Source organism: Vulpes vulpes, chromosome 1 (genome assembly GCF_048418805.1).
Source record: "Vulpes vulpes isolate BD-2025 chromosome 1, VulVul3, whole genome shotgun sequence".
Taxonomy (NCBI): Eukaryota; Metazoa; Chordata; class Mammalia; order Carnivora; family Canidae; genus Vulpes; species Vulpes vulpes.
This window is the reverse complement of record NC_132780.1, coordinates 69,400,729-69,472,817: the sequence shown is the minus strand read 5'-3', so window position 1 is coordinate 69,472,817 and position 72,089 is coordinate 69,400,729. Positions and strand designations below refer to the sequence as shown.

At 41.9% G+C, this 72,089-nt stretch overlaps 1 long non-coding RNA gene across 1 annotated transcript; it reads right to left on the bottom strand.

The window, feature by feature from the left end:
* Positions 1 to 52,301: 52,301 nt before the first annotated feature.
* Positions 52,302 to 71,188, bottom strand: LOC140595675 (uncharacterized). The gene is made up of 3 exons (XR_011997477.1): positions 71,095 to 71,188; positions 65,119 to 65,220; positions 52,302 to 52,521 (listed from the first exon to the last, which is right to left on the bottom strand). It is a non-coding gene; the product is annotated as an uncharacterized lncRNA (long non-coding RNA).
* Between the last annotated feature and the right edge of the window lie 901 nt (positions 71,189 to 72,089).

Below are 72,089 nucleotides of genomic sequence, written 5' to 3'. Positions count from 1 at the left end.
CTGTTCTGGTGTTGCTCTATCAGCTTTATTGATATATATTTAAATGTTACTTTTATTATATCCTAGGGTAGTAGGAGATACTAAATTATATCTGTTATGTCTATGCAGCTGTTACATAATTGTTACATGCCCCATCACGCTTTATTGTCAGACAATTGACTACTTTGGGAGCTGTTCCTGTAAGGTATTAAAAAAAAAAAAAAAAAAGAAATAATGTCATTAATAGTTTGATGGTAAGAGGCTCAACATTATTTCAAAACAAACTTTGCACCACTCTTTTATTTTTAAAAACGGAGCTTAGGCATCTCGGAGTCCTGAGCAGCTGGATAATTTTATGCGTTTATAGTGAAGGTTCTCTGAATGCTTCATTATGACTCTTCTTTCCCACTGGTGAATTATGTACATTTATGTGGCAGTTAAAACTCTCAAATGGCCCCATGGAGGCATGGATTGCATGAAGTTAGGCTGCCTTCAAATGCCTTTCAGGTGGCCTCAGCTAATCCATTGCATGAGCTATGTTTCTTTCCCTTTCCAAAACACAAAGAGAAGTAGAAACCAAATGCCAATAACAACAGCAAAGAAACAACATCCTTCCCGAGGGTATGCTCAATGTTTCTGATTGTAATAACTAGATTGTTTTTTATATTAATTCATCCCCTCCTTGTGCTTTCACATCACTGGATGTGGATTTCTATCATTGAATTTACAGTCATCATTTTATTCACTTAAAGAGTTTTCTGTCCTCTTTTTGCCCTTTGTGAGTTCTTGGGGTGAAGGATAATGTCTCAGAGCCAACATGGTTAAGGGCACCAACAGCATAGGCTAGGGGAGACCCACAGCCAATTCGCAGCTGATCCACGTAATGGCTGTGTGACTTTGGGGCAAATTATTGGCCTCTCTGAGCCTCTGTCCTTTTATGTGCACAATCAGGACAGTGCTCACAATCTTGATCTGTGGAAGATTTGATAATGAGTATAAACTGCCTATCCCAGGACCTGAGATAAAGTAGGTGCTCAAGAGTCGTTTGCTGAATTGATTTGAATTAAATGCTTAATTTGCTTTATTTGACTTTGACACAAGCTATTGCCAATTAACACCAAAGTGAAAAATGGAAAACTTAATATCTTTTCCCTAGAAATAATGTTTCATATTGCATTTTAGAAAGCTTCCCCATTTTATTCCTATAAGAAATTCTTTTAGAAGCCCAGATGATCTGCAGTGGCAAGGACCCAGTTTAGCTTAATTTGGGGGAGCCGCAGTTTCATTTTAACATAATTATAGGTCTTTTAAGAAACATTCCATGAGTTGTCCTTGTAGCCCAAATATATTAGCTTTTATTAACTCCAGAAAGTGCATGTAGAGGGTATTTTACTTTTGGAAATGAGATTCGATACAGTGAGCCATGCAGATTTGACATGCTGTGGTTGTCTCTTAAAAGGAAACAGACTCAGGACTGAGCCTGGGTGGCTCAGTGGTTGAGCGTCTGCCTTTGGCTCAGATCCTGGGATCTGAATCCCACATCAGGCTCCCCACAGGGAGCTTGCTTCTCCCTCTGCCTATGTCTCTGCCTCTCTCAGGAATAAATAAATAACAATTTTTAAAAAAGGAAATGGACTCTTCTGTGCTTCCAGAAGGGGAACCCTAGGGCCTTCTCCTTAGCTGTGGCTATATTGTGAGGGGAGCGAGTGCAAGGTTGACAAAGGGTATGCCGTGAGTGCATGGGGGTGTTCTCTTAAAAACGGGGAGAGGATGCCTTGAGCACTAAGCAGGGTGCTCTGGGCCTGTGGTTGCCTCTGTCCAGCTCCCTAGGTCCCTGTGGGCTGGTAGGACACACAGCTTTAGAGCTTGCCTGCTTGGCAGTTTCCACAACAGCTGAACCACTTGGTGCCAGTGGCAGCTGACTTTGCTAGCAAGGAAGAGACTTCCTCTGTCCAGGGGCCAGATCGGCCTCTCCAGGGTCACGGAATGATTTGGCTTGGCTTCCATTTTTAAAAAGTCTTGGTAAGCTCTAGAAGGTAACTGCTTACTCTGTTTATCCTTCTTTTGAAGCAACTTGAAAACTACTCTTTTACCTACCAAGACTGTAAAGAATCTTCAACAGTGGGCACTTAAGTGGAAGGGGTTTGGGGATTTTCTTCTGTGATCATTTTCCTTCTGCTGTGATTTGTTTAGCAGTGAGTGGCTTCTTTGTTTGCTTTTGGAGTTGGGTATACTCCAGAGTATGAAGATCAGTTATTATTTTTTTTAAGATTTATTTATTTGAGAGAGAGACACAGAAAGAGCAAGCAGAGGGAGAGGGAGACAAGCAGACTCCCTGCTGAGCACAGAGCCGGTCGCGGGGCTCTGATCCCAAGACCCTGAGATCATGACCTGAGCCGAAATCAAGACTCAGAATCGCAACCACTCTCTCAATCTGAGCCACGCAGGGGCTCCAAGGATCAGTTATATACATATGCCAGGGCCAGGGGTCCACGTGTCCTTTGGTCTTCCCTCTGGTACTTCTTCTTCAACCCATTCTCTCCGAGAAACTACCCAAAAAGGGACATTTTTCCATGTTAGAACTCAAGATCCTGTAAGCTTTCTCTGTAGCCTTCAAAGCAGAATCACATAGAAAGCTCATTTGCAACTGAAATAGGTAATGCATATGGCCCAACTTTGGATATTTTTCCTCTTTCTGGAAGATCCTCAATCCACATTTTTCATGGACTCACTTGCTACAAGTATATAATTAAATACAAAATTCTTTGTGATGGTCAAGTCTATTCTCTCAGAAGCCCCAGAAATGCTTCAAAACCAGACACTAACAAAGCCATTTAAGAGAAAAGAAAATTTTATAATAAACCAGAAAAAAAACATAAAAGAAAAAATATGAAAGAAAAAAATAGGTAAACAGCATGTTGAAAAGGCAGGAAATCTTTCCAGAAAAGCCAATCAATGAAGAAAAAGAATCCATTAGGAAAGGTTGACTTCTACTAAGAAAAAAATCGTGTCTAAAGAATTAAGCCGACAAAAAGCCAATTAAAAAAGAAACCCTAAAACAATGAAAGCATAAAGTTGTTTTTTATTAAACACAATGCAGAGCTGAAGTTTTTTTCTGTTGATACAAAAACCTCCTTTGAACCAAAAACCAACCTACTATAAAGTCCAGGGCTTCCAAGCACTACTGGGTTGCCCAGTGCTCGGGTGGAAAAGTGATTTTGGAAGGTAAGGGGCTTCAGTGCTTATCTGATCTCCTCAAAATGTCCACGTACAGCTAAGAAAATGGGAGGGAAAGGTTATTTTCTGAAGGCAATCCTTATTCTTTCATCCCTGGCTCCACTAGACAGAGTGCAGTTTGAATCTTGAGGGCACTCATCAAGAGTCAAGAATATTATGAAGAGTCAAAGTTTCTGGCTTCCTGGCTTTCTCCTGGAGCTGTGGGGAGCTGCTGTGTTTAAGGGCTCCAGCTCTTTCCAAGCAACTGACCATACTGCCATTAGCTCCTATCACCATGAGCTGTGGTTTCCTGAGCCAGGCCACAAGCAGCTGACAGCTAGGTGACAATGGGCATGGGAGGTCCCACAGCATCCTAGTCCCTTCCTCTGTTCTTGGTCACTGTCAGTATGGTGGTGGCACCATTCAGTTATTTTTGGACCTTTCAGCATTGCTCTATTTTATAAAAAAAAATTGATGGCAGTGGGAGAAGAAATATGTTACGAGGAAACTAAAGAGGAAGGAAGAAAATTAAGGAAGCTTTATCCTTGCACGTCTTCCTTTTATGGCTGTTACCCTTTCTGGAACTCGTGCCTACTGCTGTTGGCAGTGGGAGTTCAGTGTGTTGTGGACCGTGCCTGTATTTCTCTTTATATCTACAATGGGATTCCCCGTGCTTGAAGTTTCTAATAAGGGTCTTGTTTTATGATCAAAATTTGAGGGATGAGTCTAAGAACGCATTCAATGAATTGATGATAGCTGAGTAAGACTTGATTTTTCAGGTTACTCTTATCAGGTGTTCATTGAATATATATCCTACTCTTGCATTAGGGATCAAGTGAGCAGAGAATAAGACCGACAGGGGACCAGTGGGGAAAGAGTAAAGAAATCAGTAAAGAAATAAATCAATAGAATGCAGATATTAAGCCATCAGAGAAGCTGTAAGAGAATGCAAGGTGTCTGGGATGCAGTAGAAGGTGCATTGGTGGCCACTTTCATCTGTGGGTTACAGGAAAGAGAGGATGCATGAAATGTGAAAGCAAATAACAAGCAGCAGGCTGCAGCGAGAACAGGAGAGAGCTGCAGCTAAGACCTCAGGAGGGAACTAGTTTGCTGTGTTCGAGCTGAAGAAGACAGGCCAGCCCAGCTGGAGAGCTTGGGCCAAGGCAGAGGGAGATATGGAAAAGGATCAAAAGATGGGCAGAAGTTGTTCATGTAGGGCTCTGTCATAAAAATAGATTTGCAGATGATCAATAATTAAAGCTATGATAAAAGCTTTATATAGTGCTACCAATGTTGAGCAGCGACTGTCTTGTGCAATACTGGAACCCTTGTGCATTATTTCTCATCTCTAGGACAGCCTTTTAGACATTATAATCCTTGTGGTGCAGATGAAAAAGTTGATTCTGAGCGGCTCAGTGCCCTGTGGTAAGCCAGCTGGCTACGAGCGGTGGAGCTGGATTCGGATGTAGGCCCACAGACATGAAGTCTTAGCAGGGACCTCCCCAGAGAGGACCTTTCATGCATCTGCAGGGCTGCTTCAATGCCATTCCTGGCTCCTCCTCACAGTGACTCCAGGTTAGGAGGTCTGAGGTGGGGCCCAGAGACACCTGCAGTTTCTGGAATGTCCCCAGGGCCTCCCAAAGGCAGCTGAGATGATAACAGAACTATAGTTCTGTTCTTGCCATTTTCCACAAAACTTTAAATAATCAATCAATCAATCAATTAAGTGAACAGATAACAATGAACACATGCCCCTCATGTCTGAGAGGAGCTGGAGTGGGCACGCCCTCTTCCAGTGTGGAGTCAGCTGTGTGAGACAGGTTCTTCATTTGCCATGGAACCCCCACCTAGCTGCCCTCAGCCACAAGATGAGATGCTCAATTCAGGGACCCTTGTCTCTTGCCTATTCAATTTTTTTTTTCTTTCCGAGAGTGTCAGTCAATACAAAGATTCACAGGAGCTTGGAAAGGGAATGCCAGACTTTTCACTAACGAAATATTTTTCGGCAGAAGTGTGGATGTGGTACAGGAGTTTGAGATGATGGATTGAAGATTTCTGCACGGGGTGCCCAATATTTCCCTAGACCCGTCACACAGTTACATGCTGCTAGAAAGGCCAAGCTTAGATCTCTGTAGTGATTTTTCTTTTTCCAATTCATTCTCTTATCTTTAATTGCTTGGTAAATGTGTTGTCTCTGTCATACGAATGAAGAGCAGATACGGGCTTCTATGAATGGGTATTTAGCACCAAGTTCGGAAATGGATTGGTGACCTACAGCTGTCTATAATCAGAGATTCTTATATGAGATAATGGAAAATGGTAAGCAGGTTTAGAGGAGCTCTCTCTGGAAGGAACTTTTAAGAGCCTGTCTGATAAAGAGGCTCTGCTCATTACTGAACTGTAGAGGTCTGTGAGGATGGCTTTTCTCACTGGTTTGAAGTGCTTTATTGAAATTTGTGATATAAATAAAATGAGCAGTTCCATATACATTTCCATTTTTATTCAGAAATGTTTTTGAGCTCCCACCATGTGTAAAGTCTCCTGTGAGTTGGGAGTGGGGACAGAGGTGATTCAGATGTGACTCTTCTGATTAGCAAGGTGATGTGTGGGAGGGGGAGAGAGACAGAAGTGCCAGGGAAAAGAGAGATGAGGGCCATGGTTTATTGTTTTTTTATTTTATTTTATTTATTTATTCATGAGAGACACAGAGAGAGGCAGAGACACAGGCAGAGGGAGAAGCAGCCTCCCTGCAAGGAGCCTGATGCGGTACTTGATCCCAGGACCCCAGGATCATGACCTGAGCTAAAGGCAGATGCTCAACCACTGAGCCACCCAGGTGCCCCGAGGGCCATGATTGAAGGCCGAATTTGTGAAAACTACCCAAAAGTGATCATATCTAAGCTGTGTCTTGAACAATGTGCATCAAAAGACATTGAGATTTCACTTGTTTGGAACCAAACTCCTAACCTCGCCCTTCCTCCTGCCCCCATGTCCTCATGTGCTCCTCATGTCACTCAGTGGTGACCTGGTCCTTCCTCCAGCTCAGTCCATAATCCTTGGCATTATTTTTGACTCCCTTTTTTCCTTTTACTCCATGTTTGATCCATCAGTGAATCATATCTGACACATCTTCAAATATGTCCCAATGAGGCTTAGATAGAAAGATTTCTTGTCCAAATTAAGGGTCAAGAATGACCCAGAATTTGAATCCCAAATCTCATACTCCAGAGTTCATCTTCTGCTCTCCCTGCCATGGGAAGAATGGATGTGGGAAGTTTATTTTGTGTGTAGAGGCTGTCACCATGAGAAGGGGACTTCAGGACATTAGACTCAGAGAGTCAGGTTGGAATCAGACTGTGGAAAGCTTTACCTCCTAGCTTGCTAGGTCTGAATTTTATTCCACAAACCACAGAGACATTTCATGTTTTGAGGGTAGAATAAGGGCAGAAGCTAACCTCCATATCAGGAAGACAAACCTGGAAGAGAGTTGGAGATGGCTAGAAGATGGGCATGCCTTGCAGGGGCTCCTGTGACAGTATCCTGGACAGAGGCACAGAGACTCAGAGTCATTGCTCTGCAGCTGGAGAAGAGGCAATGAAATCGTGCATTTCAGTATCAGTTGAACATAATTTCACAATTTATTGGTTTTGGAGCAAGGACAGAAGACACAAAGATTGTGATTTTTTTTTTGCACTTTCTCCAAGTATAAGTTACATACAATAACATGCACCAAGACTGATGTTTTGAATCTATGGGTATAAAAAGATAGTGATGTCGTTAACAGAACTTTATTTTGGAAAGAAATGAGAAGTTCCATTGATTTCGAGCTGCTTATGGGTCACACTGGTTAGATGCACAAATTGTGTGCAACTTAGTGGCCACTCATGCACTTCATTGCTTTCATATCAGTGATATTTTGGAAAAAGTAGTCCAAAATTCTTCCTTCAAGGAACACCTAGGCAATCTTGATTACATATAAAATACAAAAACTATTTTGATTGTAGAGTTGGGCTCACAATGCACTAAGTTGCTATCAATGAAACAGGACCATTCCTGTAAGACTGGGATGCTCAAATGTCTACCTTTTGTGAGAGATTCCAGTTTTAAAAATGTGCCTACAGGGGAGAGGACTACTAGGGAGCTTAAGTTTCTTATTGTGAGTTCTGCATAGAAAAAAAAAATCTCCTCCAAGATTTTATTAGCACAGCTGTGACTTCATACTACTTTTGGTGTTGAAATGTATTGTATCTATATGGTACAGGAGCCCACAAGCCAAACAATGATTTAAAAAGCAATCCTAGGCTCACAGTATTTTACAGGGCATTTGTAAAAGTAAGCACAAGAAATCTGTAGTTATAGACTCTCATCCAAGGTCACAGAAAAGTACCTTAGATGGAATCCTGCTGAAGACGTGCACATAAAGGAAAGACTCTAGTATGAGCAGTTCTCAGAGAGAGGGTGTGATGTCGGGGGAAGGGATAGAATAGTAGAATGGGGTAGAGTGAAAGGCCCAGAAGCAGACATACACACAAGCAAAAAATGAGAAATGGCATGATAAATCAGCAGGGACATAGTTCACTAATCATGAACAATCTGTAGTCATTATTGTCGGTGCTAGTAAATTTCAGAAGTCAAGGTTACGTTTGTACCTCCGTCTCTGCACCAAAAACCAATTAAAGGTGCTGAGTTAGAGACCAACAAGTGAACAGCAAAACGTTTAGATCATATAAGAATATATTCCTGATCTTATGGTAGAAAACAATTTCCTAAACATGGTATGCAAAGCACAGACTTACAGGAAAAGACTGATAAATGGGCAATATTAACACTAAGACTTCTCTATAGTGAGAGAGGATTTTAAACGATTGGAAAGACTAGAGGAAGATATTTGCAAATGCATAGATTCTACAGAGGACTATTATCCAGAATATATTATGAAATTCAACAATTTGACAAAAAAGACAAATGAAATAAGTAAAAATTAGTGAACTCTACAAACAGGAAATTTACAAAGAGAAACCCTAAGCGGTCAATAAAATATGGAAGAATGTTCAATTGTTTGATTTTCTACAGATTAAAGTGACAATGAGATGTGATTCGATACCCCCACCCAGACCATGGCTGGTGTAAGGTACAAATGCAGAGGTAGAGGAGAAAAGGTCAATGGTTGCACCACTTTGGAGGGCAATTCAGCAAAAGTAGCAATACTGAATACATCCATACCCTGTGATCTACAATGACTTTCTGGGTACATACCATAGGGTCTAGGACCTAGGGAGACTTGTATGTGTACTCGATGAGTCATAGAAGCAACAAGGTACAGAGAGATAGAAAACAAGCATGAAAGATGGGTCCTTGCAGAACCTCTATGGAGGAAGGAAGGAGCATGAGGAAGAAACATCTGGAAAGCCTGGAGAAGAGCTAAGAGAACAGAGGTTCTGTCAAAGACAGCGAATCTCCAGAAAGAGAATTAGTTAGCTGAATTCAATGCTACTAACTTTAAGGAGGATGACATCTTCTAAGGGGCTGTTAGTGTTGTTTGTTGGGAAGTCATCAAGGAAATCTTCAAAGAGCTTTAAGTAGAGAGATGAGGACTGTACCCCAAGAGATTAACCCATGTGTGTTGAGATGGGATACAAACATGGAGCAGTGATCTGAAAAAGGTGACAGCCTCACAAAGCCAGGATAGACTATTCAATAAGCCAGGGTATGAGAGGAAAAAGGAAGATAAGTTATCACCTACTGGATGTGGCAGGATCAAGGGAAAGATGGTTTTCTTCTGGAGGCACAAGACTTGACCTGTTTGCAGAGAAGGAGGGAGAACCAAGATGTAGTCAGGTCAGAAGAAAGAGATGAGGGAGGGCATGCAAGTGCTTACTAATTATGATCAGAGGGCCAGTCTCACTTGAAAAATGTATTGTTTATAACTGCATCTGCTTGAAGACTCCTTCTCCTGGTTTTCTGTTTCTTTTTGGTCAGGCAAGGAAAGAGTTTGACCAGAAGAGGGGTGGAATCTTTCCTGTCTTTTTCTTCATAAACGTCTGGCAAGTGTTCAGGTTCAGCTTGTATAATGTGTTATAGGAAGCTACAGTGAACCTTTCTTGAGAACAAGGGTTTCATTTATTTGTTTGTTTGTTTTAAAATCTCTTTTCTCTTGCATGGCTGGGAGAAGGTCTGGGGGGAAAATTCTAATTATATTTTCTTTCCATGAGATTTCAAAAGAATATAAATACACTCTGGTGGTCTTTCTTTTGGCAGGGACAGAGCTGGTTTACTCAGCCTCAACTTGGCTTCCTGTGTCTTGGCTATTTCCTTCCCTTGGCCCAGCCTGTGCCCCCCAGATACTGTGTGGGTCACCTGGCCCAAGCTTGGCTGGCCACATGGCATATCTGCTGACTCTCAATTCAGCACTCATAACATAAAGTAGCTAAGGATAACCCATAGAGCTTAACTCAAGGCTCCTCTCTGAAATCGTATTGCACCAACAAAATCAGGCTGAAATGCAAAAGTCTATAAGAAAATCTTTTCCCAGAACCCCAAGGGGGAAAGTCGGATCATGGGGGTGTTAGCATGAGCTTTCTCCTGCTCCTTGTGTTACCCACCATTTCCTGAAGCTTTTCCTTCTTTCAGGGGACAGCCTGGACATTCATACCTTTCATTCTGTACCTTCTGTGTCCCTCACCATGTCCTACACAGAAAAAGTATCAGTCTTTTCTTTTTCTTGCCTTATATGATTTTCTACTAGTGTAGAAGGACAGGTCTTATCTTCCTCACTGAAAGGGTAACCTGCTCTCTATTCTAGGAAAGACTGATGTAATGTAAGTTCTCCAGGCCCAGTTCTTGATCTGCTCAAGAAGGAGATAAAGTATTATATTCTTTCTTTCTCAACAATATTTGGCTCTTGAGTTTATTAGCTCGCTGCAAAATCTTATTTTGCTGTCAGAAATTAAAAAGCTACACAGAAAAAAAAATGTACAGATGACTGTTTCTACCCTCCAAATCCAACCTTCTTTTCTTGCATCAGTGATAGAAGTTTTAGCCAGGCACATTGCTGCGAGCTAGAGCACATTTCCAAGATTCCTTTGTAGCTAATTTTGGCCATAAGGCTAAGTCCTGGCTAACAGAGGACACAGAGTGACGTGTAAAATTTCCAGACTGTGCACCTAAAAGAATGGATGGGTTTTGCCTTTCTTTCACTCTTCTTCCATTCTGCGTCCTGAAACACAGACATGGTGTCAGCCCACTTGACATGAGAAATGTAACTAAGCAGAACATCTCAAGGACAGAGAAACGCCACAGAAGAATGAGCGGCTCTTCCAACCTGGTCATTTTCTTTATTTATTTTTTATTTTTTTAAATAATAAATTTAGTTTTTATTGGTGTTCAATTTGCCAACATACAGAATAACACCCAGTACTCATCCCGTCAAGTGCCCCCCTCAGTGCCCGCCAACCAGTTACCCTCACTCCCCGCCCTCCTCCCCTTCCACCACCCCTAGTTCATTTCCCAGAGTTAGTTAGTTAGTTTCTTTATGTTCTGTCTCCCTTTCTGATATTTCCTACCCATTTCTTCTCCCTTCCCTTCTATTCTCTTTCACTACTATTTATATTCCCCAAATGAATGAGAACATATAATGTTTGTCCTTCTCCGATTGACTCATTTCACTCAGCATAATACCAACCTGGTCATTTTCACACCACAATTTTATGAGAGAGAAATACATTTCCATCTAATTTAGGTGCTGTTATTTTTGGTTCCTGTAATAGTCTCTAAACTCATACCTTAATAAGCGTGTACATTGATAACTTTTCGAACATTATCTCAATTAAATTAAAATGGAGTAATAATAGTTGAAATTTACAAACGATCTCAGAATACAGGTCAGGCAGGCCAGCTGAATAAATGAGTCGTGGGTCAAATAAAGCAAGCAAAGAGAGTTGCAAATAGTTTCGAAGCTTTAAAGTCCTCAACAATTAGCGTAATGGTACATGCTCACTTAACTTGACAACCTGGAAGTCAGACTTATCAGAAATCCTCTTTTTGTTACATTACTATGAATAAACATGATTTTTAATGACTACACTTAACTTCCTCATTCTGGTTGATTAAATGATGAAGCACCTACCTGGGGAAAATCAGACCCGAAGAGGATGTCAGAAAGAGAGGAAGTTTTGGTGATATGAGGAATGGGTAAGGTTACATTTGATCGGTAAGAACCAATAAGAAGAGCAGTAGCTCCACTTTGGGAGTTTATAAAAATAAAATAACCTCACATCATTCCAGTGAAGAGGACAAAATAAAATCTTGCCATTTTTTATTTACCCATTTGTGGTTGGTGAATGCAGAAGTTAGGTATAAAAGATAGCTCCTTTTCTTTGTGATTTGCATGTGTTTTTGAGGTCAGGGTCACAAGATGGTGGCTGCACTCCAAAAAGTTCTAGGCTCATCTCCTGGAGTTCACTGGATATAATGTATTGTCAGAAAGCTCTGGGGGCTACTTGCTCAAGAAGTTTCACTGCCATACCGATTAGAAGATGTTTACAAAGTTTTAAGAAGCCCTCCCTTGAAAGGCCGATTTCCCCAAGGTCCTACAGGACAAGATTCTCTCAGGGCTAAGGTCATCCTGTCCCACCACATGCCTGAAGCTGCTGGAGCTGAACTTTTCCAAAGACAGACGATCTTGTCATCTTTGGCTATTTATGTCTTGTCATGTGGTGACATGTGGAATACTAGTCCTCTCTCCCTTCTCCCCCAGGCACTGAGTAACCATCTTCCATAGTGACTTTAACTTGTCCTGTTGTTGGTATGCCTGTTCCACCTACAAGGAGGTAAAATGGTTTCTTATGTCAACCACTTGTATCCCAATTATCTATCCTTAATGTTAACTACACTTATTCCAAATATTTTAACGAGGCAATGAAGGGGTATAGAGACATTGTGTGACCTGCCCAGTGTGGATGGGAAGAAGCTCTAAAAGCAACATCTGTGATTTGTGTCTAATGGCATCTCTTTGTTCTAGACAAAGCCCAGTATTCTTGGTGTGGACATCATGGCCCTGAGGGACCTATGTCCCTTCCTGCCTTGTACCACTGCTTCTCTTTCTCAGGCTGCTTCAGCCTTACCAGCCAACTTCAGCTCCTCATTTCCTGCTTCCCAGGCCTACAAGTGCTGCCCAGTGCTCCCATCCACCCCATCTTCCTTCAGGACATTCCAAGTTCTTCTCAGTCTTCCCAAGGCAGCAGCTTTCTTATGCTCTACCACCCCAGGTGGGCGTGCTGTTCTTCATTTTCACAGCGCTCTGTGCTTTTTCCTTATGTTTTAATTGTAGTTAATCACTTTAATGGTTATTGGCTCAACTTCTTTGTCTCCACTAGATGAAAGTTCCAGCAATACAGAGACCTTCTTGTATGTAGTTTATCACTGTGTCTCTGCTGCTTAGTAGTGATATGATGGATGTTTTGAGTGAATGGATGGCTGTCTTTTGGAGTCAACCAAACCTACGTTCTCCGTGGATTTCTTATGGATCTATCATGAGTTAGGCATTACTGGAAATTCAAAGTTGAATTAGATAGTCCCTAAGCTCAAGGACCATATATTCTTGTGGTTTTCCAGTTTGTTTCTTACTTGGAGCTCAACTGAACCTTTGGATTCAGAATTCATCTGTTCATTTTAGTAATCCAGGTATGGGGTGACGAGTATCGGATGCACAGAAGCAGCAACTGGCATGTCACGGAAGGGAAGTTGAAGATGCTTAAGAAAAGGTTAGACATGTTAACTGTTCACAGTTGGAGGTGAATTTAAATGAAGAGAAGTGAGGGCAGAGGGAAAACAAGAAGGAAGGAGAAAGAGGATCTGGATTTAGGAAAAGAAAACAGGATGGGGCCAAACAGGTAGGAGAAGCCAGAGGACTCATCAGTGGTGTGGAAACATGAAAGCAGTGCTTTGAGGGTAGAAAGAGGGGAACAGCAGAATAAAGAAGCAAAAACAACTCTGCCTGTGGAGCCTTCCACAAAGTGGGTTTACTGCATGAGAGGGAATGGGAGCTGGACCTCAGAGGCTGGAGACAGAAAGGAGGGATGGTCAGAGGAACTGCAGGCACCAAGGAAAACAGGGATATTACCAAGTCCCTTCCAGTGTGGAGATCCTGCCAGTGTGCCATTGCCCGGTGGCCTCGACCTTTCTGTGGGGTGATTTTATGGTGTGCAACCAGAGAAGGAGAACAGAGGATGCAATCTATCAAGCTTGGTAGAAACATTTCAAGATTTTTGGAGACCCACCCATGTTTCAAGGCAGAGGCAACAGAGCCAGTGCAAAATAGTGGCAGGAGGAGCACCACCCAGGGGTGGCTCCATTGGTTGAGCATGGGTTTCTGCTCAGGTCATGATGCTGTGGGTCATGAGATGAAGTACACCGCCTTCCCCACCTTTGGGCTGCACAGGGAGTTTGATCAAAGATTCTCTCCCTCTTACGCCCCCACCCCATCTCTCTCTAGTAAATAAATACATCTTAAAAAGTTAAAAGAAGTGTCAGGAGCTCCAGAGTAGGGAAGGGTGGGGCCTGAGGAGGAAGGAAAGGAGGGAAGTTGAAAAACAGGAGTCTAACCTGGAGAGGCTTTTTCCCTTGGCACCCTTCCCCTGGCCCCTGGAGAAAAACACTGACCTCACACTCCCGTGCTTTACCAAATGCCCCTTTAATTATTTGTCAACTTCCCCTCCCTGCCCCCACACTAGAATGGGATCTCCATTCAGGCACATGGGCCATGCCTGGTCTTCTCATTGACCGTTGTGTATAGGAACAAAGTCAAGTGAGCCTGAGGTGGGCCCAGCCTGTGGGTGACATTGCCTTCCACATTATTGACTGGGGACATGAAAAATACTGGGGTTTGGGACGTCTGGGTGGCTCAGTGGTTGAGTGTCTGCCTTTGTCTCAGGTCATGATCCCGGGGTCCTGGGATCGGGTCCAGCATTGGGTTCCCTATAGAGAGCCTGCTTCTTCCTCTGCCTATGTCTCTGCCTCTCTCTGTGTGTCTCATATGAATAAATAAATAAAACCTTTAAAAAAAAAAGAAAAATACTGGGGTTTGAAGAATAATGGACATGATTATTAATTTCCCAGGGATGTGAGAGAAAAGCAAATGCTCTAATTATTGAGAAAGAAGTCTGAACTTCAGGGCATCCTGAATGCTTCATTCTGGGAAGGTTCTTGGAAGAAAAGAAGAGAAAAGAAAACAGAAGAGGGGGGTGGTGGGAAAGGATAAGCAAGAAAAGAAAAGGAAAAAAAAAACAGAAAAGAGAAGGAAAGATTAGGATAGAAAAAAAGAAGGAGCAGACTAGTTTATGTGACCCCAGAAAGTAAAGAGGCCTGCTCAGGACTTTCAGTCTGCTTAACACTTTGAGAAATAATGTTTTCAGAGGATCCCACGAGGTTCTGTGGGAGAGAACAGAACGGGCCAGCTGTGTGGATGTAAAATCTGTACAGATTGCCGCTGTCCTAACATCTTTGTGATAAAGAGATATTACATCCACGAGGAGGGCGAGTGGGGGAAAAGATGGATTTAAAGATGGGTCTGGCCTTTATGAACAAATCATATTTCTGATTCAGTAAGGCTTGAAGTAGCCCTCAATCTTTAATAACTCCTTTCATGCCATATATCTCAAGGTACCTTTCTAAACTTTAAGATTGCAACTGGGTTATACATAAATAGGTTAAACTTTTTTTTTTTTTACAAGTTTGAATGTAAATGATGAAAATTGGCATTTCATCTTTGCAAAAGAAAATGAATTGCAGATCTCCTAAATAAATACTTACAAACAAAATGCAAACGGCTTAGAATCTGAAAGCTTTCCTGTGAATAACATTGGGGCCGTGCCAGGGGTAGACTTTGAAGCATTCTGTAAAGCTTTTTAAAGAGAAGAGTGTCTTTGAAAGCCAGAGGAACTTGTAGCACTAAATAACTTAGTGGTGATTTATGAACAATGTTAAGAAATATGCCTTTCTTTAATAAAAAAAAAAAAAAAGTCCTGCCACTTACTAAAATGATGAGGATTTATGCGCTAAAATGTTTTTGCATGGCAGCTTCTGAGTAACAGATTCATAAATATTCCCCGTTTTTAATTTAAAGTTCAAATGAATTAGGAAAAGGTGCCAAATTAAAGACACCCAGTCAGATAGAGAAGATGAACTTTGGGTGTTACCTGGCCTCAGGGTCTCTGAGCCCTGTACCACCTGCCTCATTGGAGGTGGGCAGAGATGACCTTGTAAAAGTTTCTCTCCACAGCCCCCCCTCCTTATTCACTCACACAGAATATATCAACATTTCCAAAAAGCTCCTGAGTTTAGTTTGTTTTAAATCATGCTTCTCTAACCATTTCCCATGAAGGTCATGACCACGGTTACCATGTCCCTGTACTCTCCAGTGTGCACACAACATTTTATGCACGTGAGGACTTAATTCTAAACCGATGCGTCATGTGTGTGTTATGCATGAAATGAGTTCAGAAATGGTCATGACCTGCCTGAGGAAGCGATACGAAGTGAGACCAGAAACATGATGGCTGTGGTCCTTTGCACAGAATGCTGGCTCCCAATCGCCCGGACACTTTTGTGCTTCGTGATTTAATTCAGCCCAGATGCTAGGAGTTCTCCTTTTCTTTTCTCTTTGGTGGCAATGGGTGTTGTTGCCCGGGACCGACGGGAGCCGGGGAGAGTGAATGAAACAGAAGAAAAGTTGGCCACACAAAGACAATAGCGGGACAGTGGCCCCAGTCCATTGGGCGGAGGGAGTGGGAAGTTGCTGCAGCCACACAAAGCAGCTCCTGTTCCCATAGAAACCAGTGTTTAGCTGAATGAGTAGCTTGACTCCACAGAGCCCCTTCCTCTTTCTTTTTTAATCTCTGTTGGAGATGCATTGTCTTCTGGTTATTTTCGGTTTAATAAAAACAAAGACTGTAGAGAAGAAAATGCTCCCCCACTTCAGGGCATCTTGCTTTACAGACTGATGACATATATTCCAGGCGGGTTTGAAATCTGGCTGGATCTCCCCGGATCTGAGATCTGGTACCTTTTCTTCAAGCCTTGTACTGACAGGCCACCAAGAGCTGTGCCAGCCTGAGATTGGCAGCCTAATTTGAATACCAATGCTGCTCTGGGCTGGCTTCCAGTTGCAGGGCGGGAGGCAGGGCTACCCTCTCAGAGGATTCCGGAGTGGCTTCTGGGGGGAGCCAGGGGGGTGGGAGCACTCCTGCACTTATGAGCTTCCTTCCTTCTCTTACTCCCATGCCCCTTCTCTGCTGGGTTATTGGCAAGTCTGCTCTCTATTCTTGAAAGATTAATGCCTCAGTGCAAGGGGGAAATGGCAATTAAAAAAAAAAAAAAAAAAAAAAACCTCAAAGCCTGGGATTTCTATAGCTTTAGCATTTTCCAGTTCGATTTCATTAGGACACCGTTGAAGAGAGAGGTTTAGGGCTTTGTTGTTGTGTTGTTAAAGAGTTTAAAACTATTAGCAGGATGTTTTTACCTTTTCTAGAAAAAAGACAGGCAACCTTTTGTGCTAATGGAGCTTAGCTAACATCCATAAACAGGGGAGCTTTCTAAAAGGAAAGTAAATTACTATAATAGTCTCTAACAAAATAATCTGCTTATAAAAAAAAGAAAAGTTTAGCTTTCTGTGAGAACTGCTGAATTTATTTGACACTTATCTCATATCTGAAATATCTGAAAAATCAGAGATTATATGCACTTATCAAAAGTCCCCAATAAAATGTGGTAAATATAAAAGATTCTAGGTTTCCAACCTTGCATAATTTCCCTGCCTCTGAGATTCTAATCAAATGCCCTAGCAGATCAAAATGCTATCATCTGGGGTAAAAGCTGGTGGAGAGTCTTCCTTCATGGGGTTCACCGCGAGCTAGCTGGCTGTGGTGGTTTTGGAAAGCCTGGGGTCCCACACCATGGCCTCACACACCCATTTTGTGGCTCCCCAAACCACCTGCTGCTTGCATTTGTGATTTGGGTGGCACAATGCCAGTGCCATCAGACAGGCAGGGATATTGACCAGTCTCCAGGGCAGATATAAATTGTCACCATCAGTGAATATTTATTAGGTGTTGGTGGGTATCGGGCATCCTGCCAGAAGCCATCAGGGAGAGACCAAGAAACACAGATGAAACAGATCCATTCTTGAGGGACAAGACATTTTATGCTACTTGTTAGGAGCAGGTCCGTTGTATTTCTTGGTAAGTGTGAAAAATGTGGCCCACAATTTTCTTACCAGAATTCTGTTTGGCAAAAGTCCTATGCTGTTGTTACAGAGTGAGAAGTCTTTTCTTTTTATAATATTTTTGAGTTTTATATATCAAGAGAGTTTTTGGTCGTTATACATTAATGCAGTGTATTATTACTGCAAAAAACCCAGGGAAGTTTCTTGTTCAGAGCCAAACAAAATGGAACAAGACAAAAGCCATTGGAACTAATTAAATTGCACAGGTCAGGTTTTATTTCTATACCAGTCATAAAAAAAGCGACTTTGGCAAGTTTTAAAAACATTTCCGGGAAGAAGAAGAAAGCTAAAAGAAGACATTAGTTATTTGAGGAACTTTTTCAGCGGGCCCTCTGATGGCACATTGGTGTTAGCTTCTCCCAGGCAGGCCGCTGGGCGTTCTCTTGGCTCAGCCTATGAAAATCAATGGTTTAAGAGAGGGAAAAATTCAACCTCCCAATGTGAATGTTTAGTCTCGTCAATAGACACACTTGGGGGCACTGAATCAACTTCCATTTACATTTAAGCGATGTGTTGTTACAGGGGACGGATGCATCTGAGCAGAGATGAGGCTCTGGGAGGAGCTGTAAGCATATGAGTTACTGAGTGACCTGAGACCAGCAGAACAAGTCAGATTTTTTTAAAAGATTTAATTTATTTATGAGAGACACAGAGAGAAGCAGAGACACAGGCAGAGGGAGAAGCAGGCTCCGCGCAGGGAGCCCAATGCGGGACTTGATCCCAGGACCTCTGGATCACGACCTGAGCCAAAGGCAGATGCTCAACCACTGAGCTACCCAGGTGCCCCGAGTCAGATGGTCTTGTCCAACCCCTCTGATGCGGTGGGCTAGGAGGTTGGGTCATAGTGAGGAAGCAGCTAGGTGAGACAGGGATGCACAGAAGAGGGTTCGGAAAGAAGAGCTCACAGAGTTTCAATTTTATCACCCACTTCCAGCCTGGGAATGGGATCCTGTCGCTAATGGTCTCTAAGCTACAGATTCACCTGCTGTCAGGCCCCAGGAGTTAGGCCCTGTTACCCGCATAAGCCTCCAAAGGATGGAGCCCATCCTCACGATTTGCCTATGTGTGTTTTCTTCCACCCACAAATCGCAGTGCCAGACCCACGGGATCCACGACATTTGCCAAATAAAAGAACGTTCTGCTTTCAGCTTTTCAGCTGAAGAGCAAAAGTAGGCTCTTCGTTCACTTGCACATTTCCTTATTTTGTCTTTGAACCTTTGTCAGGGTAGAGCCCTACTCTGTTTGGAGCCTGGGTCACAGTGAGGAAAGTAAGAGGCCCTGGGCAGGCAGGCCTGGCTACCGGGGGAGGTGCCGGCAGCAGCGCAGGAAGGTCTCCACGCCAAGGCCCAAGGCGGGTAGCCCAACCAGCCTGCTGCTTCATTTCTCAGCCTTTTGAGGCCTTGGGATTGTGCAAACCTTTGGATCAATTGTACTCTCATTCCGCAGCATTACTTCCAGCTGCCGCTCAGCGAAGGCAGCTTTCCCAGGGGCTTTGTTAATGAATATAATTTTACAGCAACAAAAGATGCTGTGAGAACCGAAAGTTCTAGAGGGAAAACAGCACTTTCTTTTTATCCAAGTCAAGTTTTTAAAGTCGCAACTGTGTTCTCCAGCAGACAAGAGTACACAAGCTCTGATTTAGCGATGCCCTAGTTCTTTCCTGGGGAGGTTTTGAATCACCCACCTGTCAAGACAGTTGTCTGACTTCCAGAGCCCCAAATCCTCATTTAGAATTCTTTCCTGCAGTAACACCACACACACTTTCTCTGTGCCTTATCCAATTCAAAAGTGCGTGTGGTGCTTTTAGACCACATCAAGCTGCAGTGATGAGAAACGAGGAACTATTGCTCTTGCCTTGATGATGAGGCTTGCAGGAATCACAGAAGTGTTGGAAACATGGGTCTGTCTCCTCTAACGTTTGCCCTCCCTTCCTTCCTTCAATTTTCAATATCCTTCCTTCTGATCCAGGGGTGCTTTTCTGGGAATGCTGAGATGGTGTGACTACTTTGTAATTCCAGGGCCTTTTAATTCCCCCCTGGGAATTCTGTCATCTTTGTTGACCAGGCTTCAGTGAGTGTGGATAATGGGTTGGTTTGTTGTGTCCACAAATACGTATTCATGTGCGTGCAGCCAGCTACTTAGCATCTGTCAGTGGAAGTTTCCATTGGCCAACAGGATATGTAGGGTGAGTAGACCTAACCCACCAAAGATGCTCACAATTCCAGTTGCCACATCGACTGCAGCAGGTAGGTCTTTGAAATCATCACCTTCCACCAGTGGGTGACAAGGCTGATGGTTCTGCCATTGACCCTTGGATTTCTGCCATGGCTGGGCCACACTGCCTCCCACCAGAGCCTTTTCTCAGGTGTAGATTTGGCTGGTGGGTGGCGTGTGTACATTCCAGTGACTAGAAGCACCAGTGGGCATGGTGTAAGTCATTGGTTTTTCATTGATTCATGTGCTGATTGGTAAGTATATGAAACAGGACTCAATCCCCTGAAAAAAATAAATACTATAGGCTTAAGCTTGCAAAATGCTCACAGTCCACCAAGGCCCAATGATGATTGATGGTAATATAATCATTGCAGTAATGTGTATATATATTCAAACCACCATAGCAGTACAGAAAAGTTAACTATTGACTTTGTTCTTGGGAAAACTTTAAAAATGAAGAAGTGGGTTTTACTGTAAAAGTAAAGTGACAGTGTTGGCAGGTTTAGTGGTGGGAGAAGACAGGGTGGCATTATGACTTTTATGGGTCTAGGGATCATGATCTGGATGTTCTTTCTTCCATAAAAGCAACATATTAACAATTATAGTTTATGGCTCCATAAAGATGACAATGTTGTTTATGGACACATTTTATTTGACCTAAACATTCATGTTTACTTCTGATTCTAAAAGAAATTAAAGCATTTCATGGGCTCCTCAAAGCATCGAGTTCTTGGTGCCATGTCCATGTCACCCTGGAAGAAAAGAAAGGGAGGAAGAGGAAGAGAAGAACACAGCCAGAGGGGGAAGACGTAGTAAAAGATTCTAGGGAAAGGAAAGCAACCATGGCGGCAGTAGAAATACCCACAGAAATGATACAGTAAGTTCACCCAAAAATGGAATATAAAAGTAAAAATGGCAGAAACAACAAGAAAATAGGAAAGTGAGATAATACTGTCAATGGTCATAGAGAATGACAAACTGAACGACCCTTCCAGAAGATCTTTCTTTGAGGGTGGCTCCCACCAGGGGTGAGGTGGTGTCTTTCTTGTGGTCCTTGGTCATCACAGCTCCCCACAGCTCCCACTGGCAGACCAACAGGTGCAGGGTGAGGCCACTGCAGGAATGATAGGTGTAAAATGGTCGGAGACCCAAAGGGAGCTTGCTCTAGGAGAACAGGTATTGAGTAAGCAAGCCTGCCTTAAGAAGCTCATTTTATTATAAACAACAATAATCTAGTTTTCTTTCTGGAAATGAATTCTTAATGCAAGAACTACAAACAATGATGTCATACTTAAAAAGCATTACACTCAAGATGGATCATGGACACCTTACGCTTGTCTGCATCTTACAGGTTTTCACATTTTGAAATTTGTTGTATCAATTTTGTTGCTTTCTCTAACATCTCTTTATAAAATAGCTTTTCACACTTATAATGTATTTTCAAGTCCTTATCTAATATGTGCAATAGTCCTGTAAGGAAGAAAAGACATAACCATTCTCATTTTGTACATTAGAAGCCAGGCTCCAAATCTGTGACTGGCCCAAGGTCACATAGTTGCAACATTTCTGAGGTAGGACTTCATGCCAGGGTTGTGTGTGTGTGTGTGTATGTGTGTGTGTATTTACTTGACACTGCTTTTCTATGAACATTACACTAAAAAGAGAAATTTTTCATGTTGATTAAGATATCCTCATACACTTTTCCCCATTTTTGTCTCATATGATTATTTATGCATTCCAAAATCTGCCTACCATTTTCATCCTTCTTTTTAATTAAAGTATCATACCCATCGTTTATTTGACCCAGTCGACACTGTAAATAGAGAACCATGAGCAAGCTACTTTTCCTTTGATACTTAGGCATAAAATTTGGCATACCAAATGTTTATGTTTATAAAGTTTTTCTAACACAGCTTGGAATTTTCATGTATCTGTTGATGACATGCAAATTGTTTCCCTTAGCATGCAGAAAATCCAAATGTAATTTAGGAAACATTTCTTAGAAACATCCAAATGTACTGAAGGTTGTCACATTCAATGCATAACTTGGCAAGTTTTATTTTTTCCCCTGTAAAATATAATTTTCAAGGCATCTAGTGCTCAGGAAAGATCCTCATGCATTGGCGCTAAGTAGAGTTTTACAAAAGGTGTTAGACCTCAATGGGTTTAATGCTATATCTGTTGGCTTCACCCTGTTTTATGCCCCAAATAGTGCCACGAATGGTTGTCATGTGCTTGCTTCAAAGCAGTAGGAGATATATGGTTATTGTTGACTCATTACCCTACAGGAATGAGGTAGATTGTAGCCATCTCCTACTGTCAGTGGCTGGTAACAGAAGGAGTGCTGTTTCAATCCCATCCTTTTTCGTTAGCCACAGAGTGGCTCAATGGATTAAGATTAACTTGGAGGTTCAGTAAATCTTGGCTCTTAGCTGTGGCTCTGTTGTTAATTCACCGAGAAAGCCCTGTAAATTCATCTAGCTTTTGTGTGCTAATGTTTTCTCATGTAAAAAATGAGCCCAATAACAATGTTTATGCTATGAACTTTGCAAATAGAAGTTTTTCTAACGCAAGCCTTGTTGATCTATCACCTTGCTTATGGAAGGGAAGTTGAGAGTTCAGGAACCTTTGAAAAAATATATAACGCCTGGGTCGATCTGAATCTAGATATCTGTAAGTCTTCTTGTGTATCTATCATTTAATAGAATGGCTGCTAACTCACTGGGTGAGCCTAAGCTTTGTGTCTGTATTTTTGAGTCCAAAAAATGGAAAATCACTGATCCTAAATAATCAAACTTGTAATCTTATAAAACCCTATTTTTTTTTTAACTAATAGTTGCCAACTAGGTGCTTGTTGAGGGCAGGCTGCTGGATACAGAGCAAAAAACTTCTCCTTATCAAGGGACTTCAGTCTAACTGGAGACAGACACGTATTAACAATAATACAGATGTAATCCATTCCAAACTTTAATACAGTGTGATACCTCCCAAACTCTGTACAGTCTTTCTATACAAGTGAGATGCTCTTGGAGCAAGGAATAATGAGAATTAATTCTACCTGTGTCAGTAACCTGAGGGGGTGGCACTTGGAAGTAACCAATGAAAGATGATTAGTTAGCTGTGTCAAGAACTTTCTAAAGAGACGGAATGAGCCAGGGTTGAGGTGGGGGAAGGGGCATAGTATCAACTACTTGATGGTAGATTGGGGACATCGGGTAAGATACATTTATCATCATATTTATGCCTATAGACTGGACACTAACGATTGGAGGTATTTGTATAAGAAAGCATGATCAGAGTAGCTATTTCAGAAACATGTCTGTTTTGGCAGAGTGGAAGGGGGTTGGAGGGGAATCATGTTGGGCCTACATGGCCAGTTTGGAGGCCATTGTTTTCTGACACCCTATCACCATGATAATACCAGAAAATATCGTATAGGGTACCAAACCGACCTTATGAGATCAGATCCTTATAGAAGTAGCCACACACTCCACCAAACCGGCCACATGCCCCTCTCCAGGGCACTACACAGTCCCTTCTGCCAGCATATAAAACAAAACCCACCATATCTGTGATTTCCCACAATGTGGGGTTGGAAGAGTCCTATCTGGACATTACTCTGACGTCCTACAATATAGGCAGACTCTTCTGACTTTGCTGATTCACTTGCTGTCATGAAGACACATATCCACTCTTCTCAAAGTTTTAGTTGGACAAGCTGAACCCATACTAAATTTCACCCTGGTTGTGCAGTGGTCTCTCTGATTGCTCCACCGGCCCTTCTACATCCAACCTGCCCTCTCCGCACACACGAAACAGATGTTATTAGCAGTTATCTTTTAGTTCTGTTTCGGGTTTCTTTGAATTTTCAAGATACTGTGGTTGGTTTGCAGTGTTAAACAACAGAAAAGCATCATCCACCATGAGTTGACAGCATGGGGTTTTTTTCCCCGTTTAGAACCATGTTTCACAAATTGCATTTACATAAAACTGTCGAGCTTTTAGAAATGTTTAACAAAACAGAAGCTAGGACTGCAGCTTCCAGCTTCTTTCCAACACAGGTGGTCAGTGATACTCCCTTTGTCGGGATTTGTCCCTCTCCTAATGAGTCTTCAAAGATGTGCAATTACTTTACGTACTTCAAAAAGAGGGAGAGAGAAAAGGCACTGGACAAAGCCCCTCGTGTTAGATTTATTTTTAACCATGTAAATTCTGAGAGGAGCTGTGTCGTCTTTATGGCTGATGCCATCAGTGATGGTTGCTCCCAGGTGAGGCAACACAGTGAGTGCTTGTCTCTAAGTATTTTTTTAATTGATTTTTTTTCCTTAATATCATTGCAAACTATTGGAAAACTCTTTAGCTAAGTTGGTATAGTTGGACTCCCACGGATCACCTTTCATTTGTATTTTTTATTTGCATTTTTCTGTTGTTTCAAATTTCAGTTAAAATAAATAATGAACAAAACAATAACATTTCCCGAATAAACTCATCTAATTATCTAATTGTGATGTTCTCTCTTTAAACGCGTGTCTGGTTATTTTAGGCTCTGATTTGCTTCTCTGTTTCCTTTGAAAATGTTCTTGATATTTAATTACCTTCATTAATTTCACAGTGCTCAGATTGTTACATACTATATTTTTGTGGTTTTATAGAATTCCTCTTGCTTTTTTTTATGACTAATTTTCCATTTTCTTGGAGTTATTGAGTATAGCACTTTGAATATGCAAAACCCTTTGAACTCTATCACATTTATATTTTGTTCTAAATGACATTGTTAAAATTCACAGAACTGGTCTATATCAGTACCTTATAGCCAAACTGAAAAGAGGACCTATCACCCTGGCATGTTCAGAGTATTTGCAACCCTAAATGTTTTTGTTTTTTTTTTTTTTTTTCCGAGCAAAGAAAGTGTTTAAGAGCACTGGGATGTTTCCAAGGGACAAAGATGAAAACACCTGAATGATTTCCACGGACTCTGCAGTTAGAAATAATGAAAAAAAAAAAAACACCCAGAAATAACACAAAGAATAAAATGATGAGTTGGGAGTTTGAAAAACTTCCAACTTTACTCATCTAAGACACTCCATCATTTGGGGGTGGCTTAGTGTAAGTGTCCACGTCCTTGGTGGCTCTTGATTAGAACAAACAAACACAAAGTACAGTGTCAAGGTTCTTATTGGTCCAAACCAATTGTTTTCTGTCATACGTGAGAGCCATCGTGAGTTTCTTTCTCAATGCTGCCTCTTTCTTTAGCTTCCTAGTCGATATTCAGCAGGCTGCATATTTTATCACAGAAGATCCATAGGAAATGTAAATGCTTTGAAGTTCATACGTCCATATCCAAGCTTTATGGCTTTTGGGCATGAGAAGAAATTTCGTTTTTACTTGGCAGGAAGAGGCGAGAGGATAGAAGACTCGTGGAAACATATGGAGATAACTTAGACCAACTCCTTGTTTTTGGTATGTGGGCCAAGGGCTCAGCAAATGCTTCTGGTGCTTCTTGCTGTTTTTTTCTGCGCTTCCTGAACCATCCACCTCAGCACCCATGCCTCCAAGTCCCATAGACCATAGAGATTCTGAACAAGGGATAATAATAATGCTGTACAACAAATTGAAGGAGAAAAGGTGAAGCTAAATTTGAGGTAGCTCTAGTAAAGCAGAAGAGGTGGCAAAAAAAATTGAGTTGAAAATTTGTTGAGGTCACATGACCCAAATTATGTCAAAATAATGCACGGAAATAAATGTATGGATGTTCTTTTGCACATTCTGTTACTGAATGAGAGTTGTGGTTTTCTTCCGAAAAATTATTTTTTAGATAGCTAAAACCACTTTTTAGAATACAAAATAAGTTTGCCTATAGGATTTGATAAACATCAGAATACTATTTTGATATCTGTTTTAAACAAATCCTAACTTATAAGAAAGAAAAGTCATTTTAGCATGGGGCCCCAAATTCCGAAACCAAATAATTTTTGTGTTTTAACTTGGTTCCCTGGAGTTGGAGTCTGGAACTTGCTCGGAAACCTGTGTCCCCCGCTCTGGGCCACCTGAGCTTAGTGCTGGGTCAAGACCCACTCCCACGGGCCAATTATACATCTTTCTTCCCGATTCTTCATCCAATGACCTCACTTTGGTGGCTAGAAATTGGCCACGTGGGAGTCTTTACATCACAGACATGGGCAAGTGGTACAAATCAGGGCTTTATTCCCTGATTTTCCCCTGATTTGTGTTCATTTTTAAATATTTGGCAGCATACTTCTGTTTCTAGCCTGCTATTTAGGGCACTTTCTGTTTGACAGCTCTGTGATGATGTGGTCCTGTGGAATAGTTTGTTTTTAGCTCTCAGTTGCCCCTTTCTTTGGGACATGAACTACAGAGAATCCTGTCTAGTCTCCAAACCCCCTTGTGCCACATGTGACTGGCTAAGGGACCTGGGAGTGGCAGGCATGGGCTTCTCGTGAGTGCTGGGTTGGATTTCCTCCCTTTCATCAGGGACATGTTATTCCAGCCTGGTCCTCACCATTGGCTGCTAGAAATAGCCATCCTGTGGTCTGCAGAGCCCCACAGGGTGAGAAATGACCTGAGGAATGTGATTGTCTCCCCTGGAGTCACACTTCCTAGTCCAAAGATGGCTGAGAACCACCTCCATGAATATCCCCTTTGTAGGAAAACACTTGGTGTTATTTACCTGTCCTACACTGTGTTTTCCCCACATCTGCCCCCCTGCACACAGTTTACAGTGTACACCTCCCACACATTCCAGAGTCACCGTTCTGCCTGGGGCAAAATAGAAAGTACAAGACAGCATAGAGTATGTGGGAATAACATCTTTACAGACACTGATTTTTTTAAAAGATATGTTTATTTATTTGAGAGAGACAGAGAGAGAGAGAGCGCGTGTACTCACAGTGTGGGGAGGAGCAGAGGGAGAGAACATCAAGCAGACTCCCCACTGAGCACAGAGCCCAACCAGGGGCTCGATCCCAGAGCCCTGAGATGAGGACCTGAGCCGTAACCAAGAGTCAGCCTTTTACTTAACCCACTGCCCCACCTGCAACCCTTGACCTAACATTGATTTTTTTATTATGAGATCGAAATGGAGGATGAAAATATTCACATTCTCAGGCTCATCTGCACATGCTTTTGGGAAAAACTAGACGCCAGACCACTTGAGTTATTTATACTTTATTTATAAAGGGTGCTTTGGCTTTTGGATGAGGCAATGGCCAAGGTTTGGCTGTTTCATTGGTGAGATGTTTGTGTGCGTGTGTGTGCGTGTATGAACCACACATAAGCTCTCCTAAGGCTTGGGGGTGGACTGAGTCGTCCCGTTCTTGCAGATGCCACCATTACTGGCATCTTGCACCTGTCATGCTACACATATCTTGGCCAGTGGGGACAGGCGCCCCTCCTGAGAGGCGCCGTCTGCTGTGACTAAAGCAAGAGCCCAATGTTGTGTGCGCCAGTGAAGTCTATTTTGCATTCTTGATCTTCTTGTCTGGCCACTTTATTTGTCCTCCTTCTAGCTATTTTGGTTTGAAGTGGCACTACTTTCACTTTGAACCAAATACTTTTTCTCAAAAAAAAAAAAAACCAAAACAAAACAAATACTTTTTCTCTCTGTACAACCCAATTTGTACATATTTTAAAACACTCTGTTTTGTTTTGGTCCCTTTGGGGATAGGTGTGTGTTGAGTGAGATACGGGAGAAACGGTTTAAGGAAAAATCATCCAGATTACGGATGTGAACTTCACCCAAGTACAACTTTGCCAAACCGACGTGCTTTCTTCGGTTGATGGAGATTGTTTTTGAGAGAGAGGTATCTGTTCCTCACCTCCCTGAAAGTCATTTATTTCCACTTATTTTAGGCTGTACTTTCACATTTTTGTTTTTCTGCACTATTTATGATAGAAAATTGGCATACTTGAATTGTCAACCATGTAGGGAAGCTTTTAAGTCCTTTTAAATTTTCCAATGTAAGTTTTACAGTTTGATAACTATTTTATAAAAAATATTCCTTGGTTTCTATTCCGCCCCCACCCCCTTTGGGATCTCTTAGCTATATTTGAAAATGCACACATGATAAAACCTAATAATAAAATTCTGAGCACAGATTTCTCTCATGCAACATTCTTGAACCATGATTACATTTTTTTTATAATGCTGTGTCCTAATGGGCCAGATGACATTCCTGGCGTGTTACTCGTTGAGCCATCTTAACCTTGACGGGACTTCAAGTGGTTCACAGTCAGGGCTAGTGAACAGAGCCCCCTGCTGGGGGTTCTGAGGATCAGATTTCCAATGCAAATCAGAGGGTCCCCCCACTGAGAGCTGGGAGACCAGGAGGCTGGAAGATAACCAACGCCCTGGGAACAGGAATGGCTGGCTTTTGACTGACAGCAACAGTCAATATAATCTCAAAGGATTTCTTCAATAGTGCTTCATTTCCTTTGAAAGTTTGGGTAATAAAGGCAGAGACTGATCTATTTAAATCACTGTTTATCAAATTAGTATTTCCCGAGAACGTGTTCTTCAGGTTATTGATAGGTGTGCAAGAAGAAAAGATGTCCTGTTCTCCAGTAAGTCTTGAAAATGGTAGATTAAACATGACTCCTCATTGCAGAACTTCTCAGAGCCTTTAATACGAAGAGAATTTCAAACAACGCATATTGTTTTCCCTAAACTTGTTTGACTGTGGGTATTTATTCTGAGCACATTTATTAATGTTTTTGAAACAATTCATTGAATATCAGTATAGGAAATCCACTGTCATTCCTTTCTCATTTTTTTCTAAGAGTTTTGTCTGGAAGACTATTTCATTGTACTTAAACTCTAATTTTACTAGAGCACATAAAACTGAAGCCTATTACTTATTAATATTTTTGAGAATTTTTTTTTTGCTCTCCTCTGATGATTTCTTCCTTCTTTCTTTCTTCCTTCCTTTCTTTCCTTTCCTTTCCTTTCCTTTTCTTTTTTTCTTTTCTTTTCTTTTCTTTTCTTTCTTTCTTTTTTCTTTCTTTCTTTCTTTCTTTCTTTCTTTCTTTCTTTCTTTCTTCTTTCCTTTCTTCCTTCCTTCCTTCCTCCCTTCCTTCCTTCCTTCCTTCCTTCCTTCCTTCCTTCCTTCCCTCCCTCCCTTCCTTCCCTCCCTTCCTTCCTTCCCTCCCTTCCTTCCTTCCCTCCCTTCCTTCCTTCCCTCCCTTCCTTCCTTCCCTCCTTCCTTCCTCCCTTCCTTCCTTCCTTCCTTCCTTCCTTCCTTCCTTCCTTTCTTCCTTCCTTCCTTCTTTTTTTGTTGTTTTTAAATGCAGGGGACAGAACACTTTGCACTTAGTGACTTTTTAAATTCATCTCGAGCCTATGTCTTTGTTCAATGTTTGTGCCAGCCTTATCAATATCTTTGTTTAGACCTAGGTTCATTCATATTTTATATTTTATAAAGATTATTTTTCCTTCGTGTCTATGGACATGCTTTGTTTTAACAATTTGCAAGTGCTTGAAAATAAGGCTGAAGAATTGTTCTTATCTTTGATTTATAGGAAAATAAAATATTGATTCTGTGTACAAAAAAGTGAACTGAGCTCATACAGGTGTTATGAACATAACATGTTATGTTACCCTTCTCATAAAATCAAAGTATGTTTGAAAAGAAAGGTATTGGGCAGCCCGGTGGCTCAGTGGTTTCGCGTTGCCTTCAGCCCAGGGCCTGATCTTGGAGACCAGAGATCAAGTCCCACATTGGGCTCCCTGCATGGAGTCTGCTTCTCCCTCTGCCTGTGTCTCTGCCTCTCTCTCTCTGTGTCTCTCATGGATGGATAGATGAAATATTTTAAAAAGAGAAGAAAAGACAGGTATCTAATTCTTATTACTATTGACACTTGTTTTCTCTTAAAATTTCCTGCTTTAGAAATATACTTCTGGGATCATATGCAGATAGATATCATTTTGTAAGTATGACCAAGCAAGGGGAATAGGTACTTGAAAACACATAAATCTTATGAGAAAATTGACATTTTGCTAGATTTTCCATTTGAAACAGCTACAAGGTTCTAATTGTTTAGATTGCATTTTAATAAAGAAGAATTCTTGTCTAATCCGTATATGATTTCTCTATTGCTGGTTGCTAGTTACTGTCTCACCCAAAACCACTTAAACCCAAGAAACAGTTCTCCGACCATCCACAAACCAAGTGGTGTGCTATCCTTCTTAGGTTCTAGAGGAGACCGCCCTGCGTCCCCCCCCCCCCCCCCCCCCCCCCCCCCCCCGGGAATGAGGTTCCACTGGCAGAGTTTCAGCTTTGTTCTCAGGAGCACTATGTCATGCGGATTCTCTTAATTTAGGCCACTGCAAAATGTGGCACAAAATGATGGGAATTATCAGGGTCATGCAGTGCTTACTGGCTTGCTTCCTTTGGGTACATTCATTTTGTAAAGACTCTTGGCTTTAGGAGGAGAGCTGCTTTACTCAGGAGGAAAAGACAATTAATTCTCTGACCCTAAATCTTCCATCTCAGTTTTGCATCCTGAAGTTGCCTGTAAATTCTACATCAACCCTGCTGATTCGGGTCAGATGACTTGGGGATCCTGCTTCCTCCTCTGAATATCCGAGGCAGGGGAGGAGCAGGCAATCTGTCCTGTGCCCTGGAGGACTCCACCCGAAGCTTCCAGAGGGTGGCTGCCGGGACTTCTCAATCACTTCCCTTAACCTTCTCCAGGCCTCAGAGCCCTGATCTTCAGAAAGCTTCCCTTCTGTGTGTTTCTTCTGTAAGAAAACGCAATATACAGAATTTGATTTGAATCAAATCCACAAAACATTTATTAGATAATTGCTTTTTCCCATTACAGAAATACTCTTTACCCTGAAAGTGCATTTGATTCCTCCGAATAGAAAGCTTCTGGTCACTCTTAATATGATGGATGTTAAAAAGAATGGAAAGTTCTCTTGACGCACACAGCTGCTGTGCCCACCAAGGCACTGCTGGCCCTTTTGTGCTCTGCTCTCCTGTGAGTGAAAGGCGGCTAATCCCACCAGTCTTGGGGGGGTGTCTAGCTCCTCCCCTCTCCTTCCAAGGAGGGTCCCGGACACCATACGGAACGCCCTGGCAACGCTTAGACATGCTTCCACTACACAGTTGTTCCCCAGTGTTCCTGAAATGTGAACTGATCTGGATGTTTTCACCTGGACTCTCTCTGCAGAGCTATAAGAAGGCTTCAGTGTCCCTCAGGGCTTCCCCCTGAAGCTAGGATCTCCGTGGCCAGGCCACATCTGCGGAGGCCACACCTGGCCGACCCCCCCCCCCCCCCAACAAGACATCTTGTTCTGGAACACAAGGTCTCCTCCCCCTCTGTCCCACCTCCCCAGGCCCCACTGTGCACCAGCCCCTGCAACCCTCTCCGGTTCTCTCTGGATGAATCCAGGCTGGCTCCTCTCACGTCCGCATTCAGTGGCGCTCACTCTGTGCTGTGACGGGCTCCTCCTATGCATCTGATCTCCCTAACACGGCAAAGTCCTGGAGTTCTGAGTTGTCTGGCATCCCCTCCCCATTGTGCGCTATTCTTAGCAAGTGTTTAATAAATGCTTCCTGAATGAATAAAAATGTCATTCCAACAGACGTTCTAGTCATGCACTCAGGAGATTTAGCCCTACAATCTGACTAACATGTTCAAAAACCCGTTTCTCTGTAAAATAACAGATCTTACCAATGGCTCTTGTAATAATCCTTATGGGGGGGGTAGTTATCAGCTTCTTTTAATACCAGGAAGATAATCCCTGTAGCCTGCTCTTCATCGTGACAATTATGCTAGTCTTTTGTTGTTCTGTTTTAGATTTCTGTTTCTTAAATTCTCTCTGAATGCCAGGGACGGAATTGGGTATCTTACTTCTCCTATGTCCAAATTACTTCTCTCTCTCTCTCTCTCTCTCTCTCTGTGAGAATTGAAGACTTCCCTCAGGATGCCCTGGGTTTGCTACTGCTTCCCCACCACTTAATCATAACGCTTTATAGTTCCTAGTTTCCAACTAGCATGGAAGAGGAGAAAGGATTCTGACTTGGGAGCCAAAAAGGCTGGGTTCAAACCCAGGCTCATGTTCCTTCGTCAGCTAGAATTGCCCTCAGCATCCCTCTCATGGCAGCCAGTGGGTGCTCAGGCCCCTAGAGATGCCAGGCCTGTTCCCCCTCCTTTCTGCTCCCCCATATTTCCTTGCAATACAGCGTGGATGGTGTCTGATGGGTGAGTCAAGGGGCCCAGCCCATCTCCTAACACAGGAGCAGCATCTGTCTGCAGGGCTGCTCTTCCTGGAGAGGGCACACTTCTGCCCCTCAGGTGTTGGCCATTAATTAGGCCCAGGACCTGGGGGACTTCTTATGGATTATCGGCCTCTTTCCCTCCCACTACCCCCCTTGCATCATGGCTTCTCCCTCACCCTGTAGGCCAGGCTTGGTCTGAGGCCATGGCATCATTGGTTTCCCTAACCCACGCGGGGCTGGGAAGTTGGCGATAGAGGTGAGACACTGACAGCATGCTTGAGGAGAGCTTGTGTCTTGGGTACCTGAAGTGGTCACCTTGGATGCTAAGTCCCTTTGTTGTCACTGGAGATGACAGAGAGGAAGGGAGAACTGAGGTACTTCCTCTGGTCTGAAAAAAATGCTTAAATGTCACGGTTGGTATTTCTTAAGTGCCAATCGGTTGTTTTTAAAACTTAGTGATTTAGAGAGAGGGTGAGTTACACTTGCTTTTTAAAACTGTACTAGATGCAATGCGCGTTATCTGCAATAGCTGACGGTGAAGGTTTGCCCTGCGTCAGCACGCCAGGCATTACCTCCCTTAATCCTCAAAGCGCTCTCTGAGGTAAGTGCTTTCATTGTTCCCGTTTTAGCAATGAAGATATTGAGGCTTAGAGAATATGCCAGTTATGGATTGCTGTATAGCAAATGCCCCCCAAATTTAGTGGCTTCAAGCAGCTAAACCATGGATGGAGTGCATGGTTCTCTGGTCCACTAGACAGGATCACCACCTGCACTTGTCCAGGACACGGATGGGTGGCAAAGGTGACCAGGCCTTGACCACATCTTCCAGCAGGGTGGGAGGAGGGTTCCCAGGGCAGCCAGAGAGAGCACATCCCAGTGAGCAAGAACTTCTCAAGTCTCTGCTGTGTCACTCTGGCTATTGTCCCATTGGGGAAAGCCATCCACTGGCTGAACCCAGAATCAGTGGGAGATGGCACTAGTCAGGGAGGTAGAAAACTGAGGGCATGAGTCAGTTGTGGGTGGGTGGGGGCATGACCACCATAACCTACCTCAGAAAGGTTAAGTAACTGGGCTGTAGTAACACAGCTCACGTGAGGAGGACCTGGGATTTCAACCCAGACACCCACATAATGGTTGAGGCCTCAGTCCCAAGGGGCCAGAGCTCAGACAGCACTTTGATTCTGACAACTTAGGTTAGACCTCTGGTTTCTTGACTCCATTCCTCTTCTCCTTGCTCTTAGAAGTGGGAGTTAAAAGTTAGCTCCCTGGTATGAAAAGCAAATTCTCACTTGAGATGTGCTGAAACGGCTCAGATCCTTGCTTTCCTGTGGCTCACCCTGGCCGGATCAGCTTCCAGGGCCCGTGTATCACCTGCTGGTTGGACTATTTAAGAGACACTCCTCACGCACCCCCCACAGCTCAAACTTTGAGACAAATGTTCCTTTCCACGTAAGCTCCCTGTAGCTCTCAATCCTGAAGACAGGATTCTGTGGCTCAGATGAAGAGTCCAAGTTTCCAAGTGCTCCATCCTTCCCTATCCCTAAGGAGCGGCACGTGTCCAGATGCGTGCTCTAAACTAACAACCTTGTCAGATTGATTCTGCTGTGGAAAATAGGTTCCCTTAAAGAGCGATGCGTTGGGAGGAGCTTTGGAGTTCTTGCAAGGACCATGCCTGACGCCTCTGCCCTTGAAGGGCGGCATGTGGGACCTGGGTGGTTTGTGTCTCGGGCTCCTTTCTAAAGGGTGAGGTTGGCATCTGATAGGTTACCTTAAGTACACCATTTCCTTCTCCCTGTACACATTTCCAAAATCTAATTATAGTGCATGCGACACCCCATGACCAGCCAGAAGCCAGAGATTAACATAAAGTCACAGCAGGACAGCTTGCTCCCTAAAGCATTTCACGTACCACAAAGACGGTCCTCGAGGATTTGATGCTAGTATTTCGATACATTGCTCACTGCTTTAGCGTGTGGGGCAGGCGTCCGTGTTACCTGGTGTGGTTCCCACGGGAGGGGCAGCTCTACTCTCTTCCCACAGGCCTGTGCAGGGCTCCTTCAGCAACCTGACATTCTCAGCCTTGGGGTCAGCATCTGTTTGGAGGGTTTCCCTCTTTCAACAATGTCCCCTTTCATTCTGTGTCCTACTCCTCTGGAAGAAGGTGTTGGGAGCCCCCTCTGGGAAGACAGAGTCAGTCTGGGAGGGCACATTTGGCCATTCTCCTGGACGTGTTATCTCTACCACGATAAGGGATGCCGCCTGTGAGTCCCCAGGCCTGGGGAGAGCACTTGTCATGTGGCCTCCTGCAGCTGTGCTTCACCTGGGGACCCACACCAGGTCATCAGGACAGGGGCCCCCAAAAGGCATAGCCCGAGTGTGTGCCCGAAGGAAGAGGCAAGTGGTGGCACAGTCAGCTTTCTCCCCTAATGTGGAGAGAGGCCTTGTCATGCATTTGAAGATGTTTGAAGATCAGCCTGTGAACAGATGAAAAATCCTCTGCTACCATGTCGCCAGGAGAACAAGCCTCCCACCCAGCTGGGTCTTTGTCTAGTCACACAGGGTACCATGAGTTTACAGAAACAAAGGTGAGAGGTAAGGATAATGGCGTTAAAACAAACCTCAAACTGCAGTCGTGTAGAATGATGTCCAACATCAAGCAAGGGACACATGCCCATGAATTCCTTTGTTGGATGGAGAACTAAGTTGGATTTTTTTTTAAAGATTTTATTTACTTACTCATGAGAGACACAGAGAGAGGCAGAGACATAGGCAGAGGGAGAAGCAGGCTCCCTGTGGGGAGCCCAATGTGGGACACGATCCCAGGACCCCGGGATCACAACCTGAGCTGAAGGCAGACGCTCAATCACTGAGCCACTCAGGGGCCCCCCAAGTTAGATTATAAATGTAAGGGTTTGATTTTCAAGAGTGGGACAGGCTTCCTCAGGTTTTGGGCAACAACAGGAAGCTTCCGTAAAGCCAAGATGTTTGATGGGATCTGTCATCGGTGGGCTTTTCTCCCCCACTGCTGACGCCGAGCATCCAGAGCCACGGGCTTGTGCTCCGTGTGGCCTTCAAGGTCATGGTGGGGGAGCCTCCTGCATGAGCTGGGCCGGGAAGCCAAACGCAGGGCTGATGGGAACGTGCTCAAGGCTTTTCATAGCCAGCAGCACACCACGTGGAGAATGGAACCAGGTGACCGGGCTGCCCCGTGGGCAGGAGCAGGAGCTGAGTGTGCAGCTTCCAGAAGCCACAGCTCCACGCCCTGGGAGCCCCGTCCCCCGAAGCCGCCCCCCCCTCCCCCCGCCCCCCCCCCCCCCCCCCCGCCCCGCAGAAGCCCAGGTTCTGCCCACGGGCCAGGCTGTCTTCACGCAAGGCAGAGGGTCAGGGACTCTGTCCCAAACCCAGCAACAGATGACAGCATTCCAACCACTGATTTGTTTCTCATGGATGCCCTCACTTAGAGACCTGGGAAGAGCTTTGTGGTTGGAGCGGGAGATCCAAAGACCCTTTTACTAAAACTGTCATTTTTCCATAGAGCATCAGGCCCCCATGCTGGTATTACTTTTCCCTAATTTCATCTTCATGGGAATCAAGGAGGTGAGAAAGGCCGAGGGGCCGGTCATCAGCTCTTTCTTGACTTAGCTTCCAAGTTTAGAGGCAACATCTCAGCTAATTACGTAGGAAATGGCCATTCTCAAAGATCCATCCATGAGGGTCCCATCGGAGTTACAGCAGGGCCACGTCAACTCACCCTAACAGCAGCAGGAAGGGGAAATAGCCGGGGTTGCTGCTCCTTGCCTGGGTCTGAGCTGCAGGCTGCAGCGGAGTCGTGATGACAGTGTGTTTATTCTTGGTGACAGTGTCAGAACCAGAAAGAAAACAGCTTGATTTCCAGGTTCCAGGTTGAGCCCGCCAGGCTGGCAGGAAACTATTGCTTTGTCAACGGAGCAAATTTGATTCCAAAGTTGCCGAGAAATAGAAAAAAATCCAGATCCTTTAATGTCGCTTCAAATATGATGGTCCTTTAATAACACTGACATCTCGTTATTTTATTTTTATTTTTTTAAAGATTTTATTCATTTACTTATCCGAAAGAGAGAGAAAGAAAGAGAAAGAGAACAGAGGCAAAGGGAGAAGCAGACTCTCCGCTGATCAGAGAGCCCAATGTGGGGCCATCGCAGGACCCCGAAATCGTGACCCGAGCCAAAGCCTGAGCCACCCAGGTGCCCCTGACATCTCTTTATATCATTCCAGGATTTCAGGAGTTCACTTCAGGCAAGGACTACTAGACCATATTTGAATGTTACCGGAAGAAAACACCCCAAAATCCCTCTTTAAAATTAACATGAAGTTCATGTATACACATGTGTGTGTGTGAGTGTGCATGTATAATGCATGTGCACATGCATATGTGTGAATGTGTGCACATGCATTCATATATGTATATATTCCTGTGAATATGCATGCACAACTGTGTGTATTTGCACGTTGTGTAGATGCACAGCACACATGCGCACACGTGTGTGTATGCATGTGCATTCATGTGTACACACGTGTGTGTGTTCATGTGTGTGTGTACATTCACTACGATGTATTATAGGACTTCCAAACTAGCTGTTGTGGGAAGGGAAGGGTATGTGTTCCATGGACACCACGGCAGCCATGAGTGGCTAATGTTTTTCTATATCCAAATTGAGGTTTCTCTTCAGAAGTCTCCAGATAAACTCAGATCATTTTTTACAGCTGACCTAAAGGCATCCAAATTATGTTGAACAGAAGGGGGCAACTGAGATTTTAAAATACCCCTAACCCTCTGAGGGCCCTGTGCCCAGGTGGGCAGAGTGGGTTGCAGAGTAGGGCCGGCAGGTCTCTTCAAGAATAAATGAAGCATCGTCTTTGGAATCATGGATGCCGGGGTGGAGGGGGTGAGGTGACATCTCTGGATGGCTTCACTAAGACATGTGACTGATTAGATATTAAGGTCAGGCGCTAAGAAATCAAGGTCACGCCGTGTTGCATTCTTCTCAAACAGCTGGGCCCAGATAAGTTAAGCAGTGGGTGATACCAGCAAACAGATAAGGTGGCAATTTTTAACAATCTTAAAATCTTGTTACAGCAAGGAAGGGCGTGCTGAGATCCAGGCATTTGGAATGATTTCACTGGTACTGAGATGCCTTTTGTCCGCCCTGGCCAGCACTCTCCCCCCGCAGCTCCCCTCCACACAAACACACACACACACACACACACACACACACAAACACACACACACCCCTCCTCGGAAGTCTTCCTAAATATGCCATTCTCCAGATCGGCTTTGGTATATGAATGCAGGGAACACTCGTGATGTTTTTCCACCCTCAGAGCGGGTTGATTTATGGCCTGGATTACTGGAAACAGTAATTCTCTGCTCTTTATGATGTTTTGGTGGAAGGTGCAGTAGCCTGCAGTCAGAACAGCATGATTTCAACTAGGTTTTTACAAAAAGGTCTCTGCAGTGAGGGTGGCTGTGAATTGTACAGCTTCTGTAACAGAGCAGTTAATAAGACACCAGCACATTAATCATGTGACAGCTATTGGGTTTAGCAGGGAAAGGCACTGGCTTTTGAAAGCAGCAATTTAGGTTACTACTGTGTTGAAAGAGGTTGGCTGAACACTCTGTTTTTAACCCGTAGTTAACAGTGAAATTGTGTCGGTCATTTTTTTCCAGACATCTTTTCACATATCTTGAATTTTCAGGAAGCCTAATGAAGTAATTGATCCCTTCTGTTATCTCTTATCCCAATGCTACTCGAGAACCAGAAATATGTTGAGGAATTGGTCAGTTTACTTGTAGTTCTGGAAAAAACTACCAAGAAGTTGTTCTCAAATTATCTGGATGATGCCTAAACTCTTTCCCTTGATCATGTGGACCCGGCAACTCCATAACCAGTTTTATATAGCAGGAGAAGCAGCAAACCAAAGCACTGTTTGCGAATGAAGTTGGTAACAAATCACAACTAAGCTGAGGAAATTTGTCCTGTATGGAAGCTGACATCTGAAAATGTATCAGAGTTTCTGTTCTTTGAACCCATAAAGATTGATGCTATAAAGCTTGAGAAATAAAAGGACAGTGATTTCATAAATTTGTTTCTAGAAAACAAGTTATCAGTGTGAATATTATTAGAAACAGAAACATTACTTTTTGAAATCAAACAGCGATTAACCTTTTTTCCCCCCACTCGTTTACATTGTATTTCTCTAATGAATTTGCATTTATTGGGCACTTACAATCTGCAAGAGGCCACAAAAGTGCAGTGGGAATAAACCATGCCTTTTGTTCTGAAGGAGACTTAAAAAGTGATAATGAATTACTTAAAAGAATCAGTCTTTTGAGGGTATTAAAATCAGGGCTGCTGATACCAGAACTCGCTAGCTTCACATTTTGGTTCCAAATCTTACTGTTTAGTCAATCAATCTTAGGCAAATATATTACACAATCACTTTGTGCCCTAGTTTCCTTGTTGCTAAAATGTGCGTAATGGTAGATCCCAAGGCGAAGGATTGCCATGAGGTTTAAGGAATCTTATGACACGATAAATTCATTTTAAAAACACAAACTGTAAACAATACTTTTTACATAGTGAACTCTCAGGAAGTCAATTTGGCATAGCTCTACTACAGAGTATGATGCATTAATTAAAGATGACCGTGTACTGTGGATTTAGGGGCAAAGGAAAATGTTCATGACTTATTGTAATGGGAAAGGCTATGGAAGAGCTTTTCTAAATATATATTGCTCATGTGCAAATTCTTAGAAAAGTATACTTTTTAAAAAATTATAAAACAATAAATGTTTTACTTGTCTCATAGTATGGCAAATATTAAAAAATAAAATCAATACCCCATGTTGGCCAAAGGTTATAATTAGACGCAAGCATGCACTGTGCACAGTTAGTGCTCCTTTCCTGGAGAGCAACTAGAAAAATATCTGTCAAATGCCTTAACATTTGATGTTTGGCCTATCAATTCCATTTCTTCAATATTTTGCTAAGAAAATAAATAATCACTGATACAGGAAAAGGTGCATTTATGCAATAGAATCCTATACCATAATATAAATGACAAAATTGTAGTTACATGGATAACAGATGACTCTCAGAATCATAAGTTGGCAAGGGAAAACAGGCAAAAGAGGACACAATCCATATAATGAAAATATATTATAATTAAATATAATTATATAAATGTAATGATTAACATAATCAAATGCATTTGATGATGATAAAAATATTACATTATTATATAATGTTACTGTTATAATTTAAACATCAGTGTTTGTTTCATCAAGATCAAAAGGAGTCAAAATGAATTCAGAGTGTTAGAGGTCAGGATGGCAGTTATTGGAGAGGAAGATGGGGATAGCAGCGGAAACAGGTCAAGAGGAGACTCTGGAATCTGGTAATGTTCTTTTTCTTGATCTAAGGGGTGGTTACAAGAGTAACATTGTACAAAAAAGAAAACATCTTAACTACTCTAACTGTGGTCTACTTAAGTAAATTTTTATGTCCATATTTTTTATTGCTATGCATTAAATTAATACGCTTAGCAATATGGACATTTCTAGATTATTATTTCTATATTTATCAATATGAAAAGCCATTGATGATTTAGTAAGCAGAAAACAATATATAATACATAGTATGACTTCAGTATAAAAACAACAAGCAAATTATATTTATGTGCAAACACATGTGTAAAAAACTCTGGGAAGCTATACCCAAAGATATCCTAACAGAGATTATTATCAGATGGTGGAAGTATAGGTGATGTTTTGCTTTTCTTTATCTTTTTTGGTATTTTCCGAATGTTTGGCAAATATCACATAGCTCTCTAGTCGCTCCTTATCTACTACTTTGCTTTGGTGGTTTCAGCTCCCTGCTGTCAGATGTGGTCAGGAAGCAGATGCTCTCCTGACTTAACTGTCAAGAAGGTCAAGAGTAGCCAGCCTCGTGCATCTCACCATGCTACCATGCTTGGCCATTCACCCGCTTGTCTCCACACAGAGGCATTCTATCATCTCACATTATCACAATAGAAAGAAGGGTGAGGAAGATATTTCCAGAGAGGGAGAGAGAGAGAGAGAGAGAGAGAGAGAGAGAGCGCGTGAGCACATATTCCCATGACTTTGTTACACCATGATGTTATAATTGCTCTATTTTCATATCCGTCATTGTGTATCTCTCACTGGGCCTAACATGTAACTTCAACTTCCCATGGTTGTAGGCATCTGCTGGGGGTCTTGGGAAGTGTCCCCCATGGGTAAGCCCGGACAAGGACACGAACCACAGAAAACCTGACTTCTTTGCCCACTCCAGGCCAAACCACAGCATCCTCAGGCAGATAACTGCTGACACTTCTTAATGCTCCCTGTGTCACTGTCATCCCTGCCTCACGCAGATTGCCAAAGCCATCCCTCAGGCCTTGACTCTTGGGTGAATGTGGTCAGGTTGCCTTAGCTGCACCCACCCTGAGAGCTGCTCTCCATGTGGCTTGGCTGTGCTTCTCTCTTCCATGCACCTGTTTCTTCCGTGTCTGAGCTTCTGCTTCTCCCTCCATGGACCTCCTCGTGCCTTGAAATACACTGTCCCCACTTGAATGTCCCCTCCCTGTTGATGCAGTTGCTTCATGGAAGCTTCTATCAAAAACTGTTACCCTTGCATCATGCTTGTTCTTCCTTTCCTCCAAGATACTTATAAGCATTTATAATTTTGTCTTTAGTTTGGAGGTAACTTTGTAAATACTTGCCTAATACAGGCCTCTTCCTTCAGACCGGGTATCATCTGGCAGCTGTGCCTCTCCTGGGCAGCGTTGGCCTTGGGTCCAGTTCCTACCCATCCCCCGATAAATACATTGAATACACAGAATTGAAATACTTACTTGAAAAAATAAGCGGCAGCTTATTGAAATTAAAAACGAAACTTAACTTTGTAATAGAAAAGGAATGAAATAAAGCTACATTGCCATTGAATAAAAGCAAAATAAATGATTGTTCAAATGATATTCTACAAGAATTTTTTATGACATGGGAATTGGTTTGTGAAATATTATTAAGTGAATAAGAGAGTTACAAAGGGATGTGACAACACGAGTCTATTTTTGTGAAAAATAGATGACTCTGTCTAGGGAGAGAGCCGTTTGGAACTCAATGTACACAGAGAATTCACAGAAGCTATCTCCGTGCAATGAGATAATGGATGCTTTTTAATTTTTTGAAGAAATTTTGCTTATCTTTATTTCCTCAAACATGCATTGCTAAAGTAATGAAAACACAATGAATGTTATTTTTAATTAAACATAGTAAGTAAGGCAAACTAGTGTGTTATGTGTTTAAATAACATGAAGCTATAATCTGTTCAGAAAGGGTGTTTTCACCATTTCTTTGCAACCAAGGTGTGGTGGGTAATTTGGAACTCAGCTCCAGTGGGTCCTGTCAAAGCTGCAATCCCCAAACTCACATCAATCCCAGAGCACTTTCTAATCACACTTACTCTGGCTTCAACTCACCTGAGACATCCTCCTGTGTGTTAGCATTGTTCACATCATTGGATATTGCTGAAATTTAAAAAATTGTGACCATTTATCACAGCCCCCTAGTGACGAATCTGAGCTAGAAGCAAAAGCTCACGCTGCCACCTTCTGATGCCCAGATGAACAGGTCCCAGGTCCATGAGGCGAAAGGCACAAAATGCCAGTGACACCCTGTCACTGGGTCTTAGGTCACTTCCCAGAGGAGCATGGCCTAGGGACGGATGGATCCACATATGGTGCACACGTATTCCACTCATTCCTTACGAAGAAGGAAGTTACAAGCAAGAATACTGTGCAGATGGCAGCGGGTGCATGAGGGATGCTCGAGGGTGCTTTGACAATGCACACTTGGGGTTCTTGTAACAATTTATTTCTTTACACAGTGGCAATCTTCACCTTCAAAAGAGCTCTATGATTTCAGAACAACCAGCCTGACAAATCACCGTGGTGAAATATGGAGCACTTTTGTCACTTTTAACCAATTTTATGCAACTAAATCTTTGTAAGTAATTTTCTAACTTTGGAAAGAGAACATCACATCCATTTAACCGGCCTTGCTTTATGCCATTCTCTTGCTTTTTTTTTGAAGGGGCTGTCATAACTCTGTCTTCTAATGATCTTCGATTCCACTTAATTGTGGGGGCTCCCCCAAACATAGTTCTTGGCGGCAAGTTGCCATAGCTCACACATTCCAGAAGTCCTCATTAGCTGGGAAAGATGGGACAGTGTTTGTCTTCCACATTCCAGGCTCAGGGAGAAGGCTCTTTTTCAGAGAGCCAGAGAGCCTGGCATGTTTGCATTGCTGAAGGATCACCTCAGGCCATTCAATAAAACAAACAAGCAGCCCCCGTAGCAAAGGTCAAGGCTGATCAGAAGTGGCCTCTGGGCTTACAAAGGGGAGTCAGGCCAGTCTCTCTGGGCTTGGTGTGGTCAGCATGCTACAGCCTCCTGGGGACAAAAGGTATTTAGGAATTTTTGTTGATGGCTGAACTGCTTCTTACTGACTGCGAAGTGGATTTGTGGATAGGCTCCGGAATGTCGGATGAAGAGATAAACCCCCAACTCCTCTCTGTTAGGTTCTCACGCGCCTGCTCTTCGGGACAAAGCCCGCCAGTGAGCTATAAGAATTTAAAATGAGCCTCTTTTTCTTTTCATCTGTAAAATGGCAAAATTAATTTCACAGATTCAATAGAGTAATTTACAGTACCCCTTGGAGGTTCTTTAGAAAATACATTGAAGAGACAGGTTTAGTGGTCAATGTTTGCACTTTTTTTTTCCTGGATTAGGTTCTATTCTGTTATCCCCACAGTATATTTCAGGGCCACAGTGTTGAAGCCACTTCCTGACGCATTCATCATCATGATGTCATCTGATACAAAAAGGCCTTGTCTGTGTGTATCAATGTGGGGACTGTGATGTCTGCAGAAATTAGGGGTACGTGGGAGCATTGGCATGAGGGCTACAGGAAAGGGCAGCCTCCCTCTCAACCATCAACCACACAGGGCTGTCTGAGGGAAAGCAGGATGTGAGCACAGACCTACATACCACACCAAGTGGCTCACAGATCTACTTTATGAATTACTTAAGCAGGAGATGCTGATAAATGGACCAGCAAAACCCAAATTTTGCAAACTATAGATGCAAAAATTATTTTTTAAAAAAAAATTTTATTTATTCATGAGAAACTCTGAGAGAGAGGCAGAGACACAGGCAGAGGGAGATTCAGGCTCCCTCCAGGGAACCTGATGTGGACTCCATCCCAGGACCTCGGAATCACAACCTGAGCCAAAGGCAGACACTCAACCACTCAGTTACCCAGGTGTCCCTAGATGCAAAATTTCTAAATTAAAAATTGGCCACCAAAATCTAATAGTGTTCCGCAGATTACATATATTTAAATAGACGTTATTTGAGAAATATAGGAATGATCCACCATCAGGGCATCTCTTTACACAACTCACTACATCACCCTCTTTAAGGAGAAAGACTATGATCAATACATTCTAAAAAGACATTTAATAAAATTTTGCAGATATCCTTAATAAAATATCTAAACAAGTCAACGAGGAGGAAATAATTTAAATTTAAAAGAGGCAATTCGTAAAAATACCAATAGCAGCTATTATTCTAAATGGTGAAATGCTAAACTGATTTATACTAAAAGTGGGTGCAAGTTAGGGATGTTTACTACTACCACTATTATTTTGTATTTTTGATGTTTCTAGGAAATCTAATAAGAGAAAGACATCATCTTTAAGATACTTGGAAAAAAAGAGCTAAAATGATCCTTCTTGCTGAGGATATGAGTGCATATCTACAAAACCCAAGATACTCAAATATGGAAAAGTGGAGCAATATTAAAATCCTAAAAATGGATCCCAGTATGTTATGGAAAGTTGAAAAGGAGTCAGTTCAGTAAGAAAAGGAGAAGGTCATGGCTACAACTGACTCTCTGTCTAAAATAAAATCATCTTGGAATCTATTTCTCATGATATGCAAAATACTATATGGATTGAAGGCTTACATGTAGAAATTTAAAGGTGAAAATTGTAAAACAAAACTAGCTTGGTGAGGTGTTGGACTTAATGATGACAGGGTTTTAATAAGCACGGTAGTAAATAAATCCAAAAGCCATAAAACAAATAAACCTATTGTACTACTTAAAAATAAATGTTTTTTGGGATCCCTGGGTGGCGCAGCGGTTTGGCGCCTGCCTTTGGCCCAGGGCGCGACGTCGGGCTCCCGGTGCATGGAGCCTGCTTCTCCCTCTGCCTGTGTCTCTGCCTCTCTCTCTCTCTCTCTCTCTCTCTCTGTGTGACTATCATAAATAAATAAAAAAAAATTAAAAAATAAAAAGAAAAAAATTAAATGTTTTTTTTGTAAAGTAAGGATACCACACACACAGTTAACTGACGAATGAAAGAGGGAGGAAAAACATTGCACTCCAAGGGAATTAAAGGGTTAAGTTCAAAAGGAGATAAAGGGTTAAAATTTACAGAGTATTTACAAATTGATAACAATAATTCAAATAATCCAAGAGACAATATACAAAAAATAGCAGTAAACTATAGCCCAGCAAATCCTTGCAGCTCATAGAGCCATTAACAGGATGCTCAACCTCTCTTGGAGTCAGAGAAATTCAAATCTAAGTACTTGCTCTCACCAGATTGTAAAAGAAAGAAAGAAAGAAAGAAAGAAAGAAAGAAAGAAAGAAAGAAAGAAAGAAAGAAAGAAAGAAATAAGAAAGAAAGAAAGAAAGAAAGAAAGAAAGAAAGAAAGAAAGAAAGAAAGAAAACCAAAAACCACACAACAAAAAACTGGCTGGGATGTGCAAAAACTGCACTCTCACAAATTTTTGGTGGAAATGTGAATTGTTTCATCCTTCTTGGAAGGCAATCTGGAAACTTTTATTAACATTTAAACTACTCATATGTATTTTTGACAGAGCAATGCCAGGTGTAGGAACCTATTCCACAGAAATAAAATAGACTGTATGACTCTTTATAAGAATGTTCATTGCATCCCTTAATGTTCATACTTAATGAGATCAAATTCCAAATAAGTGCCAATTAATATGAAAATCATTCAGTAAAATACAGTACATTTATGCAATGAACTATTTTGTAGTTACTTAAAATAATGATCGATTTTTATCCAGCAATGTGGAGGAAATATTTCTCTGTGCTATTGAGTGAGAAAATCAAGACAGAGAAGTTTAATAACACACAATACATTTTTTAATGAAACAATGTGAGTTGAATTACATATGGCCCCCAAAAGTTATCTCTAAGTCCCAGCCTCCTTACCTGTGAATGTGGCCTTATTTGGAAACAGGGTCTTTGCAGATGAAATTAGGTTAATGTTCTGAATAAGAGGTTATCCTGAATTTAGAACAGGGCACAAATCCAATTTCTGAGTGTCTTTATAAAAGAAAGGAGAGGGAGGCGGTGCCTAGGTGGTTCTTTGGGTTGTCTGACTCTCAATTTTGGCTCAGGTCAGGATCTTAGAGCCCTGGGATTGAGCCCCATCCCCCTGGTTGGGCTCCATGCTCAGCAGTCTGCTTAAGATTCTCTCTCCCTGTCCGTCTACCTTTCTCCCATGCTCTCTCTTTCTTTCTCTCTTGTCCTCTCTTTCTCTCTCAAATAAATAAATAAATCTTAAAGGAACACCAAGGACTGCCTGCAAACAGTAGAAGCTAGGAGAGAAACATAGAATGACTTCCCCCTCAGATCCTCCAGAAGGAGGAAACCCTGCCAAAAAGTTGGTTTCAGACGTCCAGATTCCTGAACTGTAAGAGAATACATTTCTGTTTTTAAGCTACCCATTTGGTGGTGATTTGTTACTGCAGCCCTAGAAACACTAATAAAGAAACAAAGACTAATACGTTACTTGTATACACTATTATCCTGCATACATACATACATATGCTACAAAGATGGAAAAGGTATGGAAGGACACCCACCAGGTTGTTAACATCGGGTATCTGTATCTGGAAGTGAAACAAAGAATGCTGATGGAGAAGACATGGGGCCCAGAGAAAGAAGAACACGGCACCAGGGCACACATAATACAGAAGCGAGAATGGAGCACTACAGATTCTGAGGCCCAGGCTGCAGAGTACAGACACCATCCAGGGCTGCATCAGAATCATGTCCTTGAGTGAAGTGGCTGAAAGGCAAGTGTCCTGTTCTCTGGAGTGAAGGAGATGGGGGTTGACACAGTCACATCTTTATGTTCTTTTTTTGGGTAGTATATTGCTGTACAGAGTAATATATATATATATATATATATGTATATATATATAATATAAAATATATATATTTAAAAATGCAAATTAAAAATAAACACGATAAAATCTTATATAATGGTGGTTCTATTAGACCCTTGCATTAATTAAGTATATACTTATATTTTAGGCATATTTCTAAAAGTAAAGGTATCTGTGTACATGTGTATGTATATATTTATTCATGCACATGTGCACATATACATTTCTGTGTATGTGTGTGTATATGTATACCCACATATATCTCTTTGACTTCCTGGGAATCCCTGAGATTAAATTGTTTTGCCCACTTGCCCATTTACAAAGACAAGTCATTTGATCTGGCCTCAATTCACTCAACTCTTGCTTTTTTTAAAAAAGATTTTATTTATTTATTTGAGAGACAGAAAGAGAGAGAGTGAGCACAAGTGGCGGGGGGGTGGTCAGAGGGAGAGGGAGAAGCAGACTCCCCACTGAGCAGGGAGCCCGACATGGGGCTCAATCCCATGACCCTGGGATCATGAGCTGAGCCAAAGGCAGACGCTTAACTGACTGAGCCACTCAGGCACCCCAATTTACTCAATTCTTAATCAAGAGGATGGAAGGTGGAGGACACATGAAGAGCCAGCTACAGACCTAGAAGGAATCTTCAGAAATTTTATACCCATTTTTCCTGCTTCTAGAGGTAAGCTTGCCTCCTGTGTCAGGAGGGTGCTTGCTGATGCTTTGATGCTTTTCAGGGAGCAGCCTTCTGGCTCTCCCTCTGCACCTCCTTTCCATCTGGGTCTGGTTACCAAGGCCATCCAGTCAGACGTCAGGTGAGCACCACCTGGACTTTCCAGACCTTCTTCCTCTCCTGCCTCTCCCTCCCTGGCACATCCAGCACTCTTTTAGCCCTAGCAAATCCTCCAGACTCTCAACCTAGGCTCTCCAAAGGGGAGGGTGGGGTGGGTGTGTCAAGGAAGGAGCAGGAGAATTTTAATGACACCTTGTTGCACACATGAAAATAATGGTCCATCTTACTTGGTCTCTGGGAGTAAACAGGAAGTTGGCACAGAGATGACCACAATGAACGGGTGCTCTGTGACCAGAGTTTTCAAGAAAAACCAGTAATCTGGATTTTTCTGTGAAGTCTCTTGATTTATAACCACTGACAATAATTTCATCAATGCCCTGTGTAGGTGACAACCAAGAGATATCTGAGGACAGGATCTGTCCCAAGGTTACCAGTTTGTCACCTCTGATTTCTGAACATCGTTTTTTTTTTTTTTTGGGTTTTTTAAATGACTAACTTAAAAAAATCTCTCATCAGTCAGCTAATTCACTCCTAGTATCAGTTTCTTAAAGTATGATTTCCTTCAGGGTTCCTCACATCCAGGCTAACTCTCTTAATCCTGATGTTTCCTTACTTTTTCAGGTGAGAAAAACTCTTTGAAATAACATGTATTTTAAATTTTTGTCTTACAAAACTGAAAATTCTCTGTCAACCTCAAAAAAAGGTTTTGGGATTCCCAAATGCTGATAGTATTCTTCAAGTACTAGTTGGGTAAAAAAACTCCATACTATCAAAAATCTACCACTTTTAGACAAATGTGTACTTTGGTACTCTCAACATTATATTTTTATAAGTATATATCAAACTCTAGTTTCCAAGTAATAAGCACTGAATTTGTCTTGTCATTAGAAACAACCAATAAAATCAGACAAAATATATGGAACAATAGTTTTGGAAACACTGGACATCAGGTGACAGGGGACAGCGATTTCTGAGAGTTGGACACAACAGAGGTGAGCCCATGCTTGACCTTCAAAAGACACTGTGAATCAACAAGCCATAGGCTCAGGGGAATTATTTGCAAGGTTTATGTCTGCTAAAAGATTTATACCTATAATTTATTAAAAACTCTTCAGACTAAAAAACAAGAAAACCAACAGCCTGATTCCAAAAATGAGCAAAAATTTGAATGGAACTTCACCAAAGAAAATAGAGACATGTCAGGTAAGCACATGAAATGAAACGCAACATCATCAGTTCTTAAGGAAAAACATAGAATGGGATATCACTATACATCTAGTGAAAATAGCTAAAGTGAAGAGGACTGACTTTACCAAATGTTGCTGAAACTGTAGAGGAGCTGGATCTCTCCAGTCAGGTGGTAGGAATGCAAAAAGATACAACTACTTTGGAAGCAATTTGGCAGTTTCTTAAAACATTAGACCACATTAACTGTATCATCCAGCCATTTCGCTCCTGGGTATTTGTCTAAGAGAAATAAAAACTTACACCCATACAAAGACTTGAACACAAATAATCATAGCTGATTTATTTGCAATTGTGCAAACCTGGGAACCCAGTTGTGGTACATCCACACAATGGAGTAGTTCTCAGCAGTGAAAAGGAATGGACGATCACGTATACCATAACATTGTTCAATCTCAATATAATTGTGCTGAGCAAAAGAAGTCAACCACAAAATCGTGACTCTGTTCGTGTATAAGATTCTAGAAAATGCAAACTAATCTCTTGGGGGAGAAAGCAGATCAGAGGCCTGGAGACAGAATGAGGACAAGGGAAGGATGAGAGAAAGAGATTTCAAAGGATATAAGGCATCCACGGATGAATGGATAAGCAGAACATGTTGTATCAATCCAACTGCTTATTGTTGATCCTTAAAAGGAAAGGGAATTCTGACACATGCTACAGCATGAATGAACTTGAGGCTATTCTCCTGAGTGCAAATAAGCCAGTCACCAAGAACAGATATTGTATGGTTTCACTTCTGTGAGATACCTGGGGTAGTCAAGTTCACAGAGCCTTAAAGAAGAAGAATGGGTGCCAGAGGCTAGGTAAGGAAGACACAGAATTAGTGTTTACTGGGGACAGAGTTTCACCATGGCAATTTGAAGACATTCTGAGGATGGATGTTCATGATGACTGCATGACACCCACTTCACTTAAGACCACTCAACAGTGGACTTAAAAATGGTTAAAGTGGCAAATTTTCTTCCATGTATATTTTATCACAATTTTATTTATTTTTAAATATTTTATCCATTTATTCATGAGAGACACACAGAGAGAGGCAGAGACATAGGCAGAGGGAGAAGCAGGTTCCACACTGGGAGCCCGATGGGCAACTTGATCCCAAGACCCTGGGATCACAACCCAAGCCAAGGGCAGACACTTAACCACTGAGACACCTGGGTGCCCTATTTTACCACAATTTTAAAAATTGCATGAGGCAACATGAAAGGGTGGTGACAGCAGGTCTGGCTATGTACTTCGTGGGGCTCAATGCAAAATGAAAATGCAACATCTCTCGTTCCAATGATACTAAGCATGTCAAGATGCCAATCGCAGAGCACTAAACCAAGCTGTTGCCTTTCTAAATGTGGGACCCTGTGCTGATGAGCAGTCTGCACGCCCACAAAGTCTGCTGGTTGATGGTAAGTTCACTACCTTGACTGTGGTATATACATAAATCAAAACTTATCAAGAAGTGGTCTATACATAAAATGGAATATTATTCAGCCATTAGAAATGACAAATACCCACCATGTGCTTTGATGTGGATGGAACTGAAGGGTATTATGCTGAGTGAAGTAAGTCAATCAGAGAAGAACAATCATCATATGGTTTCACTCATACAGGGAATATAAGAAATAGTGGAAGGGATTATAAGGAAAAGGAGAGAAAATGAGTGGGAAAAATTAGAGAGGGTGACAAAACATGAGAGACTCCTAACTCTGGGGAATGAACAAGAGGTAGTGTAAGGGGGGCAGGTGGGGAGATGGGGTGACTGGGTGATGGGCACTGAGTGGGGGCACTTGATGGGATGAGCACTATGTGTTATACTATATGTTGGCAAATTGAACTTCAATAAAATAAAAAACTTATCAAGAGAGAAACTTGAAATATGTACAGTTTATTGCTTATTAATTATACCCCAATAAAGTTGTCTAAAAAGAAGTGACAAAAAAGATGTTTCTGTCAAGGAGCATTATCAATATGAGTAGGTCAGCATTTATTCACACTAGAGACACTGCTTTTTTGCAGATGTGCATGGATTCATCTATTTTTGCCAGCTGTTCTCTCATCCGTAAGTTGGAGCTCTTTGCCTTATTCTAAAAGAAGAGAAGGGATTCTAGTTAAAAACATGGGTTGGTGTGAGGGGACTTGTGTTTGATCCTGCTCCCTCAACCTCTAACTCTGTGACCTTGAAGCAGTCCAGGATCCTCACGTCCTAAATTGGCTCCACTGGGCTCTTTGGAAGGTTCAATGAGAGTCATATGAAGGGTGCCTAGCGCAGCACCTGTCATTTGTGCTTATGGAGTCACTTGTAGAAATGCATGGATGTGCCTTTCTGTCCTAGGTACGTGACAGCATTTTAAACACACCCCTTAAATCTCAACTGTAGGCCTTGCTCTTCAGTGTGGCAGAGTGTTTGCATCAGACCTGGAGGTACCACAGACCAGCTGTGCCATCTCAGAAATCTGATTAACTTCCAGAGCCTCAGTTTTCTTGTCTATATAGCACCTGTAACAATTGTTAGAACAGAGGCTGTGCATAATACGCAGTGGCGTTTATCCTTTTGCTTTAACCTTTTGTCTGGAATGAACTGTGCCCAGCACATAGTTTCATATTTAGCATAATTTCCCAAATAAACTACTAGCGATTTAAGGAATTCTATCTCCATTTTCCTGACCTGTATAACCCTTTTTAAAAAAGAATGGAGTATATAGAAGAGATCAGATCAAGGAAGCTAAATAATACAATACTCTATTTATCTGAATTTCAACAGAAACAATGGAGAGCCTGAAAATAAATGGGTGAATGTTGCATGATTGATATTTAGTCAATTGCAAAGTGTTTATAGAGAAAGGACAGTTCCTAAAATCACTTGAAAATGCAACTATTATTCTAAAGGATTTGCAGAAGTGAAAACAGCCAGATACTTGTTTGGTATAGTTTCTTTAATTTTGACAAAAGTTGCTTTCAAACTCATTTGAATGTTCTCTTTAACAGAGTAGGAGTTGCAAATGCTCTAATAATTTTTTACCACTTTCATATTTAAAAATAATATGCCCTCTAAACATTTACATTCAAGATTTGTTTTTCCTCAGATGTGTAAATAACACATAGTAATTTGCATCTCATGCATAAATCTCAGTCTGTTGAATACAAATATTCAGGAAAGTTCCTTGTTTCTCTTCTCTGTTTCCCCCGCTCCTGGTAGCTTTGTTAACTAATATTTCCAGAAAGATGAGGAGGGGACATTGGTGGTTAGAAAATGAATCTCTTGGTACTGCTCTCTTTCAGAGGCAGGGAACTCAGACCTGAATAAGTAACTCAGTCTTTTAAGATACTAACAAAAATATTTCAATCTTTAGTATTTCCCCAGATAAATGCACCAATGTCTCCTTTGTTAGTGACATGTGTAGATGCTGCCTATCTGGGGATTTTTCCAAAATGAATTTGCCGCTTAGGCTCCTTGCGGCACCATACCTGTAGGACTTAAATCAATATCACTTCCTGGTACCCTGGAAAGAAGGTGTGTATCCAGGGAACAGCCCTGGGCGACCGAGGCTGCTCCCTGGCGTCTCACGTTACCATCCCTTCACCATCAGGACATTGCATTTCAAGAAGCTTGCCTCAGCCTTGCATTGATCATGTCTGCTTAAACTCTGAGGCTTGTTTTATATTCCAAATTTCCCGCACCACTGGTTTCTTGCCTACTGATCATTTGCTGGGTCTCAGCTTGGCAAAAGACGTCTCAGGAGAGAGCCTTACCCCCATTATAAAATGTGACTAAAATATTTCATTGAGTTGTCTGCCCTTGGTACAACTAACTGTTTTCAGCAAATGTCTGGTAATGCTTTGAATAAAAGATGCTACATGGAAATAAATTGCAATGTTCTCAGCTTCTGCTACTATTTATGTGTATTCTCTTCCTACCATTAGAAATTTATCTTCTTTAACATTTAGGGTCTTCTTCAAATAAAAGGTACAAAAACTGGTTTTCTGAAATTATTTATTCACTCTTTACCCCCTTCCCCACTCATTCTTCAAACAATTTACTAGATACCCACTGAGCACCTGTGCCAACTAGCAGTGTGTTAGGGGAGGGGAAACACAATGCATGGTCTTGCTCTTCAAGAGTACAAGCTTTGGAGAAGACAGGACTCACAGGTGTGAAGCAGCTGGGCACCAATGCCAGGCAGTATACAGTGGGATCAAAGACATGGAGAGCTTGAAGAGTCTGGAAAATGAAGCAGAGTGTGGGAAATGCAGCAATGAGACACTAATATTAGATGCTAGTATCAGAGAGTATTAATAATAGAGATAATCATACCAGTGCAGTTATCACTGACCAGGTACCAAGTGTGAGGTCCTGTACTTTGGTTATATATTCCCGTGATGGGTGCCACTGCCACTACGTGAAGTAGGCAATGTTGTCTTGCTGTACAGAGAAGGGTCCTCAGGGAGGAGCCTGGGATTGAGTAGAATTTGGAAGAAGTAAAATGTGAAGAGCTGGTGAGGAGAAGGAAGGTATTTCCTGGGGAAAATGGTGGACGTGTCAGGAAGACTTGGCCCTGAGGTTCAGGGAGATGTGGTGGGAGCAAAATGAGATCAAACAGAAGAGCAGGATTTGGGGGTGATGGGAGATGAGGTTACTAACTTAGGTAGGAGTGGAGTCAGGTCGAATGAGGCCTCACATAGAGGCTGCGTGGGAGTTTGGACTTTGTCCTGCAAACATGGATCTTCCTGGGAGGTATTTGGGTGGTAATGACTACATACAAGGCTACATGCGGCCATCAAATGGTTCAGTGGCTTAATAACTGAACTGAAACATTATCCTCATCATTGATTTTGTTTTTATTAGGTTCCTGTCAGGGTTTGGGTATTTGGTAGAAGTAGTAAGTGCATGAAAATTTACCCTGGCCATGCATGCTGACTGAGGTAATTTTTCTTAGAGCACTGACCTTAGAGCACTGGCCTCTCCACCCCTATGCACATACATCCACACACACTGTGTGCGTACATGTACATGTACACTAACAAACATACACACTTCACTCAAAAAAAAAAAAAAGTCACACTGGCTGCCATGTTGGTCATCTGTAACCCCAACCCCTTACCAGTGGGTCCAAGCTGTGCCAGTAGGATTGCCTTTCCTGGGAATTCAGAATTCTGGAACTTGGCTGTGGCTATTCTATACTGTGTATGTTTTCTCTTACACTGAGATACTATGATCCTCAAGAGAGGCAGCAAGGGCAGAGGGAGCAGGGAGAGAAGAAAAACTCTGTGTACTGCACTTTATGGGATTATCTTTTGTTTTTGGAAATACCATTTTTAAAAGGGAAAATGATCGAATATTGGCTGTTTTATCTATTTATTTATTAAAGATTTTATTTATTTATTTATTTGAGAGAGAGAGAGCAGAGTGAGTGAGAGAGAATAAGAGTGGAGCGGGGAGGGGCAGAGGGAGAGGGAGAGGCAGACTCCCCACTGAGCAGGGATCCTGACACAGGACTCCATCCCAGGACCCTGGGATCATGACCTAAGCTGAAGGCACATACTTCACTGACTGAGCCACTCAGGCATCCTGGATATTGGTCATTTTATATCATTCTCCTGATGTCCGTACAGATACATGAGTGAACCACATCTGCTCTTAGGCCACTTCTAGTGAATTTCTCTTCTGTCTTAAACCAATCTGAAGTGCCTTTCTCATCACTTGCAATGTTGCAACACGTACAGTTTCTGATGGCAAAAAGTGTGCTATCAAAAGAAGAAAAGAAGACTGGTGGTTTGCATCATTAATTGCCATTCTCCAGGCAAATTGGATGGACAGAGGGTCTCCACTGGCTTATGACAAAGCCATGGAGACATCTTATTTGGGGATCTCGGGGAGAGATTGTGGTGCACTTAGCCACCATCCTGCTATGCTCGTCTTTCTACCTGCAGACATTCACTCTTTAATTCAAGAGCCTTCCCCGTGTTGCTCACTCTCCTCAGTACAGGCCCTGGAGCCCACTCCCCTGTGCCAGCCACCTCTCTACTCCGTGTGGCTCCCAGACGTTTGGTCTCCCTCCCAGAGTGGCCCCACAGGCCACTGGCCTCACTTTCCTCTGAGCACAACCAGTCTTTCTGTCTGCAATTGCAGACAATCACACCTAACACTGATATGTGGTTATCTTCACAATCTAATTGCTATCTGCCCAGACAACATATTTTACACCAAGATCAGTCTTTGCGTGATGAATGATGAGGAATTCAAGCCTGCCACAGCCCTAGTCCTGGATTAGCAGAAGAAATAGTTTGGTGGTGAATATGTCCTTAATATCACACCTCAAAAGTGAGTGTCTATCTTCTGTGACTTCAAAAATTTCTAGATATTTAATGAATGACAGTATGAATTGGTGAATGCCTATTTCAAGATGTCCTCACCTATGTGATTCCTTTCCTCCTGTGAGCTATATGGTCCTTCAATCTTGTAGCACGACAACCCTACGAGATGCCTCTCATGCTAGGATGGGAGCCATAGAGGACATGGGCCTTGCTTCTTATAAAACACTCATTCTGACAAGTGTTTTGCTTTTTGAGTAGACAATGGAAGTTCATACCATGTTGAGGAAGTCTCGGAAGATTGATTGATGATGGCAAGGGTAATGTAGAGAAACAATATGAATCATTTTACCTGGGGTATCGCCACATTGTGCTCTTGTAGGAAGAATTAAAAGACCTTGACTGGTCAACAAGACAAGAAGGAATGATAATTTTAGGAGGACATAAGAGGTTGGGGCAGAGAGAGGCAAGGTGAGAAGTGTGTAGCAGTTTGGCTATGATCTGACCAAGTTTGGGTTTGCGTTTGTCAAAAGTCAATGGTGCACAGATAATCTGGAAAGTCCCGTTGTTAGGGCATATGGCGCTTTCCTCTGTAACTAGGTAAATGGATGAGATGGGGGCAGTGACAAGGGATTTCCCTTCATCTGGAATGTTGTCTTCATTTGGAAGAAGACACTATGTGAATCTATTACTCATTTTTTTTCAAAGCACACATATAAGAGAAAAAGTCTACAAGTAATTCAGACAATATAATATTTATTAATTCAATTGGGTGGGAAGTTGAGCGATTCTCACTATATTTGTAACTTCTGAAAAATTATTTATATCCAAGGGATTTGGTGATGTTAAGGAAGAATCTGCATTTGCTCAATTCAGGGTCTGCACCCAAACTCAGGGCGAACTATACTTTTGGAAGAAGTAGAGAAGCTAGGAGTGAATAAAATTCAGTTTTGTCCACTTGAAAAAAGACTGTCTCAGTGTACATTCAATCAGGGATCACAGTAAATATTTATTGCTATTTCCTAAAGGGGTTATAGGTTTACAGGAGAGAAAGTGGTGGTTGAGATAGGGCACATTCTGCTTCTTAGGAGCTACTGCACTCTGGGGGGGCATTGCCCTGAGAGGGCATACTGATTAGCAGGAACCACTATTCTCAGAATGACGACACCCTGTTCCCAGGCAAATGGTCCAGGCTTAATTAACTGGCCGGAGTCATGGTACCACACAAACCCAACTGTATCAGTTCATGCACTTTTCGGACCCCATTCACAGAGCAGGCATAGATGGAGGCTAACTGTGGGCTTCTATGCTCCTTTGCCCTGACTAATTAGAGGCTGGCAGGACAGCAGTGCTCCTGTCTCTCTACTTCCCAGCAGATTTTATGGTGAGTGGACTTGGCCTTGGGCCTGTGTGTGCATGCTTTAGAGATTCAAGACCGCCTTCTCACTGGCATTGCTTTTTTACATCCATGATAGCCAAGTGCTGCCCATACCTTTCTACCTGAGTCTTATGACTGCCCAGAGCCTCTCCATCCCCCACTGGGGCCTTGGCCCCATGGCACAGTCCTGTGACCCCACTTGAATGGGGGGCAGCTCCCTGCTGTATTTCTGCCTGTCCCAATCCCTGGGGAACTGGCATGTTCTGCTCTTCCCTCTCTTGCTCGAGTGGACTTTCCGGTATGACTTGGCTCAGGCCTGGGGAGTCCTGTTCTCCCCACTTGGTGCCAACGGAACTGGATCCCGTCCATGGACTTGCTTTCTCTGGACTCCTTAAACATGAATGCTTTTGCTGTGTGCCAGTGGGATTTGGTCTCTTGGACTCTTTGTCCGCTCTCTTGTGTGGTTCTCATCATCATTCTCTTCCTGCCCAACAAGTCATACAGCCTAACTCCATTCTCCAACTTATCAGCAAGCAATCATGACAAAGCCAATTCGGGGGTCCCAAGCATCACAGATGCTGTCAGTGTAACTCAGCAGATAGACAGCAGAACATATGGGGACAGAAAGAGTAAGAGTTATTCCTTTTCTTCGAGGACAGCCCCTAAACTGGAATAGTACCAAGGGCTGATGACTTTTACTGGGGCTTAGGGTCATGACGTAAGAGTAAGTCATTTACTTTTTTTGCTAAAACTAAAAAAAAAAAAAAAAAAAAAAAACTAAAAAAAAAAAAAGAAGCCTACTGAAAAGAAAGATATATGTGTTATGTTGTTGTTGGTCATGACTGGTTATCTCAAAATGCACAGGGCAGTTAGTAGTAAGTAGTGGGGGGAGACAGTCTTACAGGGAATATTCATGTTTTTGAGGAAGTTCTGATGTATGAGAATTTTAGTTTGGAGTAACTTCTTGGGGGAAGCCACCCTTATGTCCAAGTTAGAGTGTGCCACCATAATTAATTTTCCAACTTTTCCAAGGTTTCCAGAGATTTATTCTTCTGACTCTTGGGAGTTTTTGTGCTGTAAGACTAGGCCTTTGACTTCTGAACAAGATTCAATTTACAGTTCTTTATTAAGCATTTGGGAAATTTAAATATTCCTCATTTCAGGAGACTATCCCTTTTGAGAGCATGGCAAACAGTTCTCTCATCATTCCAGACAGGCAGGGTCTATGTCTTCCCTCCCTAAGGACAGATTCTGAGTCTTTCTTTGATTCATGTTTGATTGACATGACAAATCCCAATTGTAAGTTTATAGATGAGCCCTCCAAAAGATAAAATAGGAAAAGTATTTATTTAAATTACTCTTGGTTTTGCTTTTTAAAGTATGTTCTTCTTAAATTGCTGTGCTTCATGTGAATTACGTACAAGTGATGGTTTTGCAAAAACATGGTGCTTACATGATATCACATGCTACCACTGAGATGCCACAAGACATGATTTTATTAATATAGTTTAAAGTTAAGGGTACAGGTTTGATCTGTTTTCAAATTAACAGCCGGGGGACCTGCATTTCCAAGCAAGGGTGGAAGCTTTGATGCCTCATTAAGCAAACACCATCAAGCATTAGCTCCCTGTTATCTAGCAAAGCAACTTTCTTGAGAACTGATACAACGTCCCTTTTCTCCATCCACCATTGCAACTGATTCTGTTGATAACACCACTACTATGTGTTTTCTATGGTTATAGCTTCCATTTTATATGATTTCATTGGAACTCCTGCTTGTGAAGTTTTGCTTCTCTCCTTAGAATTTTAGAGTTCCAAATTTTAAGCGGATTTGGACAAGGTTCTAATTCTTCTGTAGACAAAAGATTTTTGAGGGAATTTGGCTGTGAGGGAGAGGTACAAATAGGTTCTGTGTGGTGATGGTTTCATTGCTTACTGCTCACTTAGCCTCACAGCTAATGTTATCACTGTTTTAAATATTATTTATTAATAGCAACCACCACTGAACTAAGTGTTCTTCTATATACATTATTAGCGTGTTAATTCAATGGGGTTAGACATTTTTTCCCTAGAGGAGCCTGAATCCCATTATTGCCATGTCTCTCTTATTGGGAAAGTTTGCAGACATCGGTGAACTCTGTAACTAGCTCTCCCTGTGCTCACTGAGGGGTAGTAATTACATTTTTGTGGGGGTAGTGAGAGATAACCTGTGAGCATGCAGGTTAATTATTTTTTTCCCTGCTGCGTTCTAGAATAACACCAGTGTTTTCATAACTGCAACCTTTTTGTAGGAGAGGTCCCTCAAGACTAAAAATTGGCTATAATAAAATAACAATAATATTCTTTTCAACAATAATGGTGGAGATAATTGTACAGTGAAGAGGTGCCGTGAAAAGTTTGCCTGGTCACCACCATGACCTGGCCTACTACTGTGTCATCCTCAGACTTGCCATTTTGGCATTAAATAATGTGCCTTCATTTTTTTACTCTTCTTTATGATAATCTGGAAGTCTTGAGTGCCTAAACCAAGCCTAATGGATTGTTGAGAAGCCACAATAATGACATTTTATTCTATTATTATAATTTGTTTTCAGGAGGCATATTTTTAATTATTTGCATGAATAATGTCATTATGTATTCATGCCAATATAATTCTGATAATTAATTTACATGATGGAAATTTCTTAGTGATTTTGATGTCAATGTTAATAGCAACATCTGATAGTTGATCTGGGGATGTTGACATAAATTTAACTTTCAATATATTATTGCCAACACCACCGGCAGTATAAAATTACTTCGCAAGAAAAGAAAAAATCCATTGGGGAAGAATTTCAATGAAAAAGAAAGTGAACCTTCCCTAGGGTTTATGGGTCCAGAACAAAATATATGCACTCAGATGTGACAAATGACTTACTTGGACAGAGACTAGGGAAAATGAACCTGTCGAAATGTGTAGCTTCCTACAAAACAAACAAACAAACAAACAAACAAACAAACCTTGCTGTGAAAATATTGTACATGCTGGAAGATGAGGTTCTTGCAGCCACTTTTTTTTATTAGTTTGTTTTCATAATTTTAAAAAAATCTTTCATAACTTTTGAACTCTTTGTGTGCTTCTTTTGTATTTTGCCTTTGTCAATTTGAATTGTACTTGAGAAAGTTAACAGGGAAAGTGATAGGTCATTGTTATTTTACAGAACAAAAACCCATTGTGTATGTCCGAGAAAAGCTCTGTTTGCATCTGTCTTAATCAGTTAAATAACTGATGTGGCTAAATCCATTATAGAAGAGTGGACCCTGTTAATGGGGTGAACTTCTCTTCATGTAACTGCAGAAAAGATGCTCTTTGGGTTCCACTGTGGGAGGGAACTGTAATTCATCGTATTCATTGTATTGTTGGGAGTTGTAAACAGCAAATGGAACCCCTCCTACTCAGATGCATATATTTGCATATGAGTATGTGTGTGTGTATTTCTGATTTAAAAATGTTGGAATTTGGGGGTGCCTGAGTTGCTCAGCCAGCTAAGCACCCAACTCTTGGTTTCAGCACAGGTCATGATCTCAGGGTCCTGAGACTAAGCCTCAGGTCCATGTTCAGAGTAGAATCTGGTTGAGTTTCTCTCTTTCTCTCCCTCTGCCCCTTCCCTCTCTCTAAAATAAATGAATCTAATAAAAAAATTAAAATATTGGAATTTTATAGGTCTGCTACTTTTTAAGTGGAAAACATCCTAAAATCCTGACTGACCAGATTTGTCCTTAACGAATGCAGCTGTTTTTCCAGGCTCACCCCTCACCTACAAAGAGAGGCACCATCTTCCCTAATGTGACATCAGCACCACAGGACATGCTCCAGACTATGTAATAGGTGACACCCCACTGTCTTCTATTGGTTCAAACTTACTACCATGGCTCTTAGGTTCTTTATAGAAATCAGTTTGCAAAATACTCACACCCTTGAATAAGGTGAGCATGGGGAAGTAATGAAAAAATTCAAGGCTGGTTATAATTTTGATTTGCTTTTGGCTTTGGAGATGCTGCTGCATTCTGGTGGCCAGAACAGATGGGAAAAACTATGTTGCTGCATTCTATTCAGTAGGTTAGTTATTTCAGGTTATCGTGATTGAGAAAAATGAGGAAGGCAAGGACTCTAGCCATAGATAAGATACTTTTGTCAGCTCAAGCTTTTACCACGTCCTTGCAATCAACAACAGTGACAGTGTCACTCATTAGCTCTGAACTGACAGGTCTCAGCTCTGTGTGTGTGAAAAGAGGTTTTGTAGGGCAGTAATTAGTATGGGCAGATACAAAACACAGCCTATCCTGGGTCTCTCCTCAGTGGGTAGAGTCTTGCTGCTTCTCAAAAGCAGAAAGCATTCACCCCCACCACATTCACCTCTCTATCTCCCATTTTCTCTTCCAGTCAAAAGGGAAGATGGAAGTGAAGTTGGAATACATGTAAGTAGGATGAGCTAATTCAGTGTAGCCGGGGCCACTGAGCTGCTTCTCTAAACAGGATTTAATGAATATTTTGAGAGTGCTTATTTTGATTGGTTGATTGAAAAAACTTCACCACCACTGAGAATTGAATTTTGAGTTTGAATATTTTTGAACAAAAACTATACACTATATGATTTGTCAGAATTCATGAGAAAGGGTAAAATCACTTCCCATGGGCTTTGTTGTGATTAATTGATCCCGATAATTTAAAATATATTCCTCGGGGTGTTGCACAGACATAATTCAAGGGAAAAATTTATAATTGACACTTAGTAACTTTTCAACCCTGTCATGCTACATTTTCACTCCTTCACTTTATTGGTTTCTAATTGCCTTGAAAATATATTATGCCTCTGACTATAGCATACAGTTCTTCATGGCATAAGAACTCAGAAATATGCTTTGACTAAGTTATGAATCACATATTACAAGTAACGGTGGACATTTTTGTTTTGGATTTTCCCAAATATGCTATTTGCAATTGTTTACATACATTAGAATCCCTTGCATTTAAATAGCTCATTATGTAAATATTTAGGAAATAGGTGGATTTTTATTTTCATGGAAACTTCCACTCAGTCACTGAAGTAAGATGATACCTTAATGTTGACTGCTATATTGCATGCTCAGTAAAGAATACATAAATATAAAATTGAAATCAAATCACACTTAACTTTTGAAAGTAAAAAAAAGTAATGTTCATATTTTGAAAATATATAATTAGTAGAACCTACTGGACCAGAAGAATTGCAGTGATAGATTCCTAGGTAAACAGCTTTGGCTTTTCCTGTCTTCTGGCTGGGAAAGCTCCCATGTTCCATCTGGCAGTGGAACTTTTGGCAGCAGAAGAGTTAATTGTTGTGTTTATGGACTATGCAATGTGTTTGTGTCTCAGGGCATTTTAGTGCATTTAATGCATTTAGGATTGACCTACTTAAGCTCCCAAAGGCCAGCCACAGCCCTGGTGAATGAAGGCCAGTGACTTGGTTTGCAGATGGCTACTAATCCTATACCTCAGCAAGTGAGGTTTCTCTTGCTCACTCTTTGAGAATCACCTAACTTTGTGTTGGATTTACTTCCATACCGCAGACTGGTTGCAGAAGGACATTGGCTTTGGGAAGTCCCACCACTAACCCAAGGATCAGATGGGGTCTGGACAAGTGGCCGATCAAGTGGGCATTAGAACTGTGTCATGTGACAAGTACTGGACTTAGATCCAGGAAGCTGGAGTTCCTGTCCAGTAATGAGCCCTATAAGCCCACAACTCAGCCTCTGTGAGCTTTGTTTCTCTAATCAACAGAAAAAGGCAAGGGGTAGAGGCCTCCTGAGTTCTTTTGCATTCTAATATTCTCTGATTTTAAAACTTTTGGGTAAACTGTAATTATGCCAAAAAAAACCCCCACAGAGTGTGGTAGAAATGGAAACAGCCATTCTATGTCAACTTTAAAAAAGACTTATTGGAAAGAAACACATGGAAGGGAGAGTGAGGGACCGAATATGTGCCAAAGTGTGCAGACAAGATGAGCATTTTGCTCTGCAGATTCAAAAACACTGAGTTTTTATCAGAAAGGTAAACAACTTGAGTGAGATGACCTTTGTAAGGCACCCACATGGCAAATGCTGCAAAATGATAGCTCTGATTACCATTGCTATTGTGGAGATGTGGCAAGGGTCTCCTTCACACACACACACACACACACACACACACACACACACACACACATTCCTCCAGTCTGACTTCTCAGGTAGATGTTAATAACTGATATCTCTACAGAAAATGTTCATGTCTTATTAAACAGGTATATTTGATATCTATGTTTTTAAATGATATTTAATGTTTAGTAAAATCATATGCTATGCTTTAACTCTCCCATGTCTTTGTGAGCATAATTCAGCAGCCCCAAAATTCAAACATAGTTGAGGGGTGCCTTAGTTGGTTAAGCATCAGACTCTTGGTTTCAGCTCAGGTCATGATATCAGGGTCGTGGGATTGATCAGGCTCCATGCTCAGTGTAGAGTCTGCTTGGAATTCTTGCCCTTTCCTTCTCCCTCCTCCTTTCCTCTTTTCCTGTTAGTGCTCTCCCTCTTTCTCTCTCTAAAATAAATAAATAAATAAAATCTTAAAAAAAATAGTGGAGAGCCATCAACTCGGATCACCCTCACAATCTATGGCAACTTATTTGTATACCCACATCATGCAAGTGTCAGGAGAAAGATTGCTCTTAACTCCAGGTGGGAAGTAGGTAGGAGCTTGTGCCTCCAAGGATATGGACTATGTTTGACTACTAGCACAGAATAACAAAATCAGAAGAATTTTCAACCCCAAGGAAATAGAAAATGAACATTAATGTTTGATTAGGATTTGGATGACTTTGGAAAACCAGCCAAATCTCCAACCCTTATCAGTTGGCTGTAAATTGGTGAAAGGGTGAGATTGAATGTGTGAAAAGGCAGCATGGTCATGAAGCAAGGAAAGTACTAGAATGCTTCTCTCCAGTCTCCCCACTTCAACAGTTAAGTAAAGAACTGCGTCTTCTTCAAATGCAAAGATTTCATCAGATTTTTAAAAATTGTGCAAAAATTTGAAAATGTCCCTTGGTTACTACTTCCTGCCCTCTCTGGGTCCACCACTGGGTCTTTCTTGCCATATGTACCAAATATCAAGCTTTTTCGGAGCATGGTCCATATTAACCTTTTGTTGCCTGTCTTTCACATTCATTTTACTGAAAGTATCTCTCAAAACCCTTGTGACTGTCTTGTGTCTTCTACTTCAGAGTTCAGTTCGCTCCGTGTGCTACAACCCAGTGCTGGCATGCCGTGACATACCCAGAGCTTCTGCTTCTGTTTCCATCCATCTTTCCTTATGTGGCTTCGTTGTCTTGGGTTGTCTGCCCACGTTGTCACATTTTAAAGTTTTGGGCAGCCCGGGTGGCTCAGTGGTTTAGCGCTGCCTTCGGCCCAGGTCATTGTCCTGGAGACCCGGGATGGAGTCCCACATTGGGCTCCCTGCATGGAGCCTGCTTCTCCCTCTGCTGGTGTCTCTGCCTCTCTCTCTCTCTCTCTCTCTCTCTCTCTCTCTCTGTCTCTTATGAATAAATAAATGAAATAAAAAATGCCTTAAAAAATCTTAAATTAATTTCAAGATAAATTATTGATGCCATCTCTCCATACATTGCTATCCTTTTACCACCAAGTGTGCTGTGTTTTTTCCTCCCCCCAACACCTTTCAATCTTCCTTTTCTTTTTACAATACTCATTTTGTTTTGTATTCTTGTCTTCTTCCTGTTTCTCTGTCACTCCTACTCACCCTCCCCAAACATACTTATCAATCTGATTGTAAGCTCATTTTTTGGGGGGGTGGGGATCTTGTTTCGTTTTTGTCTTTTCTGAGGTTAGGAAATCAGTACATGACAAGGTAGAGTCTCAATTTCTATTTGAACTGAGTTGAAAAAAATAAATTATATTTTTCCCAATACCTACATGCATCACCTGCAGTACTAGAATGGAATTTTAATTTTTTGGGCATTGTAGGGAAGATACTAAACCCGGTAAGTGAGTGGTGCTGTGTCTGGGGCACTTCGCTTCAGCAGGCAGCTGGGCACTGCCTCAGGTCTGTACAAAGTGTCAGGGATCCTCAGCGTTGGGCAAGAGAATGCCAGAACTTGGTGGGTGCAGGAGGCAACTCTTCATCCCCTGTGCCATGTCTCTCTGGGACCTGAGATGCCATCCAGTGCTCAGCTCAACCCAGGGATGGGGGCACCAGTTTCTATAATTAGAAACTATCTTCTGATCAGATTGGGTTCCTTAGAAATCTGTGTCCGTTCATTTGATTAATCATTTTTCATTTATTGCAATTTTGCCACTCTCAGCCTAGAGGTAAAGAGGCATTGTGATTTTAATCCAGATATTCTGAGATGCCAGAAATCCCATGAAAAGCCTAAGCTCAGGATATTTTTAAAGAAGGAAAAATGCCAGAACTTCTCATTTTCCTCAGTATTTCTGAAGGAGAGAGTTTCACCTAGAACCAGGGGTCATGGGTACATAACGAGGGGTCCCGTCACAAGTAGTGATTAGAATAGCCCTGATTCAACCACTTATCCCTAAAAAGTAGCTCAGTTGTCGAGCATCTGCCTTTTTGGCTCAGGGCGTGATCCTGGGGTCCTGGGATCAAGTCCCACATCGGGCTTCCTGCATGGGGCCTGCTTCTCCCTCTGCCTGTGTCTCTGCCTCTCTCTGTGTCTCTCATGCATAAATAAATAAAATCTTCTAAAAAATTAAAAAAAAAAAGTCTAAGTCATTCTTTCTGTCTTCTCCAAACTGGGAAATATCTGCTGTATAATTTGGTGAAGTCATTCCGGTTGTTATTATTGTCTGGAACACTTTTTCTGGATTAGTTACGTCAGTTGGTCAGTTACCTTTCTCTCTTACCGGTGATTAACCAAACATATTATCAGACATATTATTTAGCTCCAGGACTCAAAACTTTTACTGTGCTTTAGGAAATTGGCTGAGTCTCAGAAAATGGGAGCAAATGAATCACTTTCTATGGGAGGAAATTGAGGTCAGTTTGGCATCAGGATAGTTGAGATCCTTGACTCTAAAATATCCACAGACCCCCCGCCTCCTCACCTTACTCATCACAGCTGACGAAGTGTCATTTTGATCCCGGATTCGGGTTTCTTCTTCACTGGAGGTTCATTACATGCAATGCCTGATTCAGACGCAGACATTCTGAAAATCCAAAGAGGGCTAACCAAATCACTGCGGCTTATTCTTATACTCCCCGGAAAAAAAGACAGGTTTATAAATGAACAGTTTCATAACTGTTCACTGATTATTCTGCCCACCATGTCAGTTTTGATTATTGTGTAAAAAATAAAAATGCCTGCCTCTATTTTGTAGACTTGCCAGCCGGGCTCAATAGCTGCAAACTGTCAAGTGGTTGGATATGCGTGCTTCTGTATAGAAATGTTTAGTTTAATAAATTGTGTCTTTTTGTAATATATTGTGACTTTAAGTCACTCTCCTTTAAAATATATATATTTATACATATACGTAAATATATATATATATATATATATATATATATATATATATATATATATCTTTATATGCACATGCGCACACATCCCACTCAGGAATACATAAATACCTCACTTTATATTTTTATCACTATTATTTGTAAATAGGAAATGAAGTTACAATCCTTGAAATTATAATGGCAAGCACACAAAGACACAGTTGCTGGCACAGAATTCAATTAATAGATAGTAATCACCCCTGGGTGACTGTGTGAGGTAGAAATATACAGGCATGCTAATAAGTAATATCTTAAAGCCACAACATTTATCAGCCAGCAGCCAGACATGGGCACAAGTGTGGGCAGACAGCGTTGCTCTAGGATATTTAATACAAACCAGCTCTCTCCGTTTAAGGATTTGTGTTTAATCATTCAGCAACATTTTAAAACATCCTGGCTGGCAAGCTTTTCAAATGGAACTGCTTCGGTCAGAAAAATGCAAGGAGTTATTTTGCTCCACATGGTTGAGAGGGATGGAAGAGGCGGGAATAAGGAGTTTAGGAATAATCAATCTGCATTTGTATTTTTAAACGTTTTTCCTTGTCATTTTCTGACCTTTGGGCTACTTTCATGCGCATCTGCTGGGTGAATCATAGCTTTATCTAAGGAAACATACAGGAGGCATTCATTAATACGGAATAGCCAGATGACTGACGCTCCGTAAAATAACATTTTCCCTAGCAGCAGCTTAGTATGGCTTATAGTTATATTGTTCTTGAATTTTAGTTTAAGATGAACGCAGAGGTGCTCAGAAACTAGAGGTTGTTTTATTTTATTTTTTCATACATCTCTCTAGATGTATTTCTATACTAGGTTAAGGAAATTCTTGAAGTGCCTGTCAAGATATTTTGTACTGTATATAAGCAAAGAGCAAAGAAAGGTCATGATAAGGTAGGGCATGGTATAGCTTTTCAGATGGAGAATGTGAATTTATCAAAAGAATGTGACCCCTAGTATTTGACAAAAAAAATTTGCCCTATATTGAAATAAACCCGAAGCCGTGTTTACGATTGCCAAGATTAAAATCCTCATCACACAGAAATGGTTCAAGAACAGCGAATCTACAGGCATCTGGGTCATGCAATTTGCCTGGAGGTGTTATGTCGTATTTGCTACAAGCAGATGCCAGGGGGAATCTGGCTGCTTAGCAGATGGCTTTGCTGGGAGAGCATCTTCTACATTTGGTTCTTTGAATCAATCAGACCTTCTGTAAAGCTCTTAGTTCTTCAAAGCGGAGAGGTAAAGGAGGAGAGAAAAGATGCGAATGAAGGGAATAGCTCCATTTTAGGTAAACTAAGGGAAGTATGAGTAGATTCTAGTTTAAATGAATTTTTCAAGCACTTAGATTAGTATTTACTATTTCTCCTCTAAGCTTCAAGTTTTTATTTTTTTTCACAGTGAAAAAAGAGAAAGAAGAAAACAAGCAGGGGTTGTTGTAGAATCCAGACATTTCATACTTTTTAGGCTTTTGGTATTTTAAGCATGCAGATTTTTAGGAGATATGATGATAATTCTATTAGTTTAAGACTGAGCAATTGTTAGGGCACTTGGGTGGCTCAGTTGGTTAAGCATCTGCCTTCAGCTCAGGTCATGATCTCAGGGTCCAGAGATTGATCCCTTCATTGGGCTCCCTGCTCCGTGGGGAGTCTGCTTCTCCCTCTCCCTCTGTTCCCACTCATGTTCTGTCTCTGCCAAATAAATAAATCTTAAAGAAAAAAGACTGAGCAATTGTTTGCAATTTTCACCCTTTGCTGACCAGGAGTTACATTCTGAAGATCAGGGCTCTGTGGTGGTCAGTGGCTACTTCCTCACTGCAAGTCCGATGTTGTTGTCCTGAGTTTTCCTGTCTACAAAATAACCTCAAAATTATTCCTGAGAAAGAATCTTTTCTGAAGGAAATGGGTCATCTCCATGGGGAGAACATCGATACAATGCCAACATCTTATCCCGATTTCTGTGGTTTTCTCTTCTGTCAAATAAATATGGTTTCATGAACCCAGAATTCATTTCACTGATGTCTGGAAGGATTCAGTGTAGCCAAATTGGGAGGCGGTGGATTGTGCTTAATCCAAAATGATAACAGGCCTCTCAAACTTGCCATTTATAATTTTACACAGTATAATGAGGTCAGTAGAGTGAGAAACACAACTGATGAACTTGAGTGTTAGCGTACGAGTATTTAGAAATTTTATGGGCAATGGACAAGAGTCCCTGCAGATTCTTTTCCATTTCCTTAGGGTTCACAAGTTTTAGTGATGTCAGGAAGTATGTATTTCCCATAAGTCTTGTTGCAATGGAGAATTCACAAACTCCTATGATCCTTAAAAGGCAACAACTGAAGTGGCTTCTAAGTACTTACAAATTATGGGTTAGGTTAGAGAGAATGCATGATATTAAAAAAAATAAATAAGTGATTATTTTTCTTATTAAAGACTTGGTCTCTATTTTAGGGGAAACAATATATTCAGATTTAATATTGCACATTGTTATGTGGCCATTTTTTAAATAGTCTTATTTATTTTATTTTTAGTAATCTGCATACCCAATGTAGGGCTCAAACCTCCTACACCAAGATCAAGAGTCACATGCTCTTCCAAGGAAGCCAGCTAGGTGCCCCTGGTTGTATAGTCTTAATATTAAAAATTATCATCAAAAATTTATCTTGGTAGTGAGTATTAAGACATTTTAAGCACGATTTTGTCTGTCTGTGTTTGTGCTTGGCTTGAACTGTTAACTTGTGGCTGTAAATGGGTCAGTTCTAGGAGAATGAATTCTAGTTTACTGCACACAGGTACACACCCACACACACAAGAAATACTGTAGTTGGTCAGATCAGCAACCCATGCACCCCACTGTTCAGCCTAGAGAGGGATACCAACATTCTTTTACATGTAAAAAATATAGTTGACTAAGATGATGTAAATCTCAAATTTTTGAAGATTAATTACAATGATTTGTTCCAAAATATCTCAATGGCTACAATAATAGGATTTGGGGGGATACAGAAAAAAAAAAGCAGATGTGGCTCTGAACTCAAGGAGCTTATAATCTAGCTGGAGTCATAGAATGGACATCCATGGTATAACGTCAAACATTTCAAGATAATACGTATTTGAGCCGTAACCTATATGCACTGATCTCTCGGTCCTTTGCGAACTCAGAACCAGGAGCTTGAAGAGGAGTGGGAACGGCCAGGCCAAGTGGGCAGCATAGACTTTAGGGGCTCATCACACCTACTTCTCCACTAGAGATTTATATTATGCATTTATGCAACTGTTTCCTGACCCTTTCAAAACCATTTCAAAATTTCTAATTCTTCAGCTCTCAGGTTTGTAAAAGCAGTGTTTAATTTGACCTATGTCGTCCTTTCAAGCTTCAAATAAGAGTGTCTGCTAATTCTATTATGTTAGCACAGAGATTGTTGGACGGATGAATGACTTACCTCATCCATGTATGTCAGGATTTTCCAGACTTCAAACATCTCACATACTTAACGAGTCCACGTGGCATGAATGTGAGTACAATTGTCCAAGTGAGGGAGTTTCTACCCTGGACTTGGTGCAGGGAGACTTCCCACGGGGCTTTGGCAGTGGAGTTCTGCTTGAGCTCCGGGATTGGGCTGGGGAGGAAGAAGGGGTGCTCTCCTCTCAAGTTCAGCACTGAGAGCTTTGTGAAGGTGGGGTGGGTGGGCATCAAGGAGGGAGAGAGGGCCTTGGGGCATGAGCAGAACCATGTAGCACCAGTGTTGGGGTCTCTAGAGGAAACGGACAGAGTTGCAGGGACAAGTGAAAACCTGCTGGTGTGGCCCCGGGGGGAGGCCTGAGGAGAGCCCATGGTAACAGCAGTGGGACTGGGGGAAGGAAGGCAGCCAAGTGCAGCAAAACTGTGAAAGTTAATTTTGAAGACCTTGGTAAGTGAGGGGCTGAGCAAGCAGAGGGGTCCGAGGCAGGTGTGCTTAGGGAAGTCGAAGAGAGGGGAGCCACAGACGAAGCCACAGGGACTGAGGGTCAGGTCAGTATAAGGTCACCAGGGATTTTTGAGATAGTCTTTTCAGGGAAGTGTTAAAAAGGAAGCCAGCAAGTGCTGGGACAGTGGAGGAGTGGGGGATAGTTCTACCACTTTTCAAATGTGTTCAGCCTTGAAAGAAAAAAAGAAAAGAGGAGTGGCAGGATCCAAAGAAATTTTTCTCTTGCTTGGCACAGAGAGAGAGCATAGTGATGATGACGGAGCGTAAGGTCCTGGGGTAACAGCTGGGGTAACAGCCATGACCTGCAGGAGTGGCCCCCTTGCTCAGGGCCAGCGTCCACTCTCCTGATACCTGGGGGCTTGTCACTTAGCCTGTCTGAGCCCCTGCTTCCTGGGCTGTGCATTGGGGCCAGGGAGGCCCCTGCAGCAAAGCCATAATGAAAATGAAATACAGAAGCATATGCAGTGTGCTTAGCACAACCTGAGCAGCAGGCACAGACTGGAACTCTTCAGGCCGAAATCTCCATATCATGTTTGCCATGAGTGGCAAATGTGTCACAGGACCGAGTGAGGGCAGGGGTCTAGGTGGACCCTAATGTGTGGTAGCCAAAAACGGACAGAGAGCTGGCAACCCAAAGTGTGCTCCGAGCAGAGTATAAATCCACATGGGCCAGGCTGAGAGAGAAGGAGACAGAGGGGTCCCATCAGAGCGCACGCTGGGGAGGCCAGGATGGGCAGAGGCACACTTTCACAGGGCATCCTGGGGAGGATGCTGTTCCAGGTGGAGAGTCTGGACAGAGGTGTAGGGTGGGCACGAGGAATCCCTGACCCACTGCCAGCAGCACCTGCGCAGCTGGTGTTCATCTTGGTATCAATGCTCTGAAACGCTGAAGCAAGCAATGGAGATAAGAGGCCCTTGTAAAAACATCAGCACAGCAAGACACTTGTCATAGGACCAAGAAAATACAAACAACAAGACAAAAAAGCCCAATTATTAGAGAAAATTTTCATAAGCATGTGGACCGCATGCTATCCCTCATGCAGTCTCGGGGTCACTGGGAATGGTGGCTTTCTGTGACAGGTGTTTGCGAAGAGAGGGGTACTTATTTGTGCATTTTTAATGTATGACATACTTTGCTCTCTGAGGCTGTCATGTGCTGTGGATTAAGCACATGTGCTGTGGATTAAGTTGGATTCTCAAAAGAAATGGCCTCGTGAATTTCTTTGCTTTTAAAATGTGGTGAAACCCTCCCCAGTAGAAAATTCTCATTTCTTCAGTGTGTCATCAAAGTCAAATGCTCATCAATGAAGGTTAGGCAGCTTTAAGTAAAAAGAAGTACTTGCTCCAGTTAAACCATAGATTCTATCACTGGTGGTCCCTTTGCTTTGAACATATATTTTATGCTTGGAAGATGCCCTCTCCATCTTGTGCTAAAAAAAAACTCCTTTACTACACAGTGGAGAACAGAGATTTCAGCTGTAACACTCCTGTTTCCTGGCCATTGCTAGACACAAAAACCAGATTTGATTTACACCTCTTTCCCCAGATTAGTATTTACCTCTCTGCATTTTGGTGGTGGTGGGAGGAGGGCAAATGCCAGCCTTCTGAGTGTCAGAGTTTCCAGTCAACCAGGTGGCAAGAAGACTGTTGCAAGAACCCAAGTCTGGAACCAAAGAAACAAAACAAGGTGATGAGTGACAGGGCGCCAGCAGAGTGAGGTGAGGCATGTGCAGAGTCAGTCAGAACCACCACCCTTAGCATTGGAAGGTGGTGACAGGTGGAATCATCCTGTCTAGTCCTTGTCTTGGCCACATTAGTAACTTCCTCCTCTGGGCAAACTCTTACCATCCTTCCCTATCCAGCTCAGGTGCTGGTTCTTGGGTCAGACTTACTGGATTCTCCATTTCCTGTGCCCTGACAACTTTTTGCTCACATCTCTGAAAAGCGTTTATCATATGGACCTGGCTGTTAGCTTGTCTGTCTCCATTTTTGGACTCTATGTGAGGACAAGGGTTGTCACCAGTCAATGTATTCACAATTCTGACTATAAATAATCTGAAACAGTAGTATATTATTATAATAAATGTGTTTTAGTCCTCACCTGTTGCCAAGATGATACAGTTGAATTATTAAAAGTTTAAAACTGTTGTTGACAGGGATGCCTGGGGTGTCTCAGCGTTTGTGAGTCTGCCTTTGGCTCAGGGCGTGATCCCGGGATTGGGGATTAAGGCTCACATTGGGCTTCTTGTGCATGGCCTGTTTCTGTGTCTCTGCCTCTCTCTGTGTGTCTCTCATGTTTTTTATAAATAAAGTTTATATAAAAAAAGAATGTTTTTTTTTAAAAAACCTCTTGTCAACAGCTAATGAGTAATGATGTCATATATGTTATGTACCAGGTGATGCATTTATCCCAAAGCTAAATATTCTTTATTTCATACCAAAGTCCTTCAATACTTCAGGACACTGGCTAAATTAGCTATTAATATTACCTCCAAAATCTCGGTTAAAAAGCTAAACAGAGAATGAATGAGTAGACATCAAGCCGTCGAGCCA